Source organism: Eutrema salsugineum, unplaced genomic scaffold (assembly GCF_000478725.1).
Source record: "Eutrema salsugineum unplaced genomic scaffold, Eutsalg1_0 scaffold_18, whole genome shotgun sequence".
NCBI lineage: Eukaryota > Viridiplantae > Streptophyta > Magnoliopsida > Brassicales > Brassicaceae > Eutrema > Eutrema salsugineum.
The window spans coordinates 2,880,780-2,952,868 of record NW_006256846.1 but is presented as its reverse complement, the minus strand read 5'-3'; the positions used below and the strand labels follow the sequence as shown (position 1 = coordinate 2,952,868).

General features: G+C 38.8%; 1 protein-coding gene and 1 non-coding gene across 2 annotated transcripts; one reads left to right on the top strand and one right to left on the bottom strand.

Moving 5' to 3' along the window:
• Positions 1–42,767: 42,767 nt before the first annotated feature.
• LOC112087417 lies at positions 42,768–42,874 on the bottom strand. Its single transcript, XR_002900099.1, has one exon. It is a non-coding gene; the product is annotated as a small nucleolar RNA R71 (small nucleolar RNA).
• Positions 42,875–48,813: 5,939 nt separating this feature from the next.
• On the top strand, positions 48,814–51,292 carry LOC112087291. Its single transcript, XM_024157319.1, has 2 exons — positions 48,814–48,907; positions 49,316–51,292. Exon 2 carries the CDS (start codon positions 49,321–49,323, stop codon positions 49,984–49,986), a length of 666 nt encoding a protein of 221 aa, XP_024013087.1. The 5' UTR covers positions 48,814–48,907; positions 49,316–49,320; the 3' UTR covers positions 49,987–51,292.
• The last annotated feature ends 20,797 nt before the right edge of the window (positions 51,293–72,089 follow it).

Below are 72,089 nucleotides of genomic sequence, written 5' to 3'. Positions count from 1 at the left end.
AAAATATTGTATTGAAAAGCTGAATATAGATCGATATTGAAAAAGAAATAAAGAGGGTTCAAGAGATAGATCTCTATCTCCTAAACCTAAAACAACTCTAAAGAATGAAAAGTACTTAAAACTTAAAGAAAATTCATAAGCATACGACTTAGGTACCTAAAACATGTATTTATAGTGCTCAAGACATTTATGGGCGTCATTTAGGGTTTCTCCAATGAAGGAATCGATTTGGGCTTGGAAATGAGCTTCTACGCCAAACAGACCATTCTCCGCGGTCAGAAGCGACGTGACCGGTGTAAACTGGGTGCTGGCCGCGGTCAGGATTGTTTGTCGGCTGGTTGACGGGACATCTTACTCTTCGTGTAATTTTTGATTGAACCGTTAAATTGTCTTGATGTCAAGTTGCTGGAACACTGTTTGTTCGATATTTAAGATCTCCAAATTTGAGCTGGATCAGACGGTGAGAATGTCTTCATTTGAGGGTGAACTTCTGACAGTTTGACTCTGAGCTGAAAATTTGGTCTTTTATCCATTTTGCTAAGCTTTTCCTAAGTTTCTTGAAAAGAGTTTTGAAACTCCAAATACTATAAAAATATGATAAAAACATTTTAAAGCAAAAAAAAACATAAAAAAGTATTTAAAAACAATCCATAAAAGTGGTCAAATTACAGTGTTATCAGTTGGAAACCTGTGACCTGTGACCTCGGCCAAACCACCTTTTACCACAGTTGCAACACTTACACTCTGGCTGACCTATTTTTAGCCCAAATTCTTGTTTCAAGGAAAACTCTAAGACCGATTTCAGAAGAGTTGACGACCTATAAATATGTACCTTAGCAGACCTATTTTTGTGTGCCTCACTTGGGTGGCCGAGTACCCCTTCTTTGTAGCCACCAAACACGATTTTCTTAGGGTTTTATGTTCTTTTGTTTTTACTTCTTTTTTTTAAGGAAGATAGAGATTTCTCTTCAACTCTCTTTTATATTTAACTAGGAGAATACTTGCACATTACATGCAGGTTTTTTCTTCAATTATTTCAAATTGATATATCTTGTATTTTCCTTTAAAACAATTTAATCATCATTTTGTTTTGTGTTAGTATATATTTATAAATCATTAATTTAAAATGTAATATTATTAAAAAATCAAGAGTTTATACAAAAAAAAACCATCATTATTTTTAACTAATTATAACACAAATTCTTGTTTAATGTTTAAATAACTGTTATTTAAGAATCAATTAATAAAAAACTTTTTAGTTTCTTTGAATGGTTAAAAATTTAATATTAAAATTTATTAACTAATTTACTTTAAAAAATAGTAACTTTAAATTAAAAATTAACACATGTCATCTCCATATTAACTTTAAAATGCTGATGTGTCACTCATATGGAGAGTATTGGCTATCTTTTATATATATAAGATTTACATCTCTTCTTCAATTTTTCATATTCGAATTATGAGTATTGAGTTTAAAGTCTCCAGAGAGGTTACTACGAGTATTGGCCATTTTTTCATCTTTTATAATTTAGGTTAAATTAAACCCATGACAATCCTGTTTAATTACATAGACTAATCTCAGGAGAGCGAAAGTGCTAAAAGAGACGAAAGCTACCTATAGTATATCTGTTAATGCTACGATAGATTTCCCTCGCGGCCAAAGACAGTGTAGACGAAACTTGTTTTATATTGCATCATTTCCCTCGCAGCCAGAGACAAAAGTTACTTGTTGAGTTGATAGTGACTAGTTGGTTAGTGCTACGATAGTAGGCTAGCCATACATCTGTAATTTCGAGTTCCTAGATGTATTATAATCAATTATAAGCTTTTGTATTGAGTTTTTAATCGAACATATCATGGAGATATCCATGTCAATTCAAAATTGTTTTTATATTACTTATATTTGTATCTATTATTCTATATGATTACACCTGATTTTGACCACTTTTCACCATTGATTTCAAATGCTTTTTCAAAGGTTTTACTTTGTTTTAGGAACTTTTATTATGATTTTCATGTATTTGTAGTTTCAAGGCTCTTTTCAGGAAACTTAGGGAATATATGATGGCAAAATGGAAGAAATTCACATTTTTAGCTCAGAGTCAGACCGTCAGAAGTTCAACCTCAAATGAAGACTTTCTCACCATCTGATCCAGCTCAAATTTGGAAACAATCAAGAGGAGACAACCAGCTTTCCATAGCACTTTACATCACAAAGATTCAATGGTACAATCAAAAGATACATGGAGAACAAGTTTACCCAGTTCACCAGTCCCGAAAGACTCTCACCCGCGGGAAACACATGTTTTACCTGCCCTGGAAGACTCTCACCCCTGGTGGACCTTAGGAGGACCCACAAGGCCAAACATCAAAGTCCACTTCGCCATTTCTCTTCAGAGAAGCCCTAAATGAGACCTGGAAGACCTTGGGACCTATAAATACATTGTTTAGCAGCCCTAAACGGGTGTGTGCTCCTGTAATGAGATTTTGAGCCACCAAACTTTGTTTTTCTAGGGTTAGGCGATGGAGATGGGGATTCTTCCCCAGATCCATTTTTCTTCCTCTGTTTTATCTTATTAACTTTTCTGTTTCATTCTTTTGCATTCTTCTGTCTTTTATCATTCATTGCATCATGTAGATTAGTCCCAGAGAGTCAAGTTGTTTGAAGATATCGACAAACATATATATATCGATTAGAATTTCTATTGTTCTTAGCCATATTCTGGATCTCATCTCTTCTAAGTTATTCGTAAAGCATGAGAGAAGATTCATGACCTATTCTCTGAGCCTAGGATTGATCAGAGTTACGAGAGTGCTGTATCAGATCATCCATACCTAGCTTCAGAAGAACATAGTCACTATAGAAGTCGAAAGCTACCTATAGAGAATATGTGAGCAGACGAATTCAATGTTCAATGCATGATCTTAAGTTTAGCATGAGAGCGAGAGTTAATTGCTAGATCTAAGAGATTAGTTGGTTAATCATACATGTGTCTATTCTAGTTCAATGCAGATTCTCAGAAACAGATGAAGATAAATCGCCCGGAAGCTAATTGGAAATGCCACCATACATCGATCAAAGTAAACCGGAGAAGTCTAAATCGCCACCTATGAGTTTAAGAGTCTTTAGTTTGAGTTGATATGCTTTAGATGTTCTTTTAACAATTCATCCTGCATTGCATTTTTTGTGAATATTAGATAAGGTTTAGTTTAGGATTTTAACCAAAAACCCCAAACCTTTTATTGGTTTATGAGTTTGCTTACTTCACAGTTTGTTGTTTCTTACAGATTAGACATCCTCCCTCTGGATCGACACCCTAAGTCCTACAACGTACATCTGTGCAGGGTTTTATAAATTTAAAACTTTTGGAGGACCAACGGGCTTGTTAAAAAACAACCTTAGGCCCGCAAGCCCATCACTATATCATGACAACCTATCCAAAAACCCATTTTCGTCTTAGACTTCATGTACTTATACTGATTCTAAGACTCTGCAGATAAGAGTGGATTCTCTGTAGATCGACACTCTAAGTACTACGTCACACTGCTCTGGATAGTGATGAATCAGCTATGAAGGTAAGATTGGATTTTTTAGGTAGCTATCCCACCATCTTAAAGTTGGCCTGGAAAAACCAGCTATTTGAAGTTCAGCTACGGTCTTATCCTCATTTCCAATTTGAGTTTTTTAGGCATTTGTGGCCATTTTCAGTTTTTTGTAGGAAAATAAAAATATTGTACTCAGATATGTCATCGATATTCCATTCATAAACTGAAGGCAAACTGAATCTAGATTGTTCTATAGTTGGATTTGACCTAGGTCAAGGGCAGAGATTCATTGACATTCTTGATGTTTTTTCTAACCAAGACGGTTTATCTCAGGGATTGAATTTTGGTTATAGGATTCACAAATATAGGAAACATTAGCTTGTGTTTGTATTTGGGCTTTAGAAGTAGGAGTATCCGGAATATCGGATTCCTGAGGTCGGCTACTTTTTCCTATGTCTACTTTACTTAGTTGACTTTAGAAAGCACAGATAAATTATTTATTAATATCTTGGTAGGTTTTCATCTAGATCTAGAAATTTGGAAAGGTTTAAATATGGGTTTTTTGGTTTTCTTTTTGCAAGGAGAATCTATTGTGGCCATGGTAGAACTTGTTGGCTCAGATTTTGTAGAAATATCATTTTGTTGAAAACTACTTCTGCTTTGTAAACAGGTTTTGGGATTTGTGTTTGAAAATCAACATTTCTTAAACAGAAAATTCACTAGAATAACTTTCAAAAGTTAAGGTTTTATTAGAATAACATTTTTACAACTTCCTAAAACTAAACTAACTTTCAAAAGTTGGCAAAGGAATTTCAAAGATATTTTTCATTTTAATAACAAAAATGCCATTATGTTTTAATTTCTTTTTGTAAAAATAATTAATTAAAAAGCAGAATTCATTTTCTCTCTCTCTCTCTTAACTTCTCTCTTACTTTTTTCTCTTTTTCGGGTCATTACAAATCTCTTTTCTCTCTCCTTCATCTTCTTCCTCTCTCTTCTCCTTAATCTTTTCTCTTTTCTTCTTCATCTTCTCGGGTTTTTTCAATTGCAGCACGAGGTGAGTTCTGGTTTTAATCTCTCTCTCTCTCTCTCTCTCTCTCTCTCTCTCTCTCTCTCTCTCTCTCTCTCTCTCTCTCTCTCTCTCTCTTCTTCTAGATCTGTTATTTCAGCTACTGTGAGTGCGACTCCAGCATTGATAGATTCCACGGTCAAACATCCCGACGTTTTCGATTTCACGGAAATTTATTTCCATTCCATTTAAGTCTCTTGGAATGTGTCATTTTTTCTGAAAAACTTAAACCCTAAGTTTTTTTGTGTGTGGTCGATATTTTGTGAAAGTGGGGTAGAGAAATTACTATTATCCAATATGCCACAATTTGAATCCAAATGCAAAAGTATACCCCAAATTCAACCTATTGCAAAAATAGGTCAGAGGGGTAGAGAAATTACTATTATCTATGAGTAAACAAAAAAACGGATGGCTCAATTACGATTTTAACCCTGCGAAGTCTGCAAATATTAATGAAGTCTTCTCTGCAGATTTATAAAGAAGTCTGCTATATTATTAAATCTTATATTTAAATTTTAAAATTATATAAAAACAATTTAAACTGAAATTTGTTTCTATAAATCAAATGTCAACAAGTATGATCTATATAAATTAGAATTTAATAAAAATGAATCATTTTAAACCATCTAAGATAAATATCAAAAGTGAATAATTCTAAACTAGGGCTTCAGACTTTTTTATAAGTCTGCTGAGGAACCTGTAAAGAAGTCTGCTATATTATTAAATCTTATATTTAAATTTTAAAATTTTATAAAAATAATTTTAACCGAAATTTGTTTCTATAAATCAAATGTCAACAAGTATGATATATATAAATTAGTATTTAATAAAAATGAATCATTTTAAACCAGCTAAGATAAACAGCAAAAATGAATAATTCTAAACTAGGGTTGCAGACTTCTTTATAATTTATAAGTCTGCTGAGCAGACTGTAAAGAAGTCTACTATAAATGTAAACTGTATATTTTAATTTTAAAATTATATAAAAAAATTGTGAGCGGAATTTTTTTTTTTAAAAATCATATATAAGCAATTATGAGGTTTATAAATAAAAATATAATATAACCGAATCAATTTAGAACAACAAATATAAACTTATTCAAAATGGGGTTTAATTTTAGGTTTGCAGACTACGGGTCGAAGTCTTTTCAAATCGGAACTGAAATCAAAATTAAATATTGATAGAAACCAGAAATAATTAACCTAACCGGAATATTTTTTAACATAGTATATAAAAAAACTTACCACTCGTTGCCATAAATAAAAAACCCTAGATTACTGTAAAACGGCACTGCACTCTGGTCTCTCTCGCCGCGACTCTCTCTCGCAGTAAGCTTTTCCCGGCGCTCCCCATTTATTCTATTCCCCTTCCATATATTGAACTCTTATATGGTTTCTGATGCAGATATCCGGCGGCGTCTTCATCCTCCTCTCGGCATTTTTCAGCTGGTAAGCTTTATTACTCACCCTTCTACTACATCTCTTCTTTTTCGTTTCTGATGGATATGTTGTTTCATATATCTCACTAGATATATTGTTGCTGCAGATCTCACCCGGCGTCTTCATCGTTCTTATTTCTCTCTCCAGATCTGTGAGCTCTTCATCATTACATTCTCTGTTTAGTCAGTATCTTATTGTTTACTTGTTTGTCCTTTCAAATATGTCCTTTCAAATTTGTCCTTTTGCTTTACTATTTTTTTCACAGATCTAAGCCCAATCCCGTGAGCAAGAAGTAAAAATATTTTTTATTACAAGATGTATGTTTTTTGTTATTTTGTTGTTTAGCAAGTAAGAAATACTTGTTTGGAAAGTTTGTTTTTGTTATTTTGTTTTTTCGCTGCAAAGTTATTATTATTATTTTTTTTTAGTTGTTCTTTTCATATCGTTTTGTCATTTATCTTGAAGTCTATATATAATTTTTCCAAAAGCATGCATTTCTTACATAAAAAACCGTTTTAGCTGGAATGGGTCAATACAGCTACACTCAACCTTCAAGCAGCTCGAGAGAATGTATGAGTTCGACTGCTCGGCGTCGATCTGGTGGAAATTTTGGATTTCCTATCCGTTGTTACTACGGTTTGGTGCCAGTGCTCCAGACATCTTCCACAGACCTGAATCCAGGTAAAAGGTTCTATGGATGCCGTAATAATGAGATAATTAGTCGTTTGCTGTATTGGTTTGTGAGATTTTGTTGTGTTGAATAGTTATGTTTGTGATTGTTTCCCTTTGTGATGGTTTGTGATGGGTTCTGAGTGTTTGTATAGGATGGTGGCTACCATATATTCAAGTGGTGGGATGAAGCTATGACCGAGGAGTTTCAAGAGCTTAGGTTGGTTGTGGAGCAACACGCAGACTCCATTTGTTACTTCAAAATTGGTGATTGCAAAGCTGTACAGAATTGTATTGATAAGCCAGCAATGGAGAAAATGCGTCGCAGGATCATGAGCTTGGATGCAGATATAGCACAACTAAGGGACCAACTTTTGGAGTCACGTTTGGGAGGCTTGAAGTTGAATCATGCGATGGTGGCTGGTGCAATCCTGATTGTTGTTATTGTCTTTCTTGGTGTTTGTTTAACTCGATCGTAGTTGTTCTCGAAAGAGAATATGTATGAACAAATGTTTAATTATGTAAACTATGTTTCTGACATATTTGTCGACTAGCAGACTTATTAGGCAGACTTCTTATGCAGACTTAATAAGTAGATTTCTTATGCAGACTTAATACATAGAATAAATTCACCGACAGTTTAAAATTATATTGCAAACCAGCTATACCAATTTAAGGCTAAACCAATTGTGTTTAAAAAAAAAATAGTACGATAAACCAAATCTATTCGATGCTACTGGATCGAATTGAACCGGTACGACGGTTATTGAACCGGTACGACGGTTAAATAGGTTTCTACGGACATATATAAGCGTTTCTAACACTGTATTAGTACAACATCGGTAAAAAAAAACTACCGAGTTTTGTAAAATTTATCTCTGCAGTGTCACCGATTTTTACTGTACATCCGTTTACTGTTTAAGGTAAGTCGAAATTAATGCCGACTTCTCTTTTGGATCGAAGGCTGTGTTTTGCATAAACCCTAATCCCCTTCGCTTTCTATTCCAGATCTAGTGTTGCCGTCGTTCGTAACTGTTCATTTCCGCCGTTGGTTGTGGAAAGGTATTTGGCTGCACTAATTTCGTATAATTTGTTCATAAATATCTTTAAGGGTTCCAAGTTCCTAGTCGTTTGGGTTTCTACACCGGTTTTTTTTTAAATCGGACAACAACGAGTAGATATATGTTCCAAAGTCGGACAATAATCGAACACCCGTTTTCCAAGTTTCTAGTCCCTATGTTATAGATATTTGTTCTTGTTTTTATTTATTAAACCAGATTTGTATAGTGTTAGGAAAACTATTTTGGGAGTATTATCTGGTAAAACGGAGTTAAAAATGGATTTGTATAGTGTTAAGTGAACTTTTTTAGAGAACTTTGTCGGCGGCTAGTTTTTTGGCAACTATCTTAATTACGCTATTAGGGCTACAGACTTCAATTGCAGACTTAGTTGGTTGACTTCGTTTGTAGACTTCTTTGTGAGACTTCATAAGTAGTCTTCTTTTAAGGCTGCTATTTTGAATATTTCTCTCAATCCGTTTTGCAGACGTCAGTTAAGCTAATGGAAAACCCAGAACTCCCCCCGCGTCTCTTCACAAAAGGCGATGAGCCGTATCCTCTGAAAAGCATATGATACTATAGCGGTGAGACAAAGCTGATGATTGCACTCGAGGAAGCACTAACACAAGATGAGTGGGAAGAGATAATGAACTCTTGACTGGGAGTGTTCTTGAAGTTCAGTCAGCTGGATTTCGGCTGGGCATCTAGACTGGTGCATTACATTCTCGGCATGCAGCTAGTTTGCAAAAAAAAAATTTGAGATTTGGAGCCTCGTAGGTTTAATCCCGATCCGCTTTTCTTTGAATGAGTTCGAACATATTACTGGCTTGAATTGCGGGTACGTGGACAATCTCGAGGATCCGGTGGTTGAGGTCACTGAGGAGATGCAAGATTTCTGGGAGCGATTGGGAGTCAATCAGGATTTGGGCCCGAGCACTGAAGATTTTATAGAAGCTTGTAAGGAATGCAGGTCGTGGTCTTCCGAGGATCGGTTGAGGCTGGGATACCTTAGCATTGATATATTCATAAATTGCATCATTTAGTGTACATATTTTAGTCCAAATCATGTCTTATCTCATGCATTTTAGGTCTTTAAGCATTGTTTTAGGACTTAGGAGATTGCATTAGGTCCAAGAGAGTTTTGCATGGTTTGGAGTGTTAAACAGGTGCTTTTGGAGCCAATTTGGAGAGGAGGATGTGATTCAGATGAAGAAATGGAGTTGAAACGATCAAAAATGGTGAAAAAGAGCACTTTTGGGTTTCTCGGCAAAATGCTATAATGATGGCCGAAAATTCTCGGCCAAAATCCTTTCCGCAGGTAGATCTCTCGGCCAAAAACATGTACTGGCAGTTAAGTCTCTCGGCCGAAAATCTCGAATGCAGATACATCTTAGAAATCACGTTACCGAAAGGTTTTGCCGTCCGATTCAGCTGTCGGGGTCTAGATAAAAGTTGGAGATAATTGCGTCAAGAACCCAGAACAGTTCAAATTAGGGAATTTGGAGCACCGAGCTGAAAGATATGGCCACCGGAAGACGAACATGTCACGCACTCATTCCGGAGAAATCCGATACGTCTGAAAGATTACCTGTCCGGGGAACCTTTTAATCCGATTCAGTCGTCGGGTGCTTCATGACAGTTGTAGAGCATGGGATCACGGTTCCATAGCAGGTGCAATCATTGGATTTGGAGTAGTGACGAGAGAGTTAAGCTAACCGGAAGACACACCTGCCTCATCGCCACTTTAAACCGATCCGATGAGCTCTAAAGATTGCGAGGGACGATGCACTTCCAGACCGTTTCAGCTTACCGGACCTTCATCAAGATTCAATATATTTGAGTCCTCTTTCCAAAACGTTTGAGATAATTCGATTTGGAGCTATGAGCACGAAGATAACGTTTCCGGAATAAACACATGTATAGAAGCCTCTTTCTGATCGTGTCAATGCATCGCAAAGATGAGCCCTCCAGGGAACCTTCCACTTCCCAAGCGCCGATAGTTTCTTCACCAAAGATCAAACTGGATGAGTTATCTTTCTCATGGAACTGTTTCTAGGTTATATGGAGTTACGAGCTGAACGGAAGAGAAGCTGGTCAATTCGGGTTTTAAGAGATGCGACTGTAAGCTAAGTGTTATGCCCTACCTCGGCGTGAATACGTCGGCATGTTATGCTGAGGAGGCATGTTTACGAAGCTTTTAGAATATACCTCGAGGTAGCACTTCGGTCTTTCAAGTTTCAACACCAAGGCTCCCTTGATCACCAAAATGATTCCAAAACGACTAAGTGTTGAAGCAGACCTTGGTGTGAACCCCTCGGCATGTTATGCCGATGTCCTATGTTACACAAACCTCGGGTACCAAGCCCCTCGGCATGTTATGCCGAGGTCCTCATCTCTCCAACCCAGATCACAAACAAATCCTCTTCACGTTTCAAAGCTTTAACCGGATCAAAGGCCAAGTCTGATACGAGCATGGACGAGGTGCGAACTGAGGGTCAGGCCGGAGGACTAGTCCAGACCGGAAATCACGACCAAATGGCCGAGCTAAGTCAGATGGAGGTTCAAGAAGGGAAACTGGCCGAGGTGAACGACCCAAGTCCAGAACTGACCGAGCTCACTGGTCCAATTACACGGTCCCGAGCTAAGAAGCTGTCCATGGCCATTTGGAGGTTATACACCGAGCTGATGGCCAAGTTCACGGATGCCACACTAAGCGACCGAGCTGTAACACACTTAGCCTATTCGGAAGGTGTGGCCCCTTGATACTCTTTTTCCTTACATCCGGGTTTGTCCCATTGGGTTTACCGGATGGGGTTTTAATGAGGTTAAGGCCCACATCTTTTCCTTATCCGAATTAGTTAAAAGTCGTTACAAGGAGTTGAAAGATCATTCGCGTAAAAGAAGTCAAACGGACATCCGAGGAAGCCGAGTGGTCCTTTATCGTATTCAATGTATCTATTTATTATTTCTGTCCTTTGCACTTCTTATGAGACTCTATATAAAGAGCCCTAATCCCTTGTATTTTGTCATTCACTTTTATCAATAAAAATTTCGAGATTTTCTCTTGTTCTCTTTGAGTTTCCTTTCTTAGGTGGTTAGCCTTGAAAGTTTATTTTGGGTTTATCGGATTCAGTCCATAGGATTCGACGCAGCCTTCCCTACATCTTGTTTTCGATTTCGTTCAAATTAGTTTAGGGGCAACAGGATTTTCGAGATCAAGTCTCACGCCTGTTCATCCTTGACCCGCGAGATCAACACTTGGTGTTTTCATTCCTTGATCAGTTTCCGTTTCTCGCGAGTTGGGCCTAAGGATTTTCGAGGCAACCCCTCACCCCTTAGCATCTCTCGATCAAGCCGATCTGGCCGAGTTTATCAACCCCTACCAAACGAGCAAGTGCAATTTCCTTGGGAGGATCGTATCAAGTGGTATCAGAGCCAACTTGCTTACTCGGTAGTGTCTATCTATCTCTTTAACTTCCGCCTTTTCTCATCCCTTTCTTCTTATATTTCCGTTATATAAAAAAAAAAAAGAAATCGAAAAGTCCAATTAAAAAAAAAAAAAGGAGAGGAATTTCAAAAGTCAAAAAAAAAAGAGGAAATCGTATTCTTTTCTATCTATCTATTCTTATTCTTCTCCTTCAAACATTTGATACACCAAGGGAACCTAAAGGCAATCATCGTGAATCGATTAACTCCTTTAGAACCGGAAGAAAATCTTGTGTGGGTTTGTGAGATTAATAAGAGAGTGAGTGAATCAAAGAGAGAAACACTAGAAAGGATTTTTACTAACGTGTTTGTTCTTTTTGCGAGGTACGTGCATGTCATCTGACTACTCGTTGGACGATTGCGAGTTCTACACGTTCAAAGAAGGAAATCACGTTCGCTGGTATACTCCCAGAGAAATGGAGGCCAAACTTCACCAGATTACCGAAATGATGGAGCGTATGAGCCAAAGGATGGATCGTCTAAAAGTCCAGCCAAGGCAAGAGGAGGCCAACGACCAAAACCGCGAGGAGCCAATACATATCCGCCGAGACCGAAACTTCGAGCAGGAGATCGACAACCCATTCTACGCGGATAACCACTCATCTGGTAGCAGCCGAGTCAGGCCGCGAGGCAATCGTGGAGCACACCGAGGCCGAGCTGGACTAGACCGCGACCGAGGCAACAATTTCCCAGGCCGAAATTTCCGACGTGAAGAAGGGCGACCTCAGCGACCCATCCATGAACGAGGACGTAACGATAATGATCTAGGAGGCATGAAGCTGCGGATTCCACCTTTCTACGGAAAGAATGACCCAGATGCTTTCCTAGAATGGGAAAAGAAGGTGGACATCGTGTTCAACTGCCAGGATCTGTCGGAGAGGAAGAAGATCAACTTGGCGGCCTCCGAGTTCAATGGCTATGCCATAGACTGGTGGGACCAGATCATGATCAGCCGGCATAGGAACGGTGAACGGCCAGTAGGAACTTGGGACGAGATGGCCACTCTTATGCGGCAACGGTTTGTACCATCCCACTACCACCGAGAGTTACATACCAAGCTTAGGAGGCTTATGCAAGGAACTAAGTCTGTGGAGGACTATCATCAGGAGATGGAACGTTTAATGCTAAAGGCCGACGTATTCGAGCCAGAGGACGCGACCATGGCCAGATTTCTAAGTGGCCTGAATCGTGACTTGCAGGACCGAATGGAGCTACAGTAGTATAACGATATGGCCGAGATGCTGCACAAGGCGATTTTAGTGGAGCAACAACTCAAACGGAAGGGAACTAATCGATTTACCCCTGGAGCCAGTTCGCGACCGAACTACCGAGACGACAAGGCAACCTATCCCTCGCGCTCTAACACTCAACCGAGGATGGACGCAAAACCGAACCAGAACACAGGCAAGACCGAGGCCAGTTCATCCAGGACGCGAGACATCGAGTGCTTCAAGTGTCGGGAAAAGGGACACTATGCCAATAAATGTCCGAATCAGAGGGCTATGCTCATGCTCGACACCGGAGAGATTATATCCGATCACGAGGAGGAAACCAAGCCGGTCTACAATGAAGAAGAGACCGAGGAGCGAGCTGTGTCCGGAGAGTTACTTGTAGCTCGGCGTGTTCTCATAGCACAAGAACGGACCAAGGAGGAAGACCAGAGGGAAAATTTGTTCCACACCCGGTGCCTGGTCCAAGGAAAGGTGTGCAGCCTGATTATTGACGGAGGGAGCTGCACCAACGTGGCTAGCACTAGTATGGTTGACAGGTTGGGATTGGAAACCCGTAAACACCCTCACCCTTACAACCTACGGTGGCTTAACAACCAGAGGCAACTCAAGGTCACCAAGCAGGTCACCGTGCCAATCATCATTGGACGATATGAGGACGAGGTCATTTGTGACGTTCTACCTATGGAGGCCGGTCATCTACTTCTAGGACGGCCGTGGCAGTTCGACAAGAAGGTGATCCATGATGGGTTCTCAAACAAGCATTCCTTTGAGCACCAAGGTCGCAAGATCATTTTAGCACCCTTACCACCACATGAAGTCTATCTCGATCAAGTTAAGCTGGAGCAGAACTCTAAGGGCAAAGGTATTATGAGCGAATCCCAAAACACGTCACTTCAAAAGAGAGAGTCTGAGATAAACCTAGAAATGGCCTATGAGGGAAATCCCGTGAGCAAAGAATCTTTTCTTGTGAGGCCTAGCGAGGTGAAATATGCCTTAGCCACAAAGCAACCTTTTATCCTTCTCATTTTTAAAGAAGCTTTGGCTAGCCATACTGACCCTGAGCCGGTTTTACCGAGCAGAATCTCTCATGTTTTGCAGGATTTTGCTGATGTCTTTCCAGAAGACGACCCAGGTGGCTTACCACCCCTTCGAGGAATTGAGCACCAGATTGACTTCGTGCCCGGAGCCACCCTTCCTAACCGACCTGCCTACCGTACTAATCCCGTGGAAACCAAGGAGCTTCAAAGACAAGTGGATAAACTTCTGGCCAAGGGTTACATTCGCGAGAGCATGAGTCCATGTGCCGTACCGGTTTTACTCGTGCCCAAGAAGGATGGAACTTGGAGGATGTGTGTTGACTGCCGAGCCATCAACAACATAACGGTTAAGTATCGCCATCCTATACCTAGGCTAGACGATATGTTAGATGAGCTTCATGGTGCATGCATTTTTTCTAAAGTTGATTTAAAAAGTGGCTATCACCAGATTAGGATGAAAGAAGGTGATGAATGGAAAACGGCTTTTAAAACTAAGCATGGTCTTTACGAGTGGCTTGTTATGCCTTTTGGACTCACTAATGCACCTAGCACATTCATGCGTTTGATGAATCATGTTCTTAGGTCGTTCATAGGTGTTTTCGTGGTAGTTTACTTTGATGATATCTTAATTTACAGCAAGACCTTAGATGAACATGTGCTGCATTTGAAAAAGGTGTTAGATGTGCTTAGACATGAACGACTCTTTGGAAACCTTAAGAAGTGTACTTTTTGTGCGGATCACGTTGTCTTTTTAGGGTTTGTTGTGAGTTCGCAGGGAATCCAGGTCGATGAAGAGAAGATCAAGGCGATCCAGGATTGGCCGAGCCCAAAGACTGTTGGAGAAGTCCGGAGCTTCCATGGCCTAGCTGGCTTCTATCACCGTTTTGTCCAAAACTTCAGCACGATAGCCGCACCTTTGACCGAGATCATTAAAAAGGCGGTCGGGTTTAAGTGGGAGCAACCGCAGGAGGAAGCCTTTCAGCTCTTGAAACACAAGCTAACCCATGCACCCTTACTGGTGCTACCTGACTTTCTTAAGACTTTTGAGATAGAGTGCGACGCCTCAGGGGTTGGAATTGGAGCCGTGCTGATGCAAGAGAAGAAACCCGTGGCTTTCTTCAGTGAGAAGCTAGGAGGAGCAACCTTGAACTACCCAACCTACGATAAAGAACTGTATGCGTTGGTCCGAGCCTTACAAACCTGGCAATACTACCTGTGGCCCAAGGAGTTCGTCATTCATACGGATCACCAGTCGCTCAAACATTTAAAGGGCCAACAGAAGCTTAACAAGAGGCATGCCAGATGGATGGAATTCATCGAGACCTTTCCATACGTCATTCAGTACAAGCAGGGTAAAGAGAACGTGGTGGCCGATGCTTTGTCTCGACGACATGCCTTGATTTCCACTTTGGATGCGAAGGTGTTAGGGTTTGAACTGATGAAGGATGCCTACCTCACTGATCCAGACTTCCAGGACGTCTACCGAGCCAGTTCCAAATTTGCCCATGGCAAATACTACCAAAGTGATGGCTATCTTTTCTATGAAAATCGGTTATGCATACCTAACACATCTCTCCGTGCTTTACTTGTTAGGGAAGCACATGGAGGAGGACTGATGGGGCACTTCGGAGTAGCTAAGACTCTAAGTGTGGTGCAAGACCACTCCTTCTGGCCGCACTTAAAACGCGATGTGGAGCGAATTTGTAGCCGTTGTACGATCTGTAAGATGGCCAAAACCCGAAGCCAAGGCCTAGGTATGTACACTCCCCTTCCGATCCCTAGTGAGCCTTGGACCGACATATCCATGGACTTTGTGTTAGGATTGCCACGCACTAGGAGAGGTAGAGATTCGGTCTTTGTGGTTGTAGATAGGTTTTCTAAGATGGCTCATTTCATTCCATGCCATAAGACCGATGATGCATCAAATGTGGCTGACCTGTTCTTTAGGGAAATAGTCCGATTGCATGGGGTTCCTAGAACCATTGTTTCAGATCGGGACACCAAATTCCTTAGTTATTTTTGGAAAACCCTATTGTCAAAACTTGGAACTAAACTTTGTTTTTCAACTACTTGTCACCCTCAAACTGATGGAAAAACCGAAGTAGTTAATCGAACTTTGTCAGCCTTGTTGAGATCCGTGATTAAAAAGAATCTTAGAACTTGGGAAGATTGCTTGCCACACGTTGAATTTGCTTATAATCATTCCGTTCATTCAACTACAATGTTTTCTCCTTTTCAACTTGTGTATGGGTTTAATCCGCTTACCCCACTTGATCTAACCCCTTTGCCTATGAGTGAAAGACTTAATCTAGATGGCAAGAAAAAGGCCGAACTGGTCCAATAGATGCACGAGAAAGCCAATGAGAACATTCAAAGGAAAACCGAGCAATTTCAAAGAAAAGCAAACAAAGGAAGAAGCAAAAGAACGTTCGATCCCGGCGACCAAGTTTGGATTTATCTACGAAAGGAAAGATTTCCTGAGGAACAAAAATCCAAGCTGTTACCCCGAGTCGATGGACCATTCACGGTCTTGAACCGCATCAATGACAATGCCTACCAGATCGACCTCCGAGGTAAGTATACGGTCAGTTCAAGCTTTAATGTTTCTGACTTAGTTCCCTTTCTTCCAGATGGACCAGACTTGAGGACAAGTCCTTTTCAAGAGGGGGGGAATGATACGAGCATGGACGAGGTGCGAACTGAGGGTCAGGCCGGAGGACTAGTCCAGACCGGAAATCACGACCAAATGGCCGAGCTAAGTGAGATGGAGGTTCAAGAAGGGAAACTGGCCGAGGTGAACGACCCAAGTCCAGAACTGACCGAGCTCACTGGTCCAATTACACGGTCCCGAGCTAAGAAGCTGTCCATGGCCATTTGGAGGTTATACACCGAGCTGATGGCCAAGTTCACGGATGCCACACTAAGCGACCGAGCTGTAACACTCTTAGCCTATTCGGACGGTGTGGCCCCTTGATACTCTTTTTCCTTACATCCGGGTTTGTCCCATTGGGTTTACCGGATGGGGTTTTAATGAGGTTAAGGCCCACATCTTTTCCTTATCCGAATTAGTTAAAAGTCGTTACAAGGAGTTGAAAGATCATTCGCGTAAAAGAAGTCAAATGGACATCCGAGGAAGCCGAGTGGTCCTTTATCGTATTCAATGTATCTATTTATTATTTCTGTCCTTTGCACTTCTTATGAGACTCTATATAAAGAGCCCTAATCCCTTGTATTTTGTCATTCACTTTTATCAATAAAAATTTCGAGATTTTCTCTTGTTCTCTTTGAGTTTCCTTTCTTAGGTGGTTAGCCTTGAAAATTTATTTTGGGTTTATCGGATTCAGTCCATAGGATTCGACGCAGCCTTCCCTACATCTTGTTTTCGATTTCGTTCAAATTAGTTTAGGGGCAACAGGATTTTCGAGATCAAGTCTCACGCCTGTTCATCCTTGACCCGCGAGATCAACACTTGGTGTTTTCATTCCTTGATCAGTTTCCGTTTCTCGCGAGTTGGGCCTAAGGATTTTCGAGGCAACCCCTCACCCCTTAGCATCTCTTCGATCAAGCCGATCTGGCCGAGTTTATCAACCCCTACCAAACGAGCAAGTGCAATTTCCTTGGGAGGATCGTATCAAAGTCTCATGCATGTTCTTCAAGTGTTCATCAAAGTTTCAACCCAGCACATGACCCCCTAGTGTATGACCCTTGGTGTGAGACTTCTTCAGATGTCGAGGGGTGGCTCCAGCAACCCAGAAAGGGCGGGTCAGTACCCAGTTTGTCCTGGGCTGACCCGGCCCAATGCCTTTTATATAAATAGTTTTTAGGGACTAAAACCCTTAGGGATGCTTTATCTTATCCTCTAGTCTGCTTTCTTTTTGTTCTCTCTCTCCTTCTTTGTGTAAAAACGAGTTTGATCAAGAGATATCCAGCAGATTTAATCATCTTAAGGCTGTTTCTTATCATCTCATCATCTCATTTCTTTTTATAATCATGATTAACATCATCTCTTGCAAAAGATTAGATGTGTTCTTCATGATTAGTGAGTAGTCATCTTTTAAGCTTCTAGGTGTGTAGATTAGGGTGCTTAGATGATCGGTTCATGATGTTTAGGTTCTAGATTCTCATTTCTTTTCCTTAGTTAGCTGCTCTTAATGCTAGATCTTTGCACATCACTCTGATCTAGACATTATTCATTTCTCCACCCACAAGGTGTTTGATGAAATGCCTGAATGAGCTAAGCTAAGGGTTCAAGCATTTTTCATCATATAAATGATTTGTTAAATGCATGAATGACATATTAGAACTGTTTCTTAATGCTCATTTATTCATATTTCACAAATGATGATCTGGTTTGAAAGTGGATTAGTATAGAGATTAATGCCTTCATGAGAGGATTAATCTAGATTAGAGTTCTAAGTTGAAATGTTTTGAGATCATGTGATTGCTTGTTACTGCTTTCTGTGTAAGATTCGGTCTCTCTGAAATAGAAACCGTTTGGTCATTATTAGACTTGATACTCTATGCTTGTTGATTGCTTGATCTCGCTTAAGGTGAATTAATCTTGTTTTAGTGATTTACAAAGGGATTATTGTCATGAGAGTGAATTAATCTGCTTTTGAAGTCTAGACTAAAGAGTAACTTGCATTGCATTATTGTTCTTAACATCATGAATTGATATATACAGCACCCTAATCAATGATAACATCTAGAGGTTTATATTTTATCATTTGCTTAATCACCACCATCGTTTTTAGCTTGCTTGTTTAGTTCATTAATCATTGCTTGTTTGTTCCTTATTTATGTTTTCACTTGTTACTTGTCACCAAACCTTTCTTGTCTCACTTGACTTAAGAACTTGTCACATAAACTAGTGCCTAACTACCACACATTTGGATTGATACCCTTTATGCTACAGCAGCTAAGGGATTGATAACCCTCTTAAGAGCTAAAAACTCTCAGTTATCAAGCATTTATGCTAGTTACATTGAAGCACGAAAACCATCTTCAGCTACTCGGGTTAGGTTGGCAAGGCTTGTGATGGATTTAGATGCGTTTGAAAACTACCCTTGGAGAAGAGTGGCCTTTAAACACCTGATGTGGTGGGTGAAGGAGAAAGAATTTTGGAAGTCGTCGTACACAATTGAAGGTTTTGTTCAAGTACTACAAGTCTGGGTTTACTTTGCTCTTCCCGACTTTGCTGCTAAATTTGGTGAACCACTTCCAAACGACCCCGAGGTACCGCTGATAGCTTACAAGGGATCCAGGGGGAGGAAATTTATGAAAGAGAATATGCTCCGACAGGTAAGTAGTCTGAATTCATACTTGTTTGACTATATTGGTAGACTTCTTTAGTAGACTTCTAGTGCAGAATTCGTTGGTAGACTTCTTCAGTAGACGTCATATAACACATGTTTTTTTTTCATGTAGACACGTATAAACAACTACGTTGTTAAGGAATTCTTCGACATGTTTCCGCGCTGGGAAGTAGAAGACAATGATGAAGAAGACGCGAAGACTGACAACATCATCAAAGTGATGTTTGGTCATTTTGGCCCTAAACAATGGAAATGGGATAGGAGTCATTGGCCTACAACAGGTGTGATGAAGTATGTCAAATCCGAAGTGTCTGTCAATCTGAAGAGGCGATCGGAATCAGTTGGTGATCCAGGAAGTCAGAAGTGGTTCTGCCCAGTCACTGGTGATGAAGAGGAGTCAATGGTTACGATTCTGAAGGACCACATGGACGACTGCTTCAACAGGATGATGGATGGGTTGAGTGGTTGTGAATCCCAGATCAAACTACTCAACACAAAGCTGGGAATGGTGGAGCAAAAATTAGAGGCAGTGATCCTCCAAGCTGGGACCGGAGGTACAAAGGAGGATGTGGCTGGCAATGGTGAAGCAGACGCCGATGGCGCAAAAACTGGTGGCGACACTCCAATGGACGCCGATCCTAATATCGGGGTTACTTCAAAACCCGCTCCAAAGAAAAGAGGAAGGAAACCCCGGAAAAGAATAAAATTTCCTATTTGTTTTCGAACTTCTCATCGAACTTTACCAATCTGTTTTAAAACCTTAGTACTCTGTTTTCCGTGGAGTTGTTACCACTAAATGTTTAATGTTTATAATTGTACTCTTTAATGTTGTTTGATGTTTGGTTTCGTCTCATTGATGTCTGATTAAATCTTCATATTTGCAGAGTAATTTTATGTCTAAGCAAAATGAACAAATTGAAGTCCCGAGTGAGAGCGTGAACGATGGTAACCAGGGAACTCCAGAGCCAAGCGCTGTTATGGTTGACCCAGAAAAATGCGACATCGACTTCGATCAGGTCTAGAAAGAGAAGTGCAACAAAGGCAGGAAGGCGGCACAACTGGTTGCCTGTGCAAAGAGTGAGCGACTGCGAAAGTTGGCTCCTACACAACAAAGCCCTTTCAAACCCAACAGCACAGCGAAGGAAATCATCCCAAACCAAAATGTCCGAGGGTGTGGATATGATCCGTTTGATATGACAAGCGTGAAGCAAAAGATCAATGTGCTTACTGATTGTCTGAAAAAAGATCTGTAAGTCTTTGTTTTGGAGTTATTATAGCAGACTTCTTTCTATTGTATATGTAGTTATGATATCAGACAAGTTAATGTTGGTGTTTTCAGGAACTATCCTAAGCGGATAAAATGGTCATCCACGGACTGGTACCACATTCTAAGAGTCCCTAAAAAATGGCTAGCAGACACTGTAAGTTACGCGAGTATATATATGATATGACCACAACATATTTCTTTCTTCTTCAATAATTATTTTCATTGAATATGCAGCATATGGAAGCTGGGATTAACCTACTCAGACTGCAATTTACAAAGCATCCTGAGTGGTTTAGGTCGGACAGGATAACCTTCCTTGACTCTTACTTGGCTACGATGTGGAGGCACAAGTACCAGGAGTTCGTTAACTCTCACGCCAACCCTGATGGTTCAGGCAAGCTCCTTCCTGCTGGCGCGTTCGAGTACTACACCGGCGCAACACCAACTTACTGCGTTAGTAACAAGACGTGGGGGTATGATGTGGATGACCTGTACTCGATGTTACACATCACTGATGATCATTGGGTGGCAATGTGGATTTCTATTCCAATGAAGCATATTGTCATTTGGGACAGCCATGCGAATACTCATGCATCGGATGTCCTGATTGAGGCTGTTGTGACTCCGATTACCGTCTTGGTTCCCTATATCCTCCGCAAATGTGCCCCTGCTGAAGACCGGATCAATCTGACTTATGATCCATTCATGTGGGAGCGAATCAAGGGCCATTTGATCCCACAAAACAGAAAAAGCGGTGACTGTGGCGTTTACTGCCTGAAGTACCTCGAATGCCATGCTCTAGGGATGCCCTTTCCTAAGAAATTGTGTGATGCAAACATTAAAAATATCCGAGACAAGATGGCAGCTGAGATATTTGACGAGACAGGAGTAACCGGCGAAGAGAAGTATGATTACCCATGGTTGGACGTATACAAAGATAAGTGATATGTCCAACTATGTATATTCTGTATTGTAAGAGAAAGGACTCTCGTTGGGTGTGGTATGGTTGGAAGTTTTTGGTTAGCCTGCCAGAATTGTTGTTCTCTTATTTAACTATACTTTGCTAACTAATTCCGGTTTGTTTAGTAATATTGTAAACAATGGTGTGGTTGTATTCTTTTTTTAGCCTAAACTTGTAATAGACTAGTGTGGCTTTTGTGATAATTCACGTACTTTATTGTTAGCCTAATCATATCTTTATATATCGCATAGTTTATAACAAGAATTCAGAATGATCGTACATAGACATGAAACAGACATATTCAATATGATTTACCTTACTTAGTCTGCAGACTTGTTGAGCAGCTACGTTAGTAGACTTCTATGTGTAGTCTGCAGTGAAAGTCTACTATTATAGATAGCCCTCTGTTATCTTATCTTCCAAGTCTGCAAAAAACAGAGGAAATTAACTTCAACCAATGTAAACCTTAAAAGTATCAGGTAACATAACACTTACACAATTCGGTCTGGAATGTCCTGGTTGGTCACATTTCGAACAACTGTACTGCTTGTGGATCTTACGGGTTTTTTTTTTATGCCTCGAAATTTCTAATAACACCTGATTTTGACCACTTTTCACTATTGATTTCAAATGCTTTTTCAAATGTTTTACTTAGTTTTAGGAACTTTTATTATGATTTTCATGTATTTGTAGTTTCAAGGCTCTTTTCAGGAAACTTAGGGAATATGATGGCAAAATGGAAGAAATGAACATTTTTATCTCAGAGTCAGACCGTCAGAAGTTCAGCCTCAAATGAAGATTTTCTCACCGTCCGATCCAGCTCAAATTTGGCGAAAATCAAGAGGAGAAAACTAGCTTTCCATAGCAATTTACATCACAAAGATCTAACGGTGCAATCAAAAGATACATGGAGAACAAGTTGACCTAGTTCACCAGTCCCGGAAGACTCTCACCCGCGACAAAAGCATGATTTACCTGCCCTAATAGACTCTCACCCCCGATGGACCTTAGGACGAGTCACAAGGCCCAACATCAAAGCCCACTTTGCCTTTTCTCTTCAGAGAAACCCCAAATGAGACCTGGAAGACCTTAGGACCTATAAATACATTGTTTAGCAGCCTTAAACGGGTGTGTGCTCCTGTAATAAGATTTTGAGCCACCAAACTTTGTTTTTTTAGGGTTAGGCGATGGAGATGGGGATTCTTCACCAGATCCATTGTTCTTCCTCCTTTTTATCCTATTAACTTTTCTGATTCATTTTTTTGCATTCTTCTATGTCTTTTATCATTCATTGCATCATGTAGATTAGTCCCAGAGAATCAAGTTTGAAGATATCGAAAAGCATATATATCGATTAGGGTTTCTATTGTTCTTAGCCATATTCTGGATCTCATCTCTTCTAAGTCATTCGTAAAGCATGAGAGTAGATTCATGACCTATTCTCTGAGCCTAGGATTGATCAGAGCCACGAGAGTGCTGTATCAGATCATCCGTACCTAGCTTCAGAAGAACATAGTCGCTATATAGGAGTCGAAATCAACCTATAGAGAAGATTTGAGCAGACGAATTCAGTGTTCATTGCATGATCTCGAGTTTAGCATGAGAGCGAGAGTTAATTGCTAGATCTAAGAGATTAGTTGATTAAGGTGACGACAGTTGGTTAATCATACATATGTTTATTTTAGTTCAATGCAGATTCCAGAAACAGATGAAGATAAATCGCCCGGAAGCTAGTTGTAAATGCCACCATGCATCAATTAGAGTAAACCGGAGAAGTCTAAATCGCCACCTATGAGTTTAAGAGTCTCTAGTTTGAGTCGATATGCTTTAGATGTTCTTTTAACAATTCATTCTGCATTGAATCTCTTGTGAATACTAGATTAGGTTTAGTTTAGGATTTTAACCAAAAACCCCAAATCTTTTATTGGTTTATGAGTTTGCTTACTTTCCAGTTTGTTGTTTCTTGCAGATTAGACATCCTCCCTCTGGATCGACAAGCCCATCAATTTCCAGCCAAGTTTGCCATCTTAACTTCTTCTGCCAGCCTTTTTTACGTCGGACTTCCGGAGGTAGACATTGTGCTGTTTCATCGGTTTTCATTGCAATGCTTGGAGGATATATATTATGCGAGTACGCTGCATACAAGTAATTTTTGGAGTATGTTGGGCATACAAGAGTGGCCAGATGCATATGCATTGCATCTGAAACGGTTATAACATGAGAGCAAGGTATTTTCTCAATATCATACACGCCACACCCACACTTTCGAAGTTCCAAATCAACAACACAGTTATGTGATCCTCCTTTCACATTGAATCACCAACCATCTATGCTTTCAACTGTCAAATTATCAGCATAATGTGAACGAATTGCCAACAAATATTCAACTCCCCGAGTATGGATGTTTTGAAGACTCAAAGCATCTTCCCGCCTTTTACAAAACCACATTGTTAGCTTCTCCCGTAAGTACTCCAACAGGAATACTATGGGAAATGCCCGTGCCCGTTTGAGAGCGGATTTGATAGACTATGCGATGTTGCTCGTCTTTATATTGTATATATCACCCAGAAAGTGAACTCTTGACCACAACTGAATGCCTCCCTCCTCCAGGTACGTTGCAAGCTCAGGTTTTATATGCCTTATCTCATTCATATACCGGTTAAAATCATGAACCGTATATGCATATGCAACATGTTTGACCAAGTACATAAGATGCTTCCCCTTAAACTTAGTGACTATATTGTGTTGCATAAGATAATAGCATATCCCGCGTGTTACCCACGGTAAAACAGTCTCACATGCCTTGTTAATGGAATGATGCCTGTATGAAACTATCATCAACGGATACTCGTCTGTAAAACACTCCCGCAATTTTGTAAAAAAACCATTCCCATGCGTAATCATTCTCAGTGTCCACTATTCCAAAAGCTAGTGGAAATATCTGGAAGTTACCATCTTGTGCTATCGCCACTAGCAGAGTCCCTTCATACTTTCAAGTCAGATGACACTCATCGACAACAATGACCCGTCTGAGATATTGAAAACCAGCTATAGAGGCTCTGAAGGCTAGGAATAGGTATTTGAACTTATTCTGACTGTCGCGTTCAATGGCAGGTATAGTACCCTGATTTGCTTCAGCGATCAGATGCAAATAAGAAGGCAGTCGGCTATATCCATCCTCAGGGGTTTCCCTCACACATTCTTGTGCATACATCAAAGCTCTATACAAATTTGTGTAGTCTATTTTCAGTCCAAACATCACCTGCATTGAATCTTTGATGTGTTGCGCAGTAATCCCATCAATTATTCCCACACGCTCTATAAATAACTTTCCAATGTATCTTGGAGTCGTATGCTTTTGGTGAGCCAACCGATCTGAAACAGAACATGTATGAGTTTTGACATATTTTGTGACCCAAAACGTCTTTGCTTTGTTCTTTACAGCTGCTCTAACTCTCCATTGGCATCCTTTAACAACACATATAGCAACAAACAGACGTTTTGATGAATTATCAGCTCTGAATGCAAACTTCAACATAACAGTCGTCAACCTTATCTCTGAAATCAGCTCGTCTTTTGTAGCAAAACTTTCATTTACTTTTATTTTGTCAACCCAATTTCTTTCATATCCTCTTTTAGGAGCCTTAACCGGTTCTTTAATCCACTCACCCTCTGAATCAGAATTTGAATCCTCATCCTTCACTTTCCTATATTGGCTGTAGTCCTGATCCTCAGAGTCAGTACCGTATTCTTCGTTTACTGGATCGTTTTTGATGTCCTCGTTTATCTCATCATCATCATACTCATCAACAATTTTATTTTCACCTTCCTCTGTAGTTTGATTCCCACCTTCAACAGAACACCCATCAGCAGCGTCAAGACCACCAATACGTGCATCATGGTCCTTGCGACTAGATACACAAAGACGTATAACATGCGTCTTACTCAACCCAATCAAGCTCTGTACTTGTCTATCATTTGTAATATGCATAGGAGGGGTATCTGGAGCCATGTTTGCTAACATTGAATCTGGCAATGCATAAGTGATAGACACGCTGTCCGTTTTTCCATCCAGCATGTAATCATCTAGAGCCATAGCTAAGAGTTCTCCATGTGTACAACCATCATTCAAGAAGAACAACCTCCCTCCTTTGCGATTATCCACCACAAAATGCCACGACTGAGCACCCATAACCCATTCTCCAAATACAACAGGCAACTGAGTCGGCATCTGCAAAAAAAGGTAACCAGATTAGAAACCGTGTTTTCCAAGTAACATATAGAAGACTTCTTTATAGCAAACCGTGTCTGCTATAATCGGCTAAAAGCCTAAACATTCAAGAAAATTCATCACTTTGTAATTATAACACATATCAACGTAAAACTCACGTATATGTAACAAAAAAAGGCAAATCAACATGTCCAAACAAGAAATTTATTTTAACATATACCATTTATTCGAAAACGAATTTTTTATTAAAATAATTAGGCAGGCTTCTATTGCAGTATGCTGTGTTATTCTCCTTTGTCTCAGCAGACTTCATCAGCAGACTGCTTATGTAGTCTGCTAATATGTGCTAATTACCTTTCAAATCTATAAAAATCATAACTATTTATGTATAACACATAAGCATACCAAACTCATACAGGTGAAGGAACTATACCTAAAATACAAGAATAAAAATTTTTAAAAAAAAATTCATCACACAAAAGTTAAAAAAAAATGCTTTTTAAAAATGAAAAAAATGCAGACTTCCAGCAAAACTCCACCAGGTATATTTCACATAGAAGTCTGCCAAAAAAGATAGGGTTACTTTTGCAATTGACCAAATGTTTGACTTTCGTAGCAGATTTCTATATAAATTAAAGTCTGCATAAGAAAAAGGTTATTTCTACAAATGACCAAACGTTTGACTTTTACAGTAGACTTCAAAAGAAGTCTGCTGTAAGAGGTAAGAAGTCTTCTGTTGTTGTGAAGTCAGCTGACGAAGTCTACACTATAGTCGAAGTCTGCTCCAAGTTATTTCTGCAATTGACCAAATGTTTGACTTTCGTAGCAGACTTCTTTATAAGTCTGCTGAAAGGTTATTTTTGCATTTGACCAATTCTGAATTAAATTAATAGCAGACTTCTTTAATAGTCTGCTGGAACAGTCAAAGGTGGTCAACATCTTGGTCAAATGCAAAAATAACATTTCAGGTCAAACTTCGATTTCTTAGACGTCTCAACGAAGTCTGTAGAAAAAGTCAAAGTATAACATTTTTCGGTCAAATGCAAAACTATCCTCGTTTTTCCGCAGACTGAAATAGAAGTCTACACGTTGTTTTTTGTATTCAAATGAAAATTCGCAGACTTACAAAGAAGTCTACTTTCAATCAAATATCAAAAGGTCAATTGCAAATCTAACTTTTTGCGTTGACTAGCAGACTGTAAAAGAAGTCTACTGTCGCGAAACATAGCCCAATGTTAAAGAAAAGAATTAGATGTTTACCTACTTCCAATTTGAACTCGATTAACTTTGACAGAAGTTCAGAATTTTTGAAATGCACCGAAAGCAAACCAGTCCAGAACTCGGTTATCCAAGAATCTCACAAAATAGATGATTTGCGAATTCAAACATATCAATGTCGACCATGAAAGAGATTTTTAGATGAAACTGGAGAGAAATTTGAAGATAGAATGAAGTTCTAAGCGGCCAAATAAGCATTTAGAGCTTCAAATGCGGATGGACAAGCATTAAGAGCTTCAATTTTGGTTGGTAATGGTAGTTGGTGAAATTGAAGATGATGGCATTTTCGTGAATATTTGATATATCTTAGGATGGTTATGTCTTTTTAAATTTTTTTAAAAAAATCGATAATTATAAACATAATGGCATTTACGTTATTATATATGGCTTTAGGGAGATAGTAGGAAGAAAATCGCTAATATTGAAGAGGGAAAAAAAAGAGGTTAGATTTGCATTTGACTTCAATTTATGGGTCATATGTGAAAGAACCCCATAAATTAACTATCATTATAAAATAATAAATTTCTCTGGTCCAAAGTCAGGTCAATGTAAAAATCCATAAAATTTGATAATGTAATAAGATAAAAAATTTTTTTTTGAAATCCCTACATAAGTATATGGTCCCAACAAAAATATAAATTAATAATTATATAAATTTATGTATATATAAGTAAAACAATACTAAATATGACTAATTTGTTATTTGTTTTTTCTTATTGAAGCTCATCTCTTTACCTATTTACATTAATAGTTTTAATGTTATTTTTCTAACTGCATTCAAAATTTGTGAAACGTATTGTGCCTTCAATTTAATCATCAATGTTATCATAGTAGTCACTATATATATTTTTATATATTTTGAATCTACAATTTTATAACCAGATTTGTTAAAATTTGTATATGTAACATTATTTGAAAGAAAAATTAAGAAGAATATGGACAAAACACAGTTTCATTCTATAAAGTAAAAATTATAGATAAATTAATAGATATCACGATAAATTAATAAAATATCATGGTCTCGTATTATTAATTTATAGAGTTTTTACTATACAAAAAATTAACAAATCGCTCGTGAAATCTACCAATTCCTAATAAGTATACTATTAAAACTAATAAATCTACCAAAATTTAAACATATCTACCGTCCAATAACAAATTTTCCTCTTCGTCAAAATATATCTTCCAACATATGTTTACCCAAATTTTATAGTTTATTGTCCTTCAAACAAATCTACTGATCCTAAATAACTATATAGACAAAAAATTTAAGTCTACAATTAATTTATTATGTCTACCAATTTATATAAATCTACTGTCACAGAATGGTAAAATTATATTTTTAAGTGTGCTGATGTGGATTTTAATCTTTTGTAATAACGTTTTTGCCAACAAATTCAAAAAAAAAAACGGTATGCTAGATTATTTTAGTAATTTCAAAAGATTGGCATTGTTTTAGTAACTTAAAGAATTTATAAGGTTATTTTAATTATCCTCCCTTTCTTAAAACAGAATTTGGAATATCAGAAGTTCAAAATCATGGTTGAAATTTTGGAAATTTCCCATCTTGGAAATATCTTATTTAACTGGGAGACTCTTCCTAGATCAATAGTTTCTGGAAGAGATGATGATTCACATGAGTAATCATCTATATTATCTTGATTATTTCTTATGGAAGAAAGTTTTACTTTTCCATCACGAAAATTTTCAATATGTTTATACGTGTATTTGCCTCTGAAGGTTCATGAGGTTTTGTAAGTTTTGGCTGGCGTAACTCCTTCGAGGACCCTTCATCACGGATATTTATGTCTTTCCATTGAATAGATTTTGAAATTACAGAGTTAGATCTCGAAAGATCTGTTTGAAGTAAAAAGGGTTTCACTTTTTTTACTTGTAATTTTTTTATTTTTGAAGAGAAATCACTTATCATGGTTTTGTAATGAACTTTAAAGATTAAAGCAATTAGAATGGATCCGTCGATCATTTCTTAACTGTAAGTTTTGCCTTGTAAAACTAGATATTTTAAAATAATTTTATCATTTTAGAGATACAGTAAAATTTAGATAGCAATCGACTGACATGGACCAGTACACAAACTTGATTCAATAAACCTTAGTAAAGAATCTACAAATATTTTAAACTGTATATATATCATAAAATAACTAAAATCAAAATATTTAATACTTCTTTTGAAAGTGGTTTAATTCCAACTTGAAATAAACAATTATGTACATATTTACAGTTGTTTTTCTATGTCTTTTAAAGCATTTTGAAAGGTTTTGTAAGTTGTATATCTTGTTCTTCAGTTTTGATTGAGAAAATTGCTTTTGGAAATTTTAATCTTGTAATTTGATAAATTTTGTTTTTATATGATTTTTTTTGAATGACTAGTGATGACATTTTTTAGTCTCTAAAATACCTCCTATCAGATCTAGAAGAAGAGGTGGATTCGGACCTGTTTGATTGAAAAAATTTCTTGTAGAAATTTCAATTTTGAGTTTTATAAATTTGGTTTTTATGAAGTTTTCATGAGTAGTGATGATCTTTTTTAGTCTCTAAAAGACTTCCGATCAGACCTAGAAAAAGAGGCATGTTGATCTAAAATATGAACTCATATTTTTTTAGTATGCTTAAAGACTTAATTTAGTCTTTACAATCTTATGTAGAATTAGGTTTTAACAGCCCAACACCTATAAAACTTAATAAAACATAAATTAATGGTATAAATGGATAAATCTACTCACAAAAATTGTTTTTTCATTTCACAGAAGATTTCCTCCAATACTGAAGTGGTATCATATCTACAAGAATCTGCACTGAGCAGTCTTTGACGTACAGTTTTAACGTATTTCGTCGTTATGGATTGTATTAAAGAATTCGTAGATATTGCAAATATTTGTAACAATAATTTTGTATAAATTTATATTTTGATGACGAGAAATAATATTCCACTATTTCCAAATAAATCTTCATCGGCATTATATATATATATATATATATATATATATATATATCTTTTATTCATAGTTAATTCATTCAGAATACATATAAAAGGAAACATTAATTATTAATCTGAAGGAGTAGATAATGGAGGACCATAATTGTCTTTGCAACAACAAAGAGTGTCTTGTTTTAAACAAAGCCCTTCATACCATCCCCTTAATTTGCATTTTACATCGCAGAAGCCTTTGCTTTTACATCCGTTAAAGCATTCTCTTATGTATTGTCCTGTATGGGTCATAAACAAACACATTACAATCCTTATGTACAAAACATAATTAATATTATTTTCCCAAAAAAAAATAAATTAATTAAAACGATTCAAAAATCTAAAACAAAATAACATTTTAATACGTGAATGCAAATACGAAACAAATGTTTTTTTTTTTTTTGCAGCTAGTTGACTTTGGGTCAATCGGTAAGAACATCATTAAAAATTAAGAGGATTTCAGATCAAAGTATACATGCGTTTCAAATAATCCAATATTAAATAGATAAATGTGGTACCTGAAATCATTGGTAAAAGGATGAGAGCAAACACCATCAATGAAAGTAAAAGAAAAGGTGAAAATTCCTTAGAGGCCATTGGTTTATCTTTAAATGATGTCACAAATCTTTGTTGGAATATGTTTCAATCTCAGTAGAATACCTATAAAAAAATTAGTTTCAAAGTCAATGTAAAAATAGATTTGATATCATACATATTAACAAGTAAGAACATAATATAATGGTAATGAAAATTGCTTTTTCATTAGACAAAACAATATTTCAGAAATTGTTATCTTTTTTTTTTCATAGAAAATTGCCAACACTATCGACGAAATCTAAACATATTATGACCCACTTTACCTTTTTTTTTGTTTAAATTCTGGTACTAGCTGAGACTGTGTTGGGCTTGTTTTGTGTATATATATATATATATATATATATTAATTACATATAAAATTTATAATTTTTTTCCATATTATGCTACTAACTATTAAGAATATGTTATGAGTTTTCCATAAAAGAAAGAAATTATTTTACTGTTTCTACTTTGAATATAAATTTAGTCAAAGGATTTTAACTCTTTATGTAGATTCCCCTTTTTGATTGTTTTTACATGTTATATTATCCTATTTCTAAACTATGAATTAGATAGATAGAATATTACATACTTTTTTTTTTTATGAAACTTTAAATGCATTGATCTGAATCTATATACTATTATTTGTAAAGCGGAAAATCTGACGTGTTGCACTCACATCGATTTTATGTGTTATTTTGTGCTTACATGTTGTCTAATATGATTTATTTTCACGTCTAATATGATTTGAATTTGGCTTTTTTTCGATCATTTTAATATGTTGTTCATTAATCCTATGTGTTTTTTAAAAGTGATATGGCATAGTTCATTTTAATAATATCACTAAAGCCCGTTTCAGATTGTTTGTTTCTTTAACCATTATATACTTTTTTAAAAACCAATGAACTCGAAAACTTTTAACGTACTTTTTCAAAACACTATATATATCTTTATATTCTCTGTAACATAGTTTGTGTTTTAATGACTTTTGAACCTACCGAGTTATCTACTTTGAGTCTAGCTGGTTTCTATAATTTTTTAAGCTATAAGAGAAAGAGATATATTTATAATAAAAATCAACCTGAGCTGTTTTTTTTTTATATTGTAAATTTGCAGCTCTAGATCCAGCCACCAAAGAGAGCCGGTACAGTAACTCTTACATCAAGTAAATTTAAGGGATAATTAAGTGAATAACCAAATCTCAATAAAGTGTTAAAAATATAGCCATGAATATACCAAAATTAAGCAAGTAACAATTAATCAGCTTTTGGACAATTTTGTCCTCTTTGACACACATATAGAACACAGATTGTAATCCCATAGATTTTTTTTCTTTCTGTTAGTAACATCTTATTAGTTAATTCAATCTTGTATAATTACATAAAAAATAGTGATTTATTTTCACATCTAATATGATTTGAATTTTTGAAAATTAACATATTTTTTTATACGTGAATAGTATTACTAATAATATAACAAGACTATTTTTATCAATAACAAGTCTATTTTGGATTCATATATCCTACTATTAAAATAGGCATACAATAAATTTAGTTTCTATTAATATTGCTGATGAATCAATGTGATTGCAACAAATAAATTCCCAAAAAAATAAAAATCTAAATTGATTGAATTGTGAAAGTTGTTTGTGTTATAGGATCAAATTGAATTATGAAAGTTTTTTAATTCATAAAGTCATACTATGTTATATTATACATAGACTTGCTATATGCTATATAGATTTGCTATGTTACATAGATTTCATAAAAACAAAATTGTCTAATTTTCAATCTTAACCAAGATTCTATCAAACAATTACATTCTAAAAAGCACTCATCAAATTCCAAGGTTCTAAAAATTGAAGAATGATTTAGAATTCTATGAGAGAATAGTGAATAGTAATACATAAAACTAGTCAAATTAAATAAATTAAAACAGTTGATAAAAAAATTGAAGCTTAAAATTGAGATGCAACTCATATGAGAGAGAGAGGTGGATGACATCATTGGAAAAGAGAAGGATAATCAAGAGAATAAATAAGAAATTTGGTGAAAATAAAATATTTTTTAATGAACTACGGCAAGCTTGTTGATAACAGTGTATCCGCGTAGAAGAAAGTGGAGTATTGGGTGAGAAAACAAGGAGGAATAAATAAAGAGAAAGAGAACTAAAGACAAAAAAAACCATGTAAAAGGGTAAAAATGTATTAATATATATATAATATAGAGAATATTAGCTTCCAATTTTTTTTGGTTATATAGTTAAATATATTTTTTTTGTTGTTATATACTGCAATTTCCCTAAATTTAAAATGATGTTACTATTACACTTATTGGTTTTTTTTTGTTGTTTTTCATTGTAATGCAAATAACATTGTTATATAGCCGAATTTGGCTTTAGAAAAAATAAATTGCTTAAATTTGGTTATGTTTTACTGTTTTTTTTTTTTTTGCTACTTTCATTGTTGGCTTTGCGAACTATATAATATCTATAAACTTTTTAATTAACTGACTTTGTGCTGATAAACGGTAAGAATTGATCAGAAATTTTAATGATTTCATGTAATTTGGTATGTTTGGTGTTAGTTTTACTTTTGAGTCATTTAGAAGCTGTCTGAGTAGTAAATTTGGTATGTTTAGCACGGCTTTTGAGTCATTTCGATGTGATTTGATTTTTGGTTTGCACAAAGATATTCTGAAATAAGTATGCTTGCAGTCACATCTCAACTTATCGACATGCCTTATCTAGCTACACTGGCGGATGTAAAAGACGTTGGTGATAAATTTCTTAATGCGAGAATATCCTCTTAAAGAAGAAGGGAGCTCGATTTGAGACTAGGTAATAAAAATGTGAAGACGACAATGATTTTAAAGGATATAATATTAAACGGAGAGGTATAAAGCAAAGTAAGGATATTGTGAATTGGTATATTTGCGAGTAATGAAGTTTTATTTGTTATGAATTGTTAGTTTGATTTAATTTTTGCATGAATGCGACTTATTCTAAGTAAATAGCTTAAAAGCAAACGTAAATCCAAAAAGCCACGAGAAAGTGGAAGCTACGGAGACAAAGACCAGAGAAGTGTCAATTAGAGATGGGAAGTTGGTATCTAATAAAAGTAGATTGAGTTATGCCGAGTCCGCTATTGTTGAAAAAAAGTAGGAACTACAGATGAAAATGATGAAGAAAAGCAAAACATTATACAAAAAGAGTAATTATGTCTTTCTCCTTCCGATCAATTTTCGGTTACTAGTTTAAATTTTAAAGAAATGTTAATAGTTGAGTATTTATGGATAGTTGTTTATATAAGTAGTTTAAATTCATCCACTCCTTAATTTATAAAACTCCTATTATTTAAGAAAGTAACACACACAACATTAGCGTTTGGAGCGCATTTTGACATATTTTATTTGTATTCCCACATTAATGTCTTATTAAACTAAAAAGAGCATCCACACTTTTATATGAAATATAATAAATGGTGAGATTCTTACAAAAAAACTCTCAAATTCAATCTTTTTGAATGACACCAGAATACAAACAAAATTTATAGAAAGCACTAGCAACCATAGTAATGATAATGACAAGAAGGTCAACTCCGTGTGGATCAACTGATGAGTACATATAGTAGTTTCCACCATAACTTGTGTTTTGAGTTCTCACCGGTGCATTTTGTCAACCATATAATGGCACATAAGTTGAGACTCTGTATAATGTTTTGGTCATGAGTAAACTTAGATCAGAAAGTGTGTAGACTTTCTTATATGTATGTTTAAATTCTCAAAATTACTAATTGGCATGATACAAATATTTAGTCTATATATATATATATATATATATTTTTTTTTGCAAATTCTATAATTTTACATATATTGTGAAAAATTTTTGTAGGTGATGAATTGTTTTTGGTAATATATAGTTTTATGAACGATTTTGGATATAATACTTGTAGGGGATAAATTTGATCATTCCTACGTGGACGAACCGCGTGCTTGCACGTGAAGTCCATGAATTTTTTGCAGGTATGGCCCCCTGTGACAAATTAGGAAATACAACCTAAGCATATAGCACCGGGCCTCGAATCTTTTAGATTTGGGAGTTCCGGTACGGTAGGCCACCTGTTCCCAAATTCCTCGTATCTGATAGTGCTGGCCACGTTGTCAGAGATAAGAAGGTCGACAACTGAGTGGTCAGGAGGAGGAGAGGTTACCTTCTCTATGTCCTAGACTTAAGCTCAGTAATCTATAAGGGTCGGGATATAAGAAAATATAACCCGCACAAGTATTCGGAGAAAGGAATCAGCCAGCAAGGCGGCATCGACAGCCTGGTCCTAATATCAAAGGACCCGAGCCAGGTATGAATAATCCATTAAGCAGAAAACACTGTTCAAATTTCCCTCCATTCGACAATCGGAATATGCTTTGGATTGATACAATTGCCCATACCCTTTACAAACCCACGAGATTGGCATTTAATGCGCTATGCTTACACGTGTCAAGTGACAATGACCATTCACAGAAGACAGAGAAAAATCAGAGGTTCAACAAGGTCCATACCACATCTGAACCGCTGAACCTAACTCGTACAATGACGGCAAGAAGGATGCACCAAATAACGGTCTCGAACATGCAAAGGAAAGTTGGTGAGTTCGTCGGAAACATGACGCAAGCCTAAGATTCAGACCCAATCAAGTCGGAACTCGGACATACCCAGGAACACAAGATCCATGGACCGACCCGGTATATTAATCCAGGAACACAAGATTCAATTCTCTCACAATCTTAAGGCTCATGCTATCTCTCTAAATACTTGTGAACCCTAAGTTGCACTACATTCTCTTTTCCAGTCATTACTCCGTAGTTCATTTCCACTTCACTCCACTGCGGTTCCTAAACCGTGGAGCTTTTCCACCCCTAAACTCTTACACTTCTTCTCTTTTCCACCTAAAAATCCCACTAAAATCAGGCCCGAGTAGATTCTACCATTCTTAAAAACTCTCGGTCCGCTTTTTCTTCTCTCCTTTTCTGATATGTTTCCTCTCTCCGATTTTCCACTTCGTGGTTCTTTTGTTATTGTTTTCTGACTTGAGCGTCGGATAGCCATCGAAGAACACCATTTCATTGTGTTTTTTGGGCCTTCACGCGTTTGCTGGTTTTGCAGGAGACTTTCCCTAAAGAGGACCAAAAACTCCCTAAACAATGCTTAACCATGTTAATATTGATGTTGTGAAATTCTGATTGAGGTAAATAATTTTCTTTATCTATCAATCACTTATATTATAATAAATAAAAAAATATTCATAATTATTGTTTTTTCGTTTATAGGTTACTGTATAGTATTAAATGATTGTCATATGTTAGAAAACTTACTTTTATTTTTATTTTTGATGTAATAAGTATATAACTGCTATTGTTTAGTTTTTGTAAGTGCATAAATTCGTCTTTCTACTATTTTGCATATTTGTTTGAATTATCTTGGATTTTTTTGTATTGTTCAATATTCGGTTTTGTTTTTTATTTTTAAGTTTTGTTTTCTATTAGGTTTTTTTATGTTTACTTAACAGTCGTTTTATCGTATAATTTAATGTTATAAATCATATTTTCTTTTATGCGTTTTGTAACGTCTCATGCCTAATAATATTTACAAGAGGGAAAAAGCCAAACGTGAACCAACTAAAGACAAGCAAAATTCAGCTTTACATAGCTTCAGCTTAATCACTAAAACAGAGCAAACGAAAGCTTTATCGATTATAAGCAGCGAATCATCATTGGAGGTCTTGGATTCTGTTGGTGGTATGCTCTGTATTTGGGTCGGTTTTCACCCCTATATAAATTTAACTGCCTGAAAAAAGACTAAGTGTTAAAATTGGGCTTCGGAAGCCTAATTTTGCGATTTCCTTAAAAAAGGGCCGAACAGAAACATAGTAGGTACCGTAAACCGATCCAAATCACGACACACCGAGTGATCACCTCGATAAAACCGAATCGAAACGATTGACGTCTTGAACCAAGCCGAACCATGAGCTGGCTCAGTAAAACAGAGCTAAATCGGAGGAATCTCAGCTGGTATAGAAGGAACCGAGCCAAACCACAGGTAGAACGGAGAAACTGAGCTGAACCGGTCCGATTCGGAAGATTCCCTGCGTACCTGAGTCGAGGAGTAACCCGTAAGCAAAATGGATTAGGCCGAGGGAGAAAGAGAATGGGCCGAGCCGCAGGGTTGAAGGAGTTAACGGACCGAGCCGGATAGTCACGGAGGCCCGATGAATGAGTCCAAGAGATTTTACCCTAGAAAAGATCGGAGTCGTCAGCCGCGTAAAAGAAAAGAAAAATTTCCCGAGATTCTCGGCTAGGCGGTTTGTAGACTTAGTAAATAGACGATGTAATTCTTTCGTTATGTAACTTTTACGCAATCGCATAAATACTAAGCAATAAAACTACTTTTCGATCTTTGTTCTTGAGATTTTCACTTAGAAGCTTTGGATCCCTCTTCTTCTTTAACAAATTTTGATTGTGCGAGTTATGACTCACACACTCTATAACCCGATTTGGCCTGGTCTAGACCGATATCGGTCCAATTAAATCCAGTTTACGATGGTTTATACCAAAATCGGCTCGGCATGATAAGACGGTCCACCGACGATAAGGCCCAACAATTAAAGTCGGTGAGATTAAAAGGAAGAAATCCTAAGATACATAGTCGTTAATGTACTATAATAGAGGATTATGTTACTGTTCAAAGGGCTGGACACTGCCCCGAGAAATAGAGAGCTTAAAAGATATTGTACATTTCACTCGTCGAGAGACCTCCGAACTTGAACATTTGTAACCTGAACTCGGTATATTAATAAAGACTCTTTCCAATCTCGGATTACCAAATTGACACTTAAAGTTTAAATCCACAATCAACAATTGGCGCCCACCCTGGGGCCGATTCAGTAATCGACCTCCAAGCAACATTGACAACAATTGCAAACGAGGCACAACCGACCTCTACCCAGGCCAGAAGCTACATCACCATATGCAGTAATGACATGAGCCAGGTCCAACCGCAAGTCGGCGAACCTCCAGGCGATGTCGAACACAGCCCGGCCTGACCACAAATCAATACCTCGAGAGATGACATTGGACCAAGCTCGGTAGGAATTCCAACTGGCACCAAAACCTGTCATGCAACGGTAGTTGCCTTCGATCCAACCGCACTCATGAACGCTTTCGCGCTCAGATGCAGGAGTTGGTCAAAAGCAATGATGCCAAGTTCGCAATCCTCACCGCACAAATCACCAGTTTGCAGAAAGAGAGTCCGATCAGAAGACGGAACCTTATCAGTGATTTCCAAGGAGAGGGGAACCAACAACACACTATGGCACGGTCTGTGGTCCAGCAGTTCGAAAGCCGATCCCCACAGTTGACCACCCCGGCAACTACGCGCGACCTAGAAATCAAGCGGATGCAAGCCCAACTGCGTGACATCAGCTCGAAGTTCCATCAGGCAACCAGTTCGGCACCAGAAATCGACCAAGTAATCCAAGAAGCGCAGAAAACGCCATTCACCTCCCGGATTACCAACATTCCTGTGCCTAATCTCGAGAAATTCAAACTGCGACCATTTTGACGGAAACTCGGATCCCAGGCATTTCCTCACATTCGGGATCGTGCTAAACCGGCCAAAGTTCAGCTCGACCGAACAAAAGGATGCAGTTCAATTCCAGTTGTTCGTTGAACATCTTAAAGATATCGCACTAGACAGGTTCTCTTGGCTAGAAGTTAATTCCATCGAAAACTATAAGGAACTTTCGAAAAAATTTGCAAAACATTTCTCAATGTTCATCAGACAGAAAACTCGTAACTCCAAACTGTGAGAAATATACCAAGCAGAGATCGCGCCCCTCAGAGACTTCATGGTCCGTTTCAAGCAGATTGTAGCACAATGCACGTTTTATGACAAAGCCGCCCTAGAAGCATTATACCAGAAGACGTGGTATAAGTTCCCTTTTCACAAGGAACTTCGTCGCGATAGACCGCTCATACTGGAGGACGCGCTTCACAAGTCAAACATCTTCATCGTGGAAGAAGAAGAAGAGGCCGCTAAGGATCGTCAGTACTCTGCAGCGAGAACCGACCTACCCCTGTCGACCCTGACGGGCAAAGAGACACAAGAGGCAAAGGCACAGCCCAGTAAATCACGCGGGGTGGTAAACCAGGCCGCACCCTCAAATCTCGCAAAACCAGGTCAACCACCAAAGTCTTGGAACACGTGGAACCGAGAGGATGACACGCCCGCGAGTGAATGTTTTTGCGAATACCATAAACGGTTCGGGCACAGCACAGAGGAATGCCGACATAGCAGTACCGCAAGGGGGAGGTCACCGTCACAGATACACGCTGGCCCAACCCCGACAGCTTAATCCGCGCCAAGATAAGTCTGGAAACCAAGAGCCTACCAAAGCTCCCAATTCCAACGACAAACCGACTGCTCCCCTAAAGCAAGAACGTGAAGCACCGAACCGGGAAACAAACGTCCCAAAATCCAAGAAAAACGTTAACATGATTATGGGGCACTAGAATCATGTAATTACTCAATTTAGGCACTTAAAGAATATAGTCGCCAGACCTCAAACACGCACTTCCCTACGGCAAGGGCACAGTACCCATACTCTTTACTGACACCGACATCCAGGGAGTACACATGCCTCATAACAATTGCCTCGTTGTCGACTTGCAACTCAGCGACGTCGAGGTAAGCAAAATACTGATTGACATCGGAAGTTCGGTAAACGTCATCTTTAAGAAAATCCTCAAGAACATGGATTTCCCGGACTCAAAACCAAACCATATTTGGAATCACTAACCGGGTTTAGTGGAGAAAAGACAATGACGTTTGGTACGGTGAAGATATCGATCTACGTTGGGAGATCGGCGCTAATGATCAAATTCCTAGTGCTCAACAAACCAGCAATTTACAACGCCAATTTTGGTACCCCTTGGCTGTTTGACATGAAAGTTCTGGCATCCACCTTCCACTAGTGCGTCAAGTTTCTGATCCCATTCGGAATATACTGATAACACCGTATTTGTACCCATATTTACCATTGATTTCAAATGATTTTTCAAAGGTTTTAATCAGTTTTAAGAACTTTTATTATGATTTCTCTATATTAGTAGTTTCAAGGCTCTTTTCAGTAAACTTAGGGAAAAAGATGACAAAATGGAAGAAATCCATTTTTTAGCTCAGAGTCAGACCGTCAGAAGTTCAACCCTAAATGAAAACTTTCTCACTGTCTGATTCAGCTCAAATTTAGAGACATTAAAGAGGAGACAACCAGATTTCCCTAGCACTTTACATCAGCAAGATCCAACGGTGCAATCAAAAGATACATGGAGAACAAGTTGACCAAATTCAACAGTCCCGTAAGACTCACCCGCGGCGAACAAGTGTTTTGCCTGCCCCGGAAGACTTTCACCCTCGATGGAAATTTCTGAGCCACAAGGCCCAACATCAAAGCCCATTTCACCATTCCTCTTCAGAGAAGCCCTAAATGAGATCTCGAGGACCTTAGAACCTATAAATACATTTTTTAGCAGCCTTAAACGGGTGTGTGCTCCTGTAGTGAGATTTTGAGCCACCAAACTTTGTTTTTCTAGAGTCAGGCGATGGAGAAGGTGATTTTTCCCTGGATCCATTGTTCTTTTTTCCTTTTTATCTAGTTAAATTTTTTGTTTCATCTTTTGCATTCTTTCATGTCTTTTATCATTCCTTGCATCATGTAGATCTGTCCCAGAGATTTAAGTTGTTGAAGAGTCATCGATAGACATACATGTTCGATAAAGATTTCTAAGTTTCTATACCATATTCTGGATCTCATCTCTTCCAAGTTATTCATATTGCATGATAGTAGATTCATGACCTATTCTCTGAGCCTAGGATCAATCAGAGCCACGAGAGTGTGATAAACATTGTATTTTGACCACTTTTATGGATCGATTTGAAATACTTTTTATATGTTTTATTGCTTTCAAGTACTTTTATTACGTTTTTCTAGTATTTGTAGTTCCAGGACTCTTTTCAGGAAATTTAGGGAAAAGCTTAACAAAATGGATAGAAAACCAGATTTTCAGCTTAGAGTCAAACCGTCAGAAGTTCACCCCCAATTAAAGGCCTTCTCACCGTCTGAGCCAGCTCAAATTTGGAGATCTCAAAGATGGAAGTATCAGCTTTCCAGCGAATTTTACAGCTTGGCAATCCAACGGTTCAATCAAAAGATACGCGAAGAGCAAGATGTCCCGTAAACCAGCCTGCAAGCATTTCCACCCACAGCCAACAGCCATTTCACCATGGTCAGAGGCTCCCCGACCGCGGCCAACCATCCATTCCCCGCAGCCACGTACATCCCGACTGCGGCCACGCACATTCCGACCGCGGCCAGCCAACTCTGAACTCGATGGCCCATTTATGAAGCCCAAAATGATTCCCTCATTTGGAGAAACCCTAAGTGACGCCTAGAGATATCTTGAGCACCATAAATACATGTCTTAGGAACCCTAATTCGTATGACCTCATATGCTCTTATTGTTTTAGAATACTTTTTAAGTTTTAGCTTTTAGGGAGAGAGAGATCTGTCTCTTGAACCCTTGTTCTTTCTTTTTCAATTTCGACTATTGCTCTACTTTTCAATACTATGTTTTTTATTTTGTTCATCATGTCTGAGTAGTTTTATTGTTGGGTCTAAGGGATTTTCTATGGGGATACATGTGTTCAATGAGGATTCCATGAGCTATATATTGAAGCCCACTCTTAGAACTTTTTCTTCTGAATTTACTTTTACTGCATGAGAGTAGCGTCATGAACTACAATCTGATCCAGATGCTTGGTGACACGAAAGTATTCATCCGGTGTCAGATCTAGTTACGGAGAGTAAAACAAACATAGGAGTGGAAACCTGCCTATGGGCAATTTGTGAATGCTGACGAGTCTTAAACATAATGCATCTTTTCTCTTTCAGGACCAGAGTGGAAACGTAATGGTCAGGGTTGAGAGAGATAGTTGTCTATGATCACGAAAGTGGCGTATTCATACATCCGTGACTAGTTCGGAAAGTTTAAGCTAAGATGTTATCAAATTTACTCTCTAGCAATGTTTTGAATCGTTCATACCACTTGAGATCTAGATTCTGGGAATTTCATGCACCACAAGTGTTTGATGAAATTCCTGAAAGAGCTGTATTAGAGGTTTAAGCATTTGCTGCATGATGATGTTTTGTTATTTGCTTGAATGATCTTTTAGAACTGTTTCTTAATGCTCATTGATTCATATTTCACAAATGATGATTTGGTTTGAAAATGGATTAGTGTAGAGGTTAATGCCTTCATGAGAGGATTAATCTAGATTAGAGTTCTAAATCACTTGAATCATGTCTCATCATTGTCATTAGCATTCCTGATTTAGCATCAAAGCACCTTAGCCAACTATCAAGTCTAGAATCTCATGCTTCCATCATTTCATATCATCTCATCTTGTCATTTGCTTGTTTAAGTTGATCATTAGCTTTAATTCTTGTTTTAAGTTTGTTTAGTGGAAGTAACATCAAAACCTTACTCATTTGGCTTGAATTAAGAACTGATCCTGCATCTTAGTGTCTACACATGATGGATTGATACCCTTTGTACTGCAAAGTGACAAAAGGGATTGATGACCCCTCATTTAGAGCCTTGAAAACTCTAAGTTATCAATTGGCGCCGTTGCCAATGTGTGATAGCATTAAGATTGTGTCATTTCTTGAGATCTAGCATTTTCTTTTGTGTTTTCTAATTCTTTTCAAGTTCTGGTTGTGAGTTTCAGGTGCATGAACACCAGGTCCAGATCAAAAAGCTGTGGTCCACCTTTTCCCTTAAACGACAACATTAATCTTTTGGTTCCAAGGAGGAGAAGGGATACGCATGGAAGACAGATTGATCAGGCTGATATGGAAGATCAAAGACAGCATGTAGTTGACATTGAGCAACCGGCTCAGGAGCAACAAGCTCAGGTGCAGCAGGGTAATGGAGCTGGTAATGCAGCTGGTAATGGAGCTGGTCAAGGGTTTCATCAGGGTACTGCTCAGCAGGAACAGGAGCATCAACAGCAAGCTTATGTCCACCAGGGACAAGCTCCAGCTCATCAGCAGAGGCATCAGGCCAATGTACAGCAAAGACAACAGGTGCACCACCATCAGCCCTTCCAACACCAACAAAGGAGATATGAGCAGCCACAGGTCTATGTTGGAGAGAATGACATGGCCAATGCTCTTCAGTATGGAGATGGAATTCAAGCACCACCTGTGCAAAACAACAATTTTGAAGTGAAAGCATCCTTATTGAATATGGTCCAAAACTCCAAGTTCCATGGATTGGCAATGGAAGATCCCTTGGAACACTTGGATCAATTTGATAAAGTGTGTGACTTGACAAAGATAAATGGAGTATCTGAGGATAGTTTCAAGCTCAGATTATTCCCCTTCAGTCTTGGTGACAAAGCTCACCAATGGGAGAAGAACCTCCCAAGAGGCTTCATTCAGACCTGGGAGCAATGCAAGCAGGCCTTTCTATCTAAGCTCTTCTCCACCTCCAGAACAGCGAAACTGAGAAACCAAATCTCTAGCTTCACTCAACACAGCAATGAGAGTTTTGGTGAAGCATATGAGAGATTCAGGAGCTACACTAACCAGTGCCCACACCATGGGTTTAGTGAGGCTTCACTTCTCAGCACACTTTATAGAGGAGCTCTTCCCAAGATTAGAAACCAGCTAGATACTGCCTCCAATGGTAACTTTCTGGGTAAGGAGATTCATGCTGCTTTAGAGCTGGTGGAGAACTTAGCAATGAGCAATGATACATATGGAGAAGACTTTGATAGAGCCAATAGGAGTGAGAGTTCAAGCAGGGATCAAAGGTATGAGAAGGATTTTAAAACACTTGAAAGCAAGCTGGATAAAGTGTTATTGGCAACTCAAAAACCAATGCACTTTGTAGGAGAGTATGAGGATCCTTCTCAATGCTTTGAGAACATCAGTGAAGAGGGTCTTACCCAGGATGAGCTAAACTATATTAGGAATCAGAGGTTCCAAAGATATCAGTATGCCAATGCCAATCAGAATCTCTCTTACAGGAATCCCAATGTAGCAAACCCACAAGACCAAGTCTACCCTAACTCTCAAGCTCCACAGAAATTTGTTCCCAAGAACAACTTTCAAGGGTCTTTTCAACCAAAGAATCAGTTTGCTCAGAATCAGAGTTACAATCAGCAACAGCAACCATTTCAGGGTTCTGGTTTCAGTTCACAGCAGCAGCCAAAGGCACCACCACGGTTTGGTCCACAACAGTTCCAGCAGCAGGCGCCGGTTCAGCATCAGTTTCAGTCAGCACCTGTTCACCAGCAGCCACATATGGGTTCAGATATGGTTGGGATTATACAACAGCTGCTTCAGGGTCAACAAGTGTTTGCACGTCAGTATGCATCTATGCAACAGGACATCAAGGAATTGAAGCAAAATCAGGCATCTAGCTCAAGGAACCAAGGCCAACTACCTGGTAAGCCTGAACCCAACCCCAAGGAATATGCTAAAGCCATTACACTGAGAAGTGGCAAAGAGCTACCTGGTATTGAGCACAACAATGTGATCATTGAGGACAATGATCAAACTGAGGGGGAGGCAGCCTTAAAAGATGATCAAGTTGCTGAAAGATCAAGGAAAGAAAAGGATAAAGAGGTGGAAAAGAAACCTGAACCAGAAAAGCTATATGTCCCACCACCTCCATACCAACCCAAGCTCCCATTTCCAGCGAGATTCAAGAAGCAGCTTGTAGACAAGGCAAGAGCTGTATTTGAGAAGGCTCTCAATGAGACACCACTCACAATGCCTCACATTGATGCATTTCTAATGATGCCAAAGATGGGTAAGTTTTTAAAAGATGCATTTCTGAACAAGACTAAAGAGCTTCAAGGTATGGTGGTATTGAGTCATGAATGCAGTGCCATCATTCAGAGAAAGGCAATCCCAAGAAAGTTAACTGATCCAGAGAGCTTCACACTCCCTTGTGCCATAGAGCCTCTGCTAGTTTCTGGATGCCTTTGTGATCTGAGAGCATCTGTCAGCTTGATGCCATTCTCCATAGCGAAGAAGCTTGAATTTAGAGTGTTCGAACCTGCTAGGATCTCTCTTGTCCTTGCAGACAGATCAGTTAGGTTACCTGTTGGGATGTTGGAAGATTTGCCTGTCAAGATAGGTGGTTTTGAGGTTCCTACTGATTTTATTGTGCTAGAGATGGATGATGAACCAGTTGATCCTCCTATTTTGGGCAGACCATTCTTGGCCACAGCAGGAGCAATAATTGATGAGAGGTGGCATCATAGAGCTTCAACTTGGTTCTGAAAGGCTGAAGTTTGATGTGAATGCAATGATGAAGAAGCCAACAATAGAAGGGCAATGCTTCTATGTTGAGACAATGGATGAGCTTGCTGATGAGCTTTTAGAGGAGTTAAACACAGAAGATCATCTTCAGATAGCTTTAACAAAGGAACATGGAGAGCATGGCTATCTAAAAGATGAAACTTTGAGGCTCAAAAAGCTTTTAGACTCTCATAAGCCAGATGAGAGCACAAGTTCATACCTGAACCTGCATTATGAAGGTCTTAAAGCTCAAGAGGATCAGTTTAAAAGCTTGGAACGCTCAAGGTCCGGTGCTCCTATCGACGTGCTGCATCAAGATAGTTTGGTCGATATTTTAAACCAAGACGCCGAAAATATATCGACCAAACTATCGACCAAAAGCATGTCGATATTTCAAGATGCCGAGACTGATCAACAGGCCGAAAATATATCGACCAAAGTATCGACCAAAACCATGTCGATATTTCAGGAGCCAAAAATATCTACAAAACTATCGACATGTTTTGTGTTCGATACTACCACGGCGGCCAAGGAGGAAAAAGGGTTTCAAGAGATGAATAAGGGTGTTCAGAAGCAATGCAACAAGGCTAAAGGTGAAGCACAAGCAGAAAAGCCACAACAAGCCTCACTAGGTGCATTTGACAAGGATTGGGATGAATCTAAGGCACCTCAAGTGGAACTAAAACCTCTTCCCAAGGGGCTCAGGTATGGTTTCTTAGGTCTCAATGAGTCTTATCCAATCATTATCAATGATATGCTGTTAGAGGACCAAGAGCATAGGTTGTTAGAAGAGTTAAGGAAACATAGGGGAGCCATTGGCTACTCTCTGGATGACATAAAGGGTATCTCACCTTCCCTATGCACTCATAGGATTCACTTAGAAGAAGAGTCAATTTCATCCATAGAGCACCAAAGGCGCCTCCATCCCAACTTAAAAGAGGTAGTGAAGAAAGAGATTCTCAAACTCCTAGAGGCTGGGATAATTTACCCAATCTCAGACTCTATATGGGTTTCACCAGTCCATGTGGGGCCCAAAAAGGGGGAATGACAGTAATAAGAAATGAGAAGGATGAGCTGATTGCTACTAGAACTATAACTGGACATAGAATGTGTATAAATTATAGGAAGCTCAATGCAGCCTCTAGGAAAGATCATTTTCCTTTGCCTTTTATTGATCAAATGCTAGAGAGGCTTGCAAACCATCCCTTCTTTTGTTTTCTAGATGGTTACTCTGGATTCTTTCAAATCCCCATAGATCCAAGAGACCAAGAGAAGACAACATTTACTTGTCCTTATGGCACATTTGCATACAGGCGCATGCCTTTTGGCCTTTGTAACGCCCCTGCCACATTCCAGCGTTGCATGATGCATATATTCTCTGACATCATTGAAGAGAAGGTGGAGGTGTTCATGGACGATTTTTCTGTCTATGGCTCCTCCTTCTCCGATTGTCTTTCTAACCTGTCACAGGTCCTGGAGAGATGTGAGCAGCATAACCTGGTGTTAAATTGGGAGAAATGCCACTTCATAGTGCAGGAAGGGATTGTATTTGGGCATAAGATCTCTGAGAAAGGCATAGAGGTTGACAGAGCAAAGGTGGAAGTGATGGTGAATCTGCAAGCTCCCACTTCAGTCAAAGGGACAAGGAGCTTCCTTGGGCATGCAAGGTTTTACAGAAGATTCATCAAAGATTTCTCAAGAATAGCCAGACCTTTGACAAGGCTGTTGTGTAAAGAGGTTGAATTTGTCTTTGATGCTGAGTGTGAAGAAGCCTTCAAGAAGATCAAGGATGCATTAGTCAGTGCACCCATTGTCCAGGCTCCAGACTGGTCCCTTCCTTTTGAGGTTATGACTGATGCATCAGATTATGCAGCTGGAGCTGTGCTTGGCCAGAGGAAGGACAGGAAGCTTCATGTCATATACTATGCCAGCAGAACCCTTGATTCTGCCCAGGAGAAGTATGCTACCACAGAGAAGGAAATGTTGGCAATAGTCTTTGCTTTCGATAAATTCAGAAGCTACCTGGTGGGATCAAAAGTCATTGTATATACTGATCATGCAGCCCTCAGGTATCTAATGACCAAGAAGGATGCTAAGCCTAGACTATTGAGGTGGGTCCTCTTACTTCAGGAGTTTGATATGGAAGTACAAGACAAGAAGGGTATAGAGAATGGAGCTGCAGACCATCTCTCTAGGTTAAGAATAGACTCTGAAGTCCCTCTTAATGACAGTCTTCCTGAGGAATCATTAACGGTGCTCAAATCTTATTTGGAGTTTGAAGAAGTGGATAGCATCCAAGAGAAGAAAATGCCCTGGTTTGCTGATATTGTGAACTTTCTTGCTTGTGGAGTGGAACCACCAGGGCTTGATGCTTACCACAGAAAGAAGTTCTTCAGAGAGGTCCAAAGATACCATTGGGATGAACCTTACCTGTATGTCCTGAACAAAGATCAGTTGTATAGATGTCTTGCTGAGGAGGAGATGCAACCTGTGTTGCAAGAGTGCCATGGTTCAGCTTTTGGGGGTCACATGGGAGCATTCAAGACTGTGGCCAAGGTTCTTCAGAGTGATTTTTGGTGGCCCACAATGTTCAAGGATGCTCAAAGGGTTGTTTCAGCATGTGATGCCTGTCAGAGGCATGGGAACATTTCAAAGAGGAGTGAGATGCCTCAAAATCCAATACTAGAGGTTAAAGTCTTTGATTGTTGGGGAGTGGAATTTATGGGGCCTTTCATCTCATCTTATGGGAATCAGTACATACTAGTAGCTGTGGACTATGTGTCCAAGTGGGTTGAGGCTATTGCTTCCCCTACCAATGATTCCAAGGTAGTAGTGAGGTTGTGTAAGAACATAATCTTCCCAAGATTTGGAGTACCCAGGGTTGTTATTTCTAATGAAGGTTCTCACTTTGTGAACAAAACCTTGGAAGGTTTGCTGAAGAAGCATGGAGTGAAACATAAGGTAGCTACTCCTTATCATCCTCAAACTAGTGGCCAGGTTGAAGTGTCTAATAAGCAAATTAAGGCCATTCTTGAGAGGACTGTTAGCTCAAGCAGAAAAGATTGGAGCAAAAGGCTGGATGATGTATTGTGTGCTTATAGAACAGCCTTTAAGACTCCAATTGAGACATCTCCTTTCAATCTGCTATATGGGAAGACCTGCCACCTTCCTGTTGAGCTGGAGTACAAAGCATTAGGGGCTGTGAAGTTGCTGAACTTTGATAGCAAAACAGGACAAGAGAAAAGAATAATTCAACTCCATGAACTTGAAGAGATCAGGTTAGAGGCTTTTGAGAGCTCCAAGATCTATAAAGAAAGGACCAAAGCTCTACATGATCAAAAGATTCTGAAAAGGGAGTTCAAGGAAGGTGATTTGGTGTTGCTGTTCAACTCTAGGCTTAAGTTATTTCCTGGAAAACTTAAGTCTAGATGGTCTGGTCCCTTTAAGATTCTTGAAGTTAGGCCATATGGAGCTGTTGTGCTAGAAGGCAAGGATGGCAATGGGTTTGTGGTTAATGCTCAAAGGGTCAAGCACTACCTTGTCACTGAGAAGAGAGAGGAGGCTTCTACAGTTCCTCTTGATTATCCACCAGCCTGTTAAACAGGTTATCAAAGTCAAACTTAGAGACTTTAAACAAAGTGCTCTTGGGAGACACCCCAAGCTTATCACTTGTACATACTTTCTTTCTTGTTTTTCTTTTGAATTTTTAGGAATTTTTGATGTGTTTCTTAAGTGTGAGAAGGTTTAACACGTTCTAGGAGCTGTTTAAAGGAGATTTGGATGCAAGGAAGGTCAAGAATCAGCAAAGCTTTGAAAAACTATCGACCATGGACAATCTCGATAGTTTGGTCGATAGTTTGAACTTGGTGCGCCGAAAATATATCGACCAAACTATCTTGATCATGCACCTCGATACTAATCAGTGAGAACAGCTAATATTGGAATGTATCGAGGTGTGTTTGGTCGATATTCTGGTCAATGAAACACGAAGAATCACCGAGAAAGTATCGACCAGAATATCAACACAAACCATGTTGATAGTATCTCCAAGCAGTCTTGTGACCAGCGGTCCAAAGGGTGCCACAGTCAAAGTCAAAGGTCCAGCCACATCCAGCTGTCTCCCATAAGCCAAAAAGAAGGGCTGGACCACAGAAAAAAAATCGGTTTCCTCTCTCCTTTTCTCTCTCCTTTCACGAAGACATTGTTTTCTTCTTCTCTCCTCCATTGTTTCTCTCTTGAACTCACACCTTTCTCACTTAAAATCGCCTGTTCTTGCTGGATTTTTGAGTTTGGAATTCATATCTTGCATCATTTCAACTGATTCCAAGGTATTTTGAATGAAAAGGTCTTGTTTGGTTCTGTTCCAGCACATCGCCATATCTCTGAAAAATTTTCTTAGATGGAGCTTTGTAGAACCTGATTAGAAGCTTGAACTTGAGTTAGAACATTGGAATCTAGGTTGTGGATAGCTAGGAGGAACTCACTTGAGCTGATTTGCTGCTTGAACACTGATTTTTGCTTGTCATGAGAAAGATGTGTTCTTGAGATACTGTTGGGATTTTAGAAAATTCTGTGGAGCTTGGATTTTGATGCTTGGACTTGGAATAGATTGATATGATACTGCTTGAATTTATCCTGATGATGTTTTTTCAAGAAAAAATCATTTTCAAAATTTCTGAGATTAAATCCCTCTCATTGGCGCTGATGGCTCTTTTTGAGATTCTTTGATGAATCAGGTACCATGGGAAGAACAAGGGAAGCAGGTTCAAGTTTTGCTGCACCAAGGATGCCACAGAGGGCAAATGGGAAAGCTTGTGCTTCAGAACTCAAAGGAAAATCAGTTGCAGCAAGTGCCAAAGCAAAGGGCAAAGCCATAGCCACAACATCAAGGGCTCAAGGAAAGCAAAAGAGAGCTGAGAGAAGCTCTAGTGAGGAGCTGAGTGAGGAAGAGGACAATGTGGCTTCACCAGCACCTGTGCCTCAAAAGAAGAAAAAGGTGATCAAGAAAACAGAGCCAAAGTCGGTCACTTACAATGAGCACCTCAAGAAACTTCAAGCTGTGTCTCATGAAGGAACAATGTACCCTGATGTTGAGCTGTTGAGAAAGATAGGTATTTATGAACAGGTGAAAGCTGTGCTTGACAACATTGGTCTTGGGAACATCATGGAGGTGACTCATGAGTCTTACAAAGAGCTGACTTGCCAGTTTCTTGCATCTTTGCAAGTAAACTTTTATAATACTGATGGACCTGCTGAGGTTAAAGATGGTTTTGGATCGCTTGAGTTCAAAAGTGGACAGGAGAGATATGAAATGACTTTCAGAGAAGTCTGTGAGTGCTTTGGGTTTAAGATTGAAGGGAAATGTTCTGCAAAAAGGCTGTGGTACCCTATGAATAAAAAGAGATAACTCTAGGATTCAATTGGTAATGGCAGCTACAAGACTAGTGTAGCTAAGGCAGCGGACATCAGAAGTCCAGTGCTGAGGATGGTACACAAGGTGATTGCCCAGACATTCTATGGCAAAGCTGAATTTAGCCATGTTCATGATGAAGAGTTGATGCTGATTGGTGAGGGCATTAGGTGCTATATGCCTGAGTTCTTCAATGGACGGCCATTCTATAGAGACAGTAGAGGACCAACAATGGGATCTCTTCTCATCAAGAACTTCCTTCACCTAAGGAAATGGGCTCTCACCTGCAAGAACCCTTCAATGCGCATAGGAGGCCTGATCACTCCTATCTTGTTACATGCTGGAGTTGTGCTAAGTGGTAATCCAAAGCCTTTTAAGCTCATGGATTAGTTGCATCTTGCCAAGACAAACTTCATTGAAGGAGTTGTGAGAAATTCTTATGCCTACAATCTCACCCTTGGGGAAGTAAAGGTCAAAGTCTTACTGCCAAGCCCATCACTCATTTCCCTTTCAGAGAGAAATAACATCAAGTTCTATATCACCAAGGAGTTGCATTACAATCCTGAGATTTTCCCACCAATTCAATAGCTGAGAAAGAATACCACCAATTCTCAAGGAGCAGGTGATGCTCCTGATGATGGAACTGCTGATCAAAACTCTGTCTATGGGAGCAAGAGATACAATTTCTCTTCTTATGATGGCAAGATGCCTGATGATGCCACAACAGCTGCTCATTACCGCACAAAGAGCTTGAGAAGATGGAACCGCTGGCAAGACAAGAACATAAAGAAGTTGGTTGGCACAGTTTCTACTCTGGTTGAGACGGTCAAGAAGATGGGAACAAAGATTAAAAAGCTCAATGCTAAGTTGGAGAGGTTCCAAAGGGGAGAAGTTGGTGAAAGCTCTCACCAAAGTGAACCACTCAGGAGCTGTGATGAGCCGCATGGACAAGACTCGGATGAAGATGACCTTAAGGCCAAGAGAGCAGCAATGGAATCACCATCAGACCAATCTTCCAACCCGTCCTACTCCATGGGGTCTCCAGCCCCATCTCTAAGTCCTTGAGAAGGTAATACTCCATCTCTGTATATATGCATGTAGTTAGCTTGTTTTCTCTTTGCATTTTGTGATTTTGCTTTGCACATCTCCTTCATGCTTTTGTAAAACAAGGGACTGTGTTATTTAAGTGTGGGGGAGGAGTTTCATCTTTTACTAATCTTGTTTTTCTGATTCTTATTTTCCACTTTGAGTCTTGAGTCTCATTCTTGCATGCATTCATTTAGTTTCATCTAAGTGCATATAAAAACCAAAAAAAAAAAAAAAAAATTGAAAAATCTAAAAAATTCACAAAACAATGCTCATGTAGTTGCATTCACATTTTAGGTTGAGTCTAGTTTGCATTTTCATATAGGTTGCATTATGCAATGGAGCAATGATAGGTTTTCCTTAAGAGTAAATCACTTTGAGAATTTGGACTAAATATGCTTGTGAAATGACTTCTATGCTTGCAAGGCTTGAAATGATCTAAATCTGAGAAGCAAGTTTGAATCGAACTCAACTGTGAAAACCCTGAACTTGACTTGAAATTATCATTTGGTGCATTGTTTGAATAAGCTTGTGGATACCATTATACATATTTGAGCTAGAATCCTGTTTTTACCATCCTCTTCCTTAGCTCAAATAGCTGAATCTGCACAATAGATCAGTTTTCCTCACCCTGAACCCATCCTTCTTTCAAGCCAATTATTTGTGTGTGATTGAGAGGCCACCTTGGACCAAACTTAGCAGAAAGTGTTAGGTTTAGAGCGACAAGGACAAGTCTCATTGTGAGTAAGTTCCATCATCAAGGAGCTGAGAGATTTGGTGATATTTAAGTGTGGGGGAATACTTGTTGGTGAGTGGAAAAAGGAGAGATGAGTGGAAATAAAAGGAGAATGGTGAGAACTAGGGGATAGAAAAAAAAAAGAAAAGAAATCAGTCTTGGAGTTTTGAGTCAAAGAAAGTGAGCTCTAGTGTTTTGAAAAGAAAGAGTCTAGCCTCTAAGTGAAAAGAAAAGAAAAGAAGCCAAAGAGCTCAAATGTTTTAAAAAGAAAGAAAAAAAGAGGCTAGAGGTTACAAAAGAAAGTGAAAAAGAGCTATGAAAGTTTAAACTCCAAGACTTTTGCATGGAAATAAAAAGTGAATCCCCTAGTGAGAGAGGAAAGAGTGTGAAAAGTAAGCAAATGAGGAAACTTTGAGTAGAGTGTGGGGTGGGATGAGTTCTTGCCCTTGTATGGATAGGTTACCTTTTACTTTTAGCATTCTGCCAGAGTTTGGTCATTCATAGAGAGATCCCTTGCTGCATTGAACCCTCTCAGGCGCTGATGAGATCATTTTAGTCTCATAACCTCACCCTAGCCAAACCAGCTTGTTTAGACATTGAATCATTTGATCCACTTGGTTAAAATCTCAATGAATGTCAAAGAGTTGAGGAATAAGAGAACTTGTGGAGATTTCTTATTGTGTTGTTATATCTGAGTATGGTATTGCATTGCATATTGAACATGAACTTGAATTCTCTTAGTGGTCACTTCTCTCAAAGGAAATATGAGCTCCCAATGCATTCAACCTCTCTCTCTCATTTGTTCTTTTTGCTTCAGGGCAAGCAAAGGAAAAGTGTGGGGGAGTTGATATATTCATAATTTTCATCATTTAGGATTGCATTTTTGGTCTAAATATTGAGTCTCATGCATACATTTAGGTAGTTTTCAATGTTTTTGTCCTTATAGTTGGTTTAAGATAGGAAATGCATTAGGTCCTATAGAGTCTTGCATTTTGGAGTGTTTACAGGTCATTTGGAGCAAAAAGGGAGCATTTGGGACAGAAGCCGTGGAGAGACCCTCGTGTGAATGCATCAGAACCGGACAAGTGTATAGAAGCCGACAATCCCTCTACTTCATCACCTGGAACGGAGCTCTTGCGTTGCGATCCAGCCTTTGGTGCCTTCATCAAGATTCAAGAGGATGAGTCTAGTTTCCGGAACGCCTGCGATTGCCCAATTTCGAGCTGTGTGCTGAAAGTTACGACGATCAGAAGGAACACATGTCTCGCAGCCGCTGAAGTACCAAAACGACGCGCCTCAGTAAACCGGTGGAACGAAGCCCTTACCGACGCCTGCTGGACTCGGACCCTTCATCAAAGTTGTAGCTGACGGAGCCGTCTGGCTCGTGGAGTTGATAGACCAAGGTTCGGACCAATGAGCTGGAAGTTATGGAGGTTTTGGTTCAAGCGGCATGCATTCCTATCGACCAGAACGTATCTCGATAGTTGGTCGACATTTCCCAAAAGGGGGGGGGGGAGTAGGTACGTATACCACAATACTTACACCATCTCTTAAATTTTAGCTCGTCAAGTCAGGTATCTCTAGATTTATTTCACTTCATTTTTTTTCGTTCCCTTGCTTTCACTTCGGCTAGTTTTCATTCATTTACTTTCACTTCGGCTAGTCTTTTATTCACTTGTTTTATGTCGGCTAAACATTTTACTTGTTTTACAAAGCACTTTATTTTCATTGATCTTGCATTGCTTCGGCAAAGTTCTACTTTGGTATCTAAACACCGTACGCCTCGTCTCGTTGCTGGCCACACCGAGACAACAAATACAAAGTTCTCTAAACGGACTTTTACCACCTTTCCTAGGACGAGGGTGCAAGTTACATCCTCTATGGATAAAAATTAAGCGCGCTATACAAATTTCAGACCAAAAACGTATCGGTCGCCACAGTCCACTATCGCACACGAGATTATAAGTCGAGACTACATCGCTTTCTCTAAAACCGAAGTGAACTCTTAAAACCCGGCAAAACACACTCACCCTCTCGGGAACGCCGGTCTATAGTCATATTCCAAAGAGAACACTATATCCTCTTGAAATTTTGCCTCATCAACGAGAAACCATGGGCTAAAGCCTCGGCAAAAAAAAAAACAGGCTCAAGCTAAACACTTTGGCTGCAACGCCCAACTCTTCCTCACGAACGATCAGTCTCTCAAAGAGAACAAGGCCTATAAAACACACAACTTACTTGAAAAATACTTCGGCGTTAGTCAGAGATTCTTTCTCAAAACAATCTAAAACAGCTCACCTCAATGAGGACCTCTCTTAGTGATAGAATGGATAAATCTCAATGAACGGCCCAAAATCATCTTTGGTTAATAAAAAACAAAACGACTCGTCGTTATACACGGCTCGGCATCATATAATGAAAACGCCTTGTCGTTATACATGGCTCGGCATCATCTAATGAAAACGCCTCGCCGTTATCATTAAACACGGCTTGGCATTGCCAATGAAAATCGCCTCGCCGTTATCATAAAACACGGCTCGGCATTGCCAATAAAAATTGCCTCGTCGTTATCATTAAACACGGCTCGGCATTGCCGATGAAAATTGCCTCGTCGTTATCGCTAAACACGGCTCGCGTCATCTAAACGAAGATGCCTCGTCGCCTATGCATTATCTTCGATCGTCACCTAGGCATCATTTTACTGTACTCATTGCCTAGGCATCACCTCGCTTTGTCGCCTAGGCATTATCTCGGCTCGTTGCCTAGGCATTATTTTGGCTTGTCGCCAAGACATCATCTTGCCTTTTTCGCCTAGGCATCATCTTTCCTCGTCGGGATCATCTCGTCGCCTAGCCATCATCGGCTCGTTGCCTAGGCATCACCTCGCCTTGTCTCTTAGACATTAGGTCGGCTCATTGCCTAGGCATTATCTCTGCTCGTCGTCTATGCATTATCTCGGCTCATCGCCTAGGCATCATCTTGCCTCGTCGGCTAGGTGTCATCTTGTATCATCGCCTAGCGATCATCGGCTCGTCGCCTAGGCATCATCTTACCTCGTCACTTAGGCATCCTCTTGCCTTGTCGCCTAGCCATTAACTCGGCTCGGCGGCTAGGTATCCTCTTTTGTTATCACCTAGCCGTCATCGGCTTGTCGCCTAAGCATCATCTTGTATCATTGGCTAGCCATCATCGGCTCGTCGCCTAGGCATCATCTTACCTCGTCGCCTAGGAATCATCTTGCCTTGTCGCCTAGCCGTTAACTCGGCTCGGCAGCTAGGCATCCTCTTGCCTTGTCGTCTAGCCGTTAACTCGGCTCGGCAGCTAGGCATCCTCTTGCATTATCGCCTAGCCATCATCTCGGCTCATTGGCTAGGTGTCATCTTGCCTCGTCGCCTAGGCATCCTCTTGCCTTGTCTCCTAGCCATCGTCTCGGCTCATCTTCTAGGCACTGTCTTGCCTTGTCGTCTATGCATGTTTTGACCTTGTTGGTTTGGCATCTCCTGACTTAATCCAGTAACAAGCTGTATCTAGATCACGTGCGTCGGCGTAACACTCTCCCCCGACAATATCTAACATGCCTCGGCATTGTATTTTCTGGAAAAGCTTTAGTATTAGTCTTTCTGCGCACCGTATGGGCGTCTTGTCATTAAGAACGGTACAGTTTTCACAAAACGCCTCATTGTTTATTCGGCTCATCACAGTTTTCGCAAAACGCCTTGTCGCTTATTCGGCTCGGCACAGTTTTCGCAAAGCGCTTCGTCGTTTATTCGGCTCAACACAATTTTCACAAAACGCCTCGTCGTTTATTCGGCTCGACACAGTTTTCACAAAAACGCTTCGTCATTTTAAAAGAAACTCCGGGAAAAACAGTTCGCCTGTCCCCGTTATCAAATCGCCTCGCGTACACTCTTTTCCAAGGATATCTCATCAAGCAGCACAGACTGCACCACGCCTCGCCTTTAACAAAACGGCTCGACATTATCTTTTATCTTGAAATGCCTCGTCGCTAAACATAGCTCGGCACTACGTAAACACCACGTCGTAGAAAATAGCTCGGCGCTATCTTTGTCAAAGTAACCTCATCTTTTGAACGGCTCAGCATTTTCTTTCAAACAGCCTCGCCAAAAAACAGCTCGCTATTATGCTTCGTCGAAGAACGGCTCGGCATTTTTATTCCCAAAATGCCTCACCTGGAATTGTTTCGCAACGGCCTAACTCGATGGTTTATCCCATGGCCAGGAGCAATGAACCTTGTCACTCTCGTCTCCGAAACTGACGAGCTGGGGGGCTAACTGTTGGGGTCGGTTTCATCCCAAGCGGATAAAACCATCTCAAAAATGACTAAGTACTGGAGAAAACCGATTTGGCAAGAAGGAACAGCTGCCCGCCGAATATGGGCCGAGCCATCCCACAAAACAAGTGGGCCGAGCTGTGCTCACCAAGATGAGTGGTCCGAGCCGTGGAAGAAGATAAATGGGCCAAGCCGTGAGAAGAACAAAGAAAGGGTCGAGCTGAGCAAGAGGAAGAATGGGCCGAGCCGCTTTTCTTCGTGTTGGGCCGAGCCAGTCCTTCTTTAATGAGATGAGCCAAGATCGTAAAGGACCTACGCCCATAAAAACCCTAGGCAAAGTGCTATGGCGGCGGCTGCACGAAGTGATAAGGAAATATTCCAAAAATCTTTCTTGAGATTCTCGGCTAGTCGGTTCATAGACTCTATATAAATAGTCGCTGTAAACAATTCATGATGTAATTTTTCACAACTCGAGAGCAATAAAACTTAAACACTTTTCAGCAAAAACCTTCTTTTGATCTTACTGTTCTTGCGATAAACCTTAGAAATTTTGGATCCCTTAAGTTTTCTTTAACAAATTTTTGGTTGTGTGAGTTTTAGCTCACACACCTGGAGCGCCGAAATATTATCGACCAGAATATCGAGGTGAAGCATGTCGATATGTTCTCAGCCAGACTCACCGAAATATTATCGACCAGAATATCGAGGTGAAGCATGTCGATATGTTCTCAGCCAGACTCGCCGAAAAACTATCGACCAAACTATCGACCAGCAGCACGTCGATATTTCCTTCGATCCAGTCCGAATTTTAAGACTTTAATGGGCCAATATCCTGTTTGTTAAGGATTGGCCAATCAAGAAAACCCTTAGTATAAATAGTTTTGAGACATCAATGATTAGGTTAAGCTTTATTCCTCTAATTTTCTTTGCCTCTTTTGTGAAAAACTCCTTTGAAGAGAAATATTCCCTTTTTAAGAGTTTGAATCAAGAGAAATCAAAGACCTTTTGTGTGTTTAAAGCTGCAATCTTCTTAATCTATCATCTCCATCTCCATTTCTCATCATTAATCATGCCAATCTTCTCAACTTGCAAAGGTTTAAGAGAGATTAGTATGATTAGTGAGTAGTTTAGCTTAATGAGGTTCTAGATGTGTAGGTTAGGGTGCTAAGGTGTTAGATTAGGAGTGCTTAGGGCTAGATTCATTGATTCATTTCTCTAACCAGCTGTTCTCTAGGCTAGATCCTTGCACATCACTTGTGATCTAGATTATGGGAATTTCATGCACCACAAGTGTTTGATGAAATTCCTGAAAGAGCTGTATTAGAGGTTTAAGCATTTGCTGCATGATGATGTTTTGTTATTTGCTTGAATGATCTTTTAGAACTGTTTTGTTAATGCTCATTGATTCATATTTCACAAATGATTATTTGGTTTGAAAATGGATTAGTGTAGAGGTTAATGCCTTCATGAGAGGATTAATCTAGATTAGAGTTCTAAATCACTTGAATCATGTCTCATCATTGTCATTAGCATTCTTGTTTAAAGTTTGTTAAGTGGAAGTAACATCAAAACCTTATTCATTTGGCTTGAATTAAGAACTGATCCTGCATCTTCGTGTCTACACATGATGGATTGATACCCTTTGTACTGCAAAGTGACAAAAGGGATTGATAACCCCTCATTTAGAGCCTTGAAAACTCTAAGTTATCAGTTAATAGTCAGATTTGACTGATTAGTTTATTAAGATGGCGAGTGTTGGTTAATCATACACATGTCTATTCCAGTTCCATGCAGATCTCAGAAATAGATGAAGATAAATCGCCCGGAGGCTAATTGGAAATGATTTCACATCGATTAGAGTAAACCGAAGAAGTCTAAATTGCCACCTATGAATTTAGAGTCTATAGTTTGAGTCAAACTCTCTTGAGATATTCTTTTAACAATTCATTTGCATGCATTTTATTTCCTGTAAATATTAGATTAGGTTTAGTTTAAGAAACTTAACCAAAAAACCCAAACCCCAATGAGTTTATGACTTTGGTTACTTTCCCAGTTTGGTGTTTCTTGCAGATTAGACATCTTCCCTGTGGATCGACACCCTAAGTCCTACAACGTGCACTTGCAGACACTAGGGTTTTATAAATTTAAAACTTCAGGACCAATGGGCTTTTAGAAAACGACAACCCTAGACCCGCACCAATCCAAATTTTTGCGCCGTTGCTGGGGAAGATTTTAGTCGCTGGAGGTCTAAACCTAGGAGGTTGAAGCCGCAGATGACTATATATATGTCGACTTTCTACCAAAATACCGTAGGAAGTAAACCAAACTCATAAAAACTCTAACTTTTTCTTTTTCTGCTTATTCTTTCTTCTGCTTGCCCTAATTTTAGAATATTTGAAGCATTGATCATCCGAGAAGAAACTCTAATCCCGAGCGAAGGTTTTGCAACCTGTGTGAAGCTCCCTGCGCATGTGAATCACCATCCAGGCGCTATTCCGATCAACTTGTTCGGCCGAATCATCCGAACCACCACCATGGAGACTCGCAAACTCCCAGCCACCGAGATAAGCCTTATTCGCCACACCTGGTGAACCGTCGATGATAACACCTGATTTTGAGCACTTTTCACCATTGATTTCAAATGCTTTTTCAAAGGTTTTACTTTTTTTTAGGAACTTTTATTATGATTTCCATGTATTTGTAGTTTCAAGGCTCTTTTCAGGAAACTTAGGGAATATGATGGCAAAATGGAAGAAATCCACATTTTTAGCTCAGAGTCTGACCGTCAGAAGTTCAGCCTCAAATGAAGACTTTCTCACCGTCTAATCCAGCTCAAATTTGGAGACAATTAATAAAATTTTGTTTTGAACTGCTTTTCCCATAGCACTTTACATCACAAAGATCCAACGGTGCAATCAAAAGATACACGGCAAACAAGTTGACCCAGTTCACCAGTCCCAGAAGACTTTCACCCGCGGGAAACACATGTTTTACCTGCTCTGGAAGACTCCCACCCCCGGTGGACCTCAGGACGAGCCACAAGGCCCAACATCAAAGCCCACTTCACCATTTCTCTTCAGAGAAGCCCTAAATGAGACCTGGAAGACTTTAGGACCTATAAATACATTGTTTAGCAGCCTAAACGGGTGTGTGCTCCTGTAATTAGATTTTGAGCCACCTAACTTTGTTTTTCTAGGGTTAGGAGATGGAGATGGAGATTCTTCCCCAAATCCATTGTTCTTTCTCCTTTTTATCTTATTAACTTTTCAGTTTCATTCTGTTGTATTATTTGATGTCTTTCATCATTCATTGCATCATGTAGATTAGTCCCAAAGAATCAAGTTGTTTGAAGATATCGACAAGCATATATATCGATTAGGATTTCTATTGTTCTTGGCCATATTCTGGATCTCATCTCTTCTAAGTTGTTCATAAAGCATGAGAGTGGATTCATGACCTATTCTCTGAGCCTAGGATCGATCAGAGCCACGAGAGTGCTGTATCAGATCATCCATACCTAGCTTCAGAAGAACATAGTCGCTATAGGAGTCGAGAGCTACCTATAGAGAAGATGTGAGCTGACGAATTCAATGTTTAATGCATGATCTTAAGTTTAGCATGAGAGCGAAAGTTAATTGCTAGATCTAAGAGATTAGTTGATTAAGGTGACGACAGTTAGTTAATCATACATGTGTCTATTCTAGTTCAATGAGATTCCCAGAAGCAGATGAAGATAAATCGCCCGGAAGCTAATTGGAAATGCCATCATACATCGATTAGAGTAACCCGGAGAAGTCTAAATCGCCACCTATGAGTTTAAGAGTCTTTAGTTTGAGTCGATATGCTTTAGATGTTCTTTTAACTATTCATCCTGCATTGCATTTCTTGTGCATATTAGATTAGGTTTAGTTTAGGATCTTAACCAAAACCCCAAAACTTTTATTGGTTTATGAGTTTGCTTATTTTCCAGTTTGTTGTTTCTCGCAGATTAGACATCCTCCCTGTAGATCGACACCCTAAGTCCTACAACGTACATCTGTGCACTTGCAGACACTAGGAATTTATAAATTTAAAACTTTTGGAGAACCAACGGGCTTGTTAAAAAAAAACCGTAGGCCCGCAAGCCCATCAGTCGGTCATCTCATCCTCTACTTCATTAGATTCTGCACCAGAACAATGAGAATGATCGATTTAGGATCCAACTAGATCGATTAGACACCAAGCTGAATGAGTTTCTTTATTTACAAGCTATCGCTGAATCTAACCTCCGTTTGAAATTGGAGTCCATGTCCATTGATTTTAACAGGAAGTTCAAATGTCTCTCTGATCATATGAAGACTCTAAATGAGGAAAAGGTCAAGGATGATGAAATTCTAGAGCAGAGGCTTAAAGACGTTGAAGAAGGAGAGGCGAAGAATACAATAACCCTCCGTAATGCACTTAAAGAAAGACGAGGCTGTAGTGTCCTGATTGAAGATTTGGAGAGAGATTTCAAAGATAGCAAGTAGTAATCTGACGAAGACAGGCTGGAAATGAATGAAGAGATGGCAAAAATCACAAACAAGACTGAGAAAGTTGTCTATGTTTTAAAAGAAGTTGAAGAGAAAGTTGAAAATTTAAAGATCATAAGGGGTATGATCTGAACTCTGGAACCAATGATTTGGATACCCAAGACATGCCTGAAAACCATTGGAATCAAGAGAAAAAACAATGGAGAAGGAGAGAATGAAGAAGAAAGCATGGTGAGCTGGGAGAAGCTGACAGTGCCTGCGACGTCTTCACCCGCGGCCACGACCAGTTCCACCGCGGCCCAAAGCATTTCAACCGCGGCCAAGCCTGATTTTTCAGACTGGGAGTCTTTTCAACCTCTTTCTGAAACACCTTCAACTGAAGACCGACCCCTTGTAACCAGACCAAGGTGGTTTGATCAAGCTGTCTTCTCAATCACTGCACAAGCATCAAAAGAAAAGGAGGAATCCAACACTTATGCATCTTACAACATCGTTTACACTTGTGACAATGAGCTTCAAGAGCAATTCTCAGAAGATGAAGAGTAAGTTTTGTTTGTTGAAAATTCAAACCCTGGGAAGAATTCATCTGCTGACAACTCAGAACCAATAACCAAGAGCATATCCAGAGAGAGACTGATCGAATCCAACAAGTTTTTGAAGTCCATTCCTCTCTACTATGGATTCGATGACATCTGGAAGCAAGGCTGCCTTCAAGTATTCTTCAGATACAGCAAGGAGACTAAGGAGAACATTTTTACCTATTTCAGGAGAGCCAGGTATCTATCTTTTCCTAGATCATCACCTGAAGCAGCTGTTTACAGGATCCATCTCAAATACCCCCAAGAAGCCAGTGACTACACAAACAAGATCAGAAAAGAAGCACTTGAAGAGTTCAATCAAGTAGTTCAGACTCTGCCCAAAAGAATTTCGTTTGCCAAAGCATGTAGAGACTATATGATCGGCCATATCTTCAGTGATAGCAAATAGTCTATCCAAGAAATGAAAGACTTATTCACACACATGCCCAAGAACGTAGACCAGTCCAAACTCTGCACAAAGTTCAAGACAAAGTTCAATTTCTTATTTCTTGTGACATTAGAGGTGAAAGATACCTCAATATTCTTTGTGATTCTGGAGCTTGCATAAACATGATGTCCAAAGCTACTGCTTTGAGACTTGGTGATGGTGGTGTGTTGTGGGTGTCAAGTTTTACCCTAATTGAAATCAATAGCCGCTAGTGCACAGCTGATCGATTGTAGTACTTAGGGATCGAATCCACAGGGAAGGAGGATCTTTTCCTGCAAAAAGCCTTTGAAATAAGTTAAAGTAAGGAAGTCTAGCACAAAAACGGTTTTGTGGGGGTTTGGTAGTGTGTTTAAAATCTAAAAACGAAACCTTAAAAGAGAATACGGAAATTAAATGGCGTAATAACTAAACTTAACGAAAATAACTAAAAATAATAAAAACGGATATTCTAATGCTTAAATGAAAATGAACTAAAAGGAAAGACAATATTGAACTAAAGCTTGAAAGAAAATCGGTGTAAATCAATGGAGAAGAAAGCGTTGGGGTTCAGGGAAGTTTTCTCAGGGGTACGAACGATTCAAAATATTGCTAGAGATTAAATTGATAAGATCTTAGCTTAAACTTTTCGAACTGGAGTCACGGACGTATGAATACGCCACTGTCATGATCATAGACAACTATCTCTCTCAACCCTGACCAGTAGGTTTCCACTCTGGCCCTGGAAGAGAAGAGATGCATTATGTTTAAGACTCGTCCTAATTCACAAATCGCCCATAGGTAGGTTTCCACTCCTATGGTTGTTTTGCTCTCCTAAACTAGATCTGATATCTGATGAACACTTTCGTGTCACCAAGCATCTGGATCAGATTGTAGTTCATGACGCTACCCTCATGCAGTAAAAACGAATTCAGAAGAAAAAGTTCTAAGATTCAGCTCAATAGCCAATGGAATCCTCACCGAACATATAAATCCCCATCGAAAATCCCTTAATCCCAACAATAAAACTACTCAGACATAATGAACGAAATCAAAGACATAATATTAAGAAGTAGAATAGAAACCGAAATTGAAAAAGAAAGAACAAGGGTTCAAGAGAACAAATCTCTCTCTCCCTAAAATCTAAAGCAAAAAACAATAAAAGTTTGAAAGATGATATGAGGTTACTAGGTTACACACGATTTCTAGGGCTCCTAAGACATGTATTTAGAGTGCTCAAGACCTCTCTGGACGTCACTTAGGGTTTCTCCAAATGCGGGCTTCAGAAATGGGCTTTTTGGGCTTGGAAGTTGAAGGCCGCGGTCGGGAGTGCTTTGACCGCGGGGAATGTGTGGTTAGCCGCGGTCGGGATGCTCCTGACCGCGGGAAAATGCTTGTTGGCTGCGGGTGGAAGTGCTGGCCAGCTGGTTTACGGGACATCTTGCTCTTCGCGTATCTTTTGATTGAACCGTTGGATTGCCAAGCTGTAAAGTGCACTGGAAAGCTGATACTTCCATCTTTAAGGTCTCCAAATTTGATCTGGATCAGACGGTGAGAAGGCCTTCAATCAGGGGTGAACTTCTGACGGTTTGACTCTGAGCTGAAATCTGGTTTTCTATCCATTTTGTTAAGCTTTTCCCTAAGTTACCTGAAAAGAGTCTTGAAACTAAAAATACTAGAAAAACGTAATAAAAGTACTTAAAAGCAATTAAAAACATAGAAAAAGTATTTCAAAACGATCCATAAAAGTGGTCAAAATTACGATGTTATCACTTGCCATTAAGCACATTTCAAGTACCAGGACAAAGATTAGCTTAGCAGATGATTCAAGTGCAACTCCAAGAGGGATAGCCCAAGATATTCATTGCATAGCACCTGTCGATCTATACATAGTGAAGACCAAAGATGACTCATATCCAGTTATCCTTGGATGGCCTTTCTTAGCAACTGCTGGAGCCATCATGGATTGGCCAACCGGAGAGTTTCTTTTGCAAATATCGAGAAGGACATCTTTTATGAAGCTACACCACTTAAGAGCAAAGGAGGAAAGCATAAAGCTCAGGCATTTGAACCAGAAGAACTCTGGAGTGATGAAGAACCTGCAAGAGAGAACATGACGATTTCGAAAAGGACTTGTCTTAGGACAAGATCCTATTTGAACTAAGTCTTTTTCTTTGCAAAGTCTAGCTAAGGACTATAAACTAAAGCGCTTGATGGGAGGCAACCCATTTAGGTACTTATTTATTTTTATTTTAACTTTCTTTTTTTATTGAAGTTTTGTTTTTATTCTATTACAGTCTTTAGTATGCATAAAAAACGAAAAAAAAAGGGACCTGACCGGGGCCAAAGGAGGTTCAGTCGCGGCCAGCAAGTGTTCCACCGTGGCCGCGACACCTTGGCCTGTGGTCAGCATCAGTCCGGCCACTCTTGGCCACTTCCACCTCTACCTTAATCAAATGGGGGCTGATTCGGATTCCTGAAAACCATTTGATCAAGCACCACTCCACATCAATCACCATCCATCATTCAAAATCCTACCACCTCACAATCCATCACCAACACCGGGTAAGTTTTCTTTTCCTTCATCTTTTAAATTTTTATATACTCTATTTCTCATCCTTGCCTGATTGATTCACACTGGGGACAGTGTGATTTAAGTCGGGGGAGGGGGGGGGAGGATTCCATCCCTTTCTAACCACCTTTTCTTGCATGAGCCTTTGCATTCTGCATTTTCCTTTAAACCTTTTTCATTTTTTCGGTTTTCTTAAAACTTTTGAAAAGTCTTTTGAGTGTCAAAAAGTGTTTTCAAAGGTCAAATCGATGATGATAGCCAACCTGATCACTTATACACCATCAGTCCATAAAAAGCTCTTTCAAGGTTTAGTACTAGACTAGGCGGTAGCTAGAGTACTTACACTACGAAATCCCACCAGAGGACTTCTATTCATGGAAATCTTTTCTGACATGGTATAGTAGTTCATTTTAGTTGGACTTAATCTTGACATCTAATTTTCTCATCAATGGTTTTAAGAAGGCATCATGATATACATCTTGGACGACATCTTTACCTTATTGTTACCAACTCTTTGTTGTCCTACATGGACAGTTCATCTTTAGCTGGTACTTTACCCTTAACCCAAACCTTCATGTTCAAACCTCATGCACTCTCTTTTAAGTCTATGTTGACAGATATGTGCAAAAATGCCGGAGAGGGAGGAATAACATAGTTTTCAGTCACTGAGGAGAAGGACTGAATGAAACCGGGAAGAAGTGTACCAAGCAACCTCAGCAAGCCTCATGATGTTTCAAAAATCTCATTCTTAAAGGTAATTTATTGGCTCCCTAAGACTCTAAGTCAAAAGGCGGTTTCCCCTTTCCAAAAAAAACAAAAAAAGAGAAAACGAAAAAAAGGAAAGGAAACCAAGAGCCTAAAGAGTCGTAGAAGCCAAAATCATTTGAGCAAAGGCAATAGGTATTCACTTAAGGAGTTATGGATTCACAACCTGGACAAAAATCCAAGTCTGGGGGAGTTATAAGGAGAACCTGAAGAAAAGAGATCAGAAATCTTGAAGAAAGGAGAATCTGACTGGAAACTGTGGGATATCAACAGCTCCATCCTCTCTAGATGTTTTGCATAATATCATGTCTCTCCAAAAAAAAGTAACCCTAAATACATCAAGCTTCACCATTTAAAAGCTTTTTGATACCTAGCCTTGAATGCCTTATTTAATATCTTTTTGATGAGAATCACTGAAACCTTTAATGAATGTTAAGAGCTAGTTGACTATAAATTAGTTCTAAGTGTGTGGATTTTCGCATGACGAATTAACGGCTTAGTTATGTTTGTATTTTGGTGAGAATTTTCTAGACGTGATCTGATTGATGCATTGTCCATAATTAAGGTCTAGAGGTATGGTTGCTGATATTTTTGAGTTCTCTCTCATTTCTGTTGAATGATATTTTTCAGATTGGATCTTGTTTTGTTTGAGGACAAACAAAGTCTAAGTTTGGAGGAGTTGAAATAACACCGTATTTGTACCCATTTTCACCATTGATTTCAAATGTTTTTTCAAAGGTTTTAATCAATTTTAGGAACTTTTATTATGATTTTTCTATATTTGTAGTTTCAAGGCTCTTTTCAGGAAACTTAGGGAAAAAGATGGCAAAATGGAAGAAATCAACATTTTTAGCTCAGATGTCAGAAGTTTAGCCTCAAATGAAGACTTTTTCACCATCTGATTCAGCTCAAATTTTGAGACATTCAAGAAGAGACAACCAGCTTTCCTTAACACTTTACATCAGCAAGATCCAACGGTGCAATCAAACGATACATGGAGAACAAGTTGACCAAATTCACCAGTCTCGGAAGACTCTCACCCGCAGCAACAAGTGTTTTGCCTGCCCCGGATGACTTTCACCCCCGGTGGACCATTTCGGAGCCACAAGGCCCAACATCAAAGCCCATTTCGCCAATCCTCTTCAGAGAAGCCCTAAATGAGACCGGGAAGACCTTAGGACCTATAAATACATTTCTTAGCAGTCCTAAACGGGTGTGTGCTTCTGTAATGAGATTTTAAGCCACCAAACTTTATTTTTCTAGGGTTTGGCGATGGAGAAGGGGATTCTTCCCTTGATCCATTGTTCTTTCTCCTTTTTATCTAATTAGCTTTTCTATTTCATCTTTTGCATTCTTTCATGTCTTTTATCATTCCTTGCATCATGTAGATCTGTCACAGAGAGTCAAGTTGTTGAAGAGTTATCGATAGGCATACATGTTCGATTAGGATTTCTAAGTTTCTAGACCATATTCTGGATCTCATCTCTTCTAAGTTGTTCATATTGCATGAGAGTAGATTCATGACCTATTCTTTGAGCCTAGGATCGATTAGAGCCACGAGAGTGTTGTATCAGATCATCCATACCTAGCTTCAGAAGAATATAATCGCTACAGGGGTTGAGAGCTATCTGTAGAGAAGATGGGAGCAGACGAATTCAATAGTTAATGCATGATCTTATTTCTGGCATGAGAGCGACAATTAATTTTCAGATTTGAGTGATTAGTTGATTAAGATGGCGAGAGTTGGTTAATCATACACATGTCTATTCCTGTTTGATGCTGCTAGGGTTGACTTCGCGGCTTCATGTTTTAGTTTTATAACCCTAGATATCTGCAAGTGCACAACAGTGCGTTGTAGTACTTAAGGTGTCAATCCACAGAGAATCCACGTTTTACCTGCAGAACCTTAGAACCAGAAATAGTAAACGAAGTCTAAGACGAAAAACGGGTTTTGGATAGGTTGTGCGATTTCTATATATGTATTTTAAAAAGGGATTTGAAAAGGGATTGAAAAGGGTTTTAACTAGGGTTTTTGAAAACTAGAAGTGAATAAATTGATAATAAATCTAAAGGATGAACAAAGCTCTTAATATTGATCCTAGTAAATTCTTAGAACTCGAGTCACAGACGTATGCATACGCCACTGTCGTGATCATAGACAACTATCTCTCGCAACCCTGACCAGTAGGTTTCCACTCTGGCCCTGGAAGGGAAAAGATGCATTTTGTTTAAGACTCGTCAACATTCACAGCTCGCCCATAGGTAGGTTTCCACTCCTATGGTTGACCTGCTCTTCTCAAACTAGATCCAGCCCCGGATGAATACTTTCGCAACACCAAGGACCTAGATCAGTCTCTAGTTTGGGACGCTAGATCCATGCTTTAAGTATAAGTTTAGAAGAAAGATTTCTAGAATTCGGCTTTGGTTTATCTCGCGAAGATCCCTATCGAACATAGTTGATTCCCTTCGATCGAGCCTTTAAACTCATACCTCATCACTCCAAAACGTGCATAAAGTAAATAGAATAGACGTGCATAGGAAAATAAAGAAGAAAGAAGTAGAGAAAAACAGACAAGGAGAAGAAGAAGAAGCATATTTTAAAAGCTGGGCTCGGAGAAGAACTTCTCTTCAAATCCTTTAAACAACTAATCTAATATGAAGAAGATAAAAACGAAATTGAAAGATGCATAAGAGCAAAAACCGAATTAAGATAAAGGTATAACATAAAGAGGGTTCAAGAGAAATCTCTATCTCCCTAAATTAAGAACTAAGAACATAAGAACAGAAAAACCCTAAAAAACTAAATTTGGTGGCTCCCAAAAGGGATTCTTCTGAGGCACCTGAAAATAGGTCTCCAAAGATACATATTTATAGGTCTCCAACTCTCTCCAATCGTCCTTAGGGTTTTTTATGAAGAGAAGACGAATTGGGCTAGAAACAGGGTCATGGGCCAGCTTTTTAGTCGGCACTGGTCGCGAGGCTTCTGACCATGGTGAATCGGGGTTTGACCACGGCCAGAGAGTCGTAACCGCGGTCGATAGTGTGTTCCCCGCGGTCGTGGCTCCTGGACCCGCGGGGATTGGTCTTTGAGGTTGAATCTTCATTATGTGCTTGCTTCCTTCGCGAGACTGCATAACATGTCTTCAGTGCATCAAGGATATCCAGAGATCTAACCATTGGATTGCCTCCAAACCAATTTCATTTGAAAACTAGTTGTCTCCTTTATATTATTTCCAATTTTGGGGATGATCTGATGGTGAGAAGGTCTTCATCGGATGTAAAACTTCTGATGGCCGAATTTATCCAAAATGATATTTTGCTCCAAAATGCACACCTTTTGCCTTAATTACCTGAAAAGAGTCTTGGAACTACAAATACTAAAAAATAATAGTAAAAACACTTAAAAGAAATAAAAATCATTTGAAAAGCATTTAAAATCAATCCATAAAAGTGGTCAAAATACGGTGTTATCACTGTTCCATGCAGATCCCAAAAAAAGATGAGGATAAATCGCCTGGAGGCTAATTGGAAATGCTTTGACATCGATTAGAGTAAACCGGAAAAGTCTAAATCGCCGCCTATGATTTTAAAGTCTATAGTTTGAGTCGAACTCCCTTGAGATATTCTTTTAACGATTTATTTGCATTGCATTTTATTTCCCGTAAATATTAGTTTAGGTTTAGTTTAGGAACCATAACCAAAAAAACCAAACCCCCCATGAGTTTATGACTTTTCTTACTTTCCCAGTTTGGTGTTTCTTGTAGATTAGACATCTTCCCAATGGATCGACACCCTAAGTCCTACAACGTACATCTATGCACTTGCAGACACTAGGGTTTTATAAATTTAAAAATTCACCACCAATAAAGTATATTCTTCATGTTTAGTGACTGAAAAATGTGTTGTTCCTTTACTCTATAACGTTTTGCACATATCTGCACATAAGACAATAGAAAACAAAAGTGCCTGTGGTCTGAAAGAGATAGGGTAAGGTGGGAAATTAGCAAAAGATAAAGTAGACATTCAGAATCAAAAGAGTGGTAAAAAAAATAAGAAGTCTTGAATGTATAATTCGTTTCCCTGGTCTAACACATTTAATGAGAAATTAAGTCAAAACTAAGTTTAAATAAAATAGAGCTGGCATATTCCATACTCAAGAATCTTGACTATTCAAATTCCTATGGGATTCCTTGCATCACAAATGCTCTAGCTACCACCTAGTCTATAACCAAATTATGAAAGAGCATGTTACTATAAGATAGTGTAGAAGTACACTTGTCGGTTATCTTCATAGATTTGTGTCATCATCCCCTCAGGACTTGTCTGTAGGCGGAATAGAGTGGGCCGTTAGGCAAAATTTAAAGAAAAATGCAGAATATAAAGACTCTTAATTGGTTAGTAAGGAATGAAACCATGAGATTATTGAGCAGGACAAAGGTTATAACAACCTCGCCCAATGAGATTATCTTGCTCCAGAGGCGAACACATGTTTCAGAAACCTGAACCCAAGAAAAACAAAAACAAAAATAAAAGAGAAAGGTGTTTAAGAACCTACTACCTATGAAGTTTGGAGGAAGTAAGAACAAATCTCTCCCCAGCAACAGCGCAAAAAACTTGATGCTGCTAGGGTTGATTGCCGTAGGAGAAATTTTAAATTTGTAAACCCTAATATCTACAAGTGCATCAGTGCGATGTACTACTTAGGGTATCGACTCACAAGGAGAGTTTCCTTTTCTGAAAAAGCTTCAAAAAGGGTGAGTAACGGTTTAATAGAGCAATTGGGGATTTTGTGGGGTTTTATGTCAGAAATTGTAAAGAATGCAATGGGAAAATAAAACAAGACTAAAAGCTATAATAAAATGAATCTTGGGCTGGCAGGGATATCTTAGGGGAAATTCGATTCATGCTAGGGTTCTAAAGCTCATAGGGGGTGATTTAACATACTCCTGAATGTCCTAATCGATTTCTGAAAATATTTTAATTAGCTTACGGTTGTATGTCAAGTCGATTTCTAAGTATCTGCATGGAACTAGAATAGACGCTAATATGGCTAGCCAACTGTCGTCACTCTAACCAACTAATCCCTCAAACTCGACCAGTAGCTTTTGTCTCTGACCGTGACTGAGATCATGCATTAACTGAAATGAATTCATTCTTGATCACATCTTCTTTGTAGGTAGCTTTAGTCTCTTACAGCGACTATGTTCTTCTGAAGCTATGTATGGCAATCTGATACATCATTGTCATGGCTATAATTAAACCTAGGTTTAGAGATTAGTCCAACAACAAAACTACTCTGACATAATTAAAGAAAGCATAAGCATATAAATAGATAGCATAAACTAAATAGATAGATGAAAAGAAATAACAAGGGTTCAAGAGAAGAATCTCTATCTCCCTAACCTAAACTTAAGAAATAAAAGTTTGGTGGCTCAAAAACTCATTACAAGAGCACAGACAAAACTAGGTATTTTAAAACACATATTTATAGGTCTTCAAGTCTTCTAGGTAGTCCTTAGGGATTTCGTTGAAGAGAGAATGAGTTGGGCTTGAAAATGGACCTTAGGGCCACGATTGGGCTTGCCATGGATGAAGACTCTTTGGGACTTGTAAAACATGGTTCAACCATGGGTATAGGACTGGAGGCGCGGACAAGAGGGTGTTTACAGCGGGCATGACCCCTTTGAACTGCAGATGTTGGCCTTTGAGGTCAAATCTTCAATTCTTCTCTTTATTCTTACGCAAGACTGCATAACATGTCTTCAGTAAATTGGAGATATCTTATGATCTAACCGTTGGATTGTGCCCAATCCAATTACGTTAGAAATCTGATTACCTTCTCTACATTTTATCCAAATTAGGGCTTGATCAGACGGTCAGAAGATCTTCATCAGATGCAAAACTTCTGACGATCCAAAATTGGCAAAATGGATCTTTCTCCAATTTGTATTGTTTTTGCCTAATTAAACTGAAAAGAGTTTTGAAACTACTAATATTTTATATATTAAATGAGAAAGTAGTTTAATGAAAAAATTTGATTTTTTTTAATTTGATTGGCTTAGAAAAGTTCTCTTGCTTATGTCAATGATGACGTTTATTCTACGTCAAATGTGACATGGCAAGGACGCCGATATGCAGAATTCTGATTGGTTTCAGTTTAATGAGAAAAAAATAATTAAATTAATATTTATTAATTAAAGAAAACGGATAAACACGCGGATCTTTTGACCCGGCCCACTAAAAAACACGCGGATCTTTTATACCCGACCCATATAATTCGGATTCTTTTATTTTTGTTTTAGAAAATATTCAATTAATTGCAAATATATAAAAAAATTTAAATTCACTATTAAATTCGGAATAATCAATAAATAATATATAAATATTAAATTCAAATTATTTTAAAAGGAAATAACTCTATTTAATTTAATATTATATTTAAAATGTTAATCTATTATATTAGTATTCACGTAAATTTAAATTTAAAGCAACAATTTTTTTTAAAAAAAAAGAGAGATTATATAATTCATATGTTTTATTAATGTAACATTATAAAACATAAAACTATTATATTACACTAATTGTGTATAGACATTGGCAATAAACTCAATATGATTATATAATACCTTTTAAAAATAAATTGTTACTTTAAACTTAAATTTAAATTTACGTGAATAGTAACCTAATAGATTTTATATTTATCTTATAATGTTTACTTAATTAAAAAATTTAAAATCTTAATAAGTTTACTTAATTAAAAATTTTGAAATCTCTATGGCATTAATTTAGTTAATCAAAATTGGAAGGTTGGTTCCTGATTTTTTGGTTAATCAAAATTATTAAAATCTTTTATGCTCCAAAAATATTTGTTCCTGATTTTTTGGTGATAGTTATGGTAACAATTTATTAATTAATTGTTAATAATATTTTATCTTCGAGGTTTATTCAAAATATTTGACTGATTTACCTTCATAACTGTTTTAACTTATGAAATAGCCTTAAATGGATTGAAAATATTTACCTCAAATATTAAATTTCGGATTCTCCTGCAAGCTACAAAAAGATTTCAAATTTCAAATTGAGAAAACTTCCTACAAAACAATAAAATCAGCTAAAATCTAATAGCGTACTGAGTAC

Bases quoted from the DNA above. Each gene is read 5' to 3' on its own strand.
- LOC112087291 (XM_024157319.1), top strand. From the start codon at position 49,321: ATGGGAAGAACAAGGGAAGCAGGTTCAAGTTTTGCTGCACCAAGGATG.